At 39.9% G+C, this 72089-nt stretch overlaps 2 protein-coding genes across 2 annotated transcripts; both read right to left on the reverse strand.

Annotated features, from left to right (window-relative positions):
* Window positions 1-13041: 13041 nt before the first annotated feature.
* LOC137295214 (glutamate receptor ionotropic, delta-1-like) lies at window positions 13042-28173 on the reverse strand. Its single transcript, XM_067826534.1, has 13 exons — window positions 28104-28173; window positions 25477-25596; window positions 24378-24629; window positions 23185-23381; window positions 22419-22595; window positions 21841-21921; window positions 21430-21612; window positions 19987-20087; window positions 18949-19045; window positions 17336-17663; window positions 15837-16054; window positions 13890-14155; window positions 13042-13252 (listed from the first exon to the last, which is right to left on the reverse strand). The coding sequence occupies exons 1-13, from the start codon at window positions 28171-28173 to the stop codon at window positions 13042-13044; spliced, it is 2301 nt and encodes a 766-aa protein (XP_067682635.1).
* Window positions 28174-36493: 8320 nt separating this feature from the next.
* Window positions 36494-52684, reverse strand: LOC137295215 (glutamate receptor ionotropic, kainate glr-3-like). Its single transcript, XM_067826535.1, has 13 exons — window positions 52615-52684; window positions 49518-49637; window positions 48084-48335; window positions 46975-47171; window positions 45910-46086; window positions 45206-45286; window positions 44147-44320; window positions 43267-43367; window positions 42565-42661; window positions 41357-41684; window positions 39388-39605; window positions 38409-38674; window positions 36494-36713 (listed from the first exon to the last, which is right to left on the reverse strand). The coding sequence occupies exons 1-13, from the start codon at window positions 52682-52684 to the stop codon at window positions 36494-36496; spliced, it is 2301 nt and encodes a 766-aa protein (XP_067682636.1).
* Window positions 52685-72089: the final 19405 nt, after the last annotated feature.

The raw sequence follows: 72089 nt of genomic DNA on the forward strand, positions 1-72089 counted from the left end.
CTGGATACGGCGTAAAATAACATGCAAACCATAAGGGACAAGTAGATGTACAATCCATATAACGTATTCTACAAGAAACATGGTAATGTCGCCATCTTCTCTTGTGTCATGCTTACAGGGTGACACGACACAGGTACCAATGATCATTGACGGTAGAACGTTTGATACAGAGGAGATGGAGGTGACATCGATTCGCCGCACGATCCCATGATGGCTGTAATGAAGTCACCATATCGTGATCTTAACTACAAATGGTTGCTTAACAGTGTGTTATTACAGCTGCGACGCGATGGAATGAAATGGTCCGTTAAATATTGCCTTGCTTTGCGGTGAAGTAGATAAAGAGTCTGTCCGAGTTGTACTGCGGTATGGCAACTCAGTTGACGAGCCCGATACTCACTGGTGCCTTGTACGAGCAGCCACACACGCACACGCGCACGCACACGCACACGCACACGCACGCGCGCACACATATGTACGCACACACACGCACGAGCCTCACCATGCATACAGAGAGAGAGATTGTTGCTGATGAATTCACTTTAACTCTCAGATACCAAATGCATAGTCATTTACGGGCTGGTGTGGTCTATCATGTAAATATAGTAATGTTAATGTATAAAAATAGTAGTAGCAAAGGTACTGTAAGTCCCTATGGTCCTTAGCATGGTGATCAACCTTCAGTTGCTAGTGATGTACAGCCCGCTCTTAGATTGTACTGTTGTCTTGGGGTAATTTTTGATGATAGCTTACTAGTTTTAAATTAAGAGCTGTGATATTCTAGTAGTTTTACTGTCCTTTGATGACAGGTTTTTATCTAATACATTTATCGGGGTGAATATTGATATAAACTGTTCTCGTCACGATATGACTGCAATACTGCCGATGTGACGTTAAAGTTTAACTCACTCACTCACTATATAAATAGTAGGGACGTCATCCGCAAATCCATAACTCCATACAAACGCAAAGTTTGAGAATACATATAGACAGATACTTACCGTCTATGTAAATAGATGATAATTACATCAACACAACGAATTTTGGGCAGTTCTCAGTTCAGCTACGTTGTAAACAACTAAAGGAGTTTCAGCATAGAAAACCTACTACAGAACGACTTCAGAAACACTAGTTTAAGTACGATATTCCTACGACAGAACGCCTTCAGAAACACTAGTTTAAGTACGAGATTCCTACGACAGAACGCCTTCAGAAACACTAGTTTAAGTACGAGATTCCTACGACAGAACGCCTTCAGAAACACTAGTTTAAGTACGAGATTCCGAAGTCACTAAAACTGGACTATACGTTTCTGAAATTCCAGTTCTGTTTTTGTGCTGGTGCTGGAAACTCACTTAGCAAAGGAAACGTGTTATTTGTTATAGTAATATTTTTAAATAAAAATTTACATAAAAACAAACCAATGTTACATGCATGTTCATATAGTCATTTAGTGCTATACATATATTTGTGTGTATTTTCTGGGAATACGAAATAATCAGGACATCGTTCCAATAAACACGTTTCATCGTTATCGAAACATGCCTACGGAGAGAGGTACAAGTCAAAGCAAAGGAATAGAAGCTATCATGTAAAATTGAGGTTTTGCATCTTGTTGGTGGCTGTGGCATACATACCTCATCTTCTTTGGCTTCCTACTTTCAACTTCCGTGTACCTATATGTAGCAGGGCGTGGAGTCATCCCACAGATAACATCCTTACCTTGTCAGCTTGCTGACGGGGTTAACCTCTTTGGTCACGTGGACAAGGCGTCCGATTCGGATCGGAAGGTCCGTCGTTCGAATCCCAGCACGGACTCGGAAATTTTGTGGCCGCTACATATACACTACGTTAGTTAAACATGACAACCCACTATCAAGAGATAACCTTTTATTGCTCCCTTGTACGCCGCATTAAGCTCGAGATCACTTCGCCATGCAGCAAATCAAAGCCTGGCGTCGAGGTAATCTCCGTTCTATGTGGCGGCATTTGTAATGGTTTAATGTGATACGGTATCCGTGTCACTACAAGAAATGTCAGTCAGTAAAGCAGGGTAAAAGTGCTCTTATACTCATCTAACGGCGAATTGGTCGTGACCTGAACGCCATTTTATGTTTCGTGTGATATGTATAGGGTCTAACAATGGAATACCGGCTACGATACATCTACACGAGTCGATAAAATGAGGATAATGACAAAAATCGATATAATGTCGAGAATGAGGTTATATTTCTTATCCAGTGTCATTCGGAAGCTTTAATTAATTTGGCTAAAATGATTTTCAATTGATGAAAGAATGCTTGAAATACTTTCCAAATTGATAGGGTACACGAGGCAATAAAATACTCATTGTGAGCATTTGGAAATTCAAAAACCTTTGGGTGCTGATCATGTTACGAGAATGTTTCCAAATCAGCTCTAATTTACATCATGTGGTCGGCAGTGTATGACAGCAAATCTAAATAAATTGTCTTTTCCATAATGACAAATAATGCTCTCTCAGACGAATAGGGTTTAAATGAAAATATGATAGTGAAATGGTATTTTGATATATGACAATAATGGTAAGGCAGCACTCAAAGAATAATTATACACTGTATTTTTAGACACTATTATTTGATTCAATTGTTTTTAAGACCATGACATGCTGTTACTGCTGATGGGTGTCTACAAATATTACTTCTGTCAATGATAAATTCGTTTATTGTACAAATTTACAACATACTAAGCCAGATAGAATTGCTACTACTGCTGATGGGTGTCTACAAATATTACTTCTGTCAATGATAAATTCGTTTATTGTACAAATTTACAACATACTAAACCAGATAGAATTGCTACTACTGCTGATGGGTGTCTACAAATATTACTTCTGTCAATGATAAATTCGTTTATTGTACAAATTTACAACATACTAAACCAGATAGAATTGCTACTACTGCTGATGGGTGTCTACAAATATTACTTCTGTCAATGATAAATTCGTTTATTGTACAAATTTACAACATACTAAGCCAGATAGAATTGCTACTACTGCTGATGGGTGTCTACAAATATTACTTCTGTCAATGATAAATTCGTTTATTGTACAAATTTACAACATACTAAACCAGATAGAATTGCTACTACTGCTGATGGGTGTCTACAAATATTACTTCTGTCAATGATAAATTCGTTTATTGTACAAATTTACAACATACTAAGCCAGATAGAATTGCTACTACTGCTGATGGGTGTCTACAAATATTACTTCTGTCAATGATAAATTCGCTTATTGTACAAATTTACAACATACTAAACCAGATAGAATTGCTACTACTGCTGATGGGTGTCTACAAATATTACTTCTGTCAATGATAAATTCGTTTATTGTACAAATTTACAACATACTAAACCAGATAGAATTGCTACTACTGCTGATGGGTGTCTACAAATATTACTTCTGTCAATGATAAATTCGTTTATTGTACAAATTTACAACATACTAAGCCAGATAGAATTGCTACTACTGCTGATGGGTGTCTACAAATATTACTTCTGTCAATGATAAATTCGTTTATTGTACAAATTTACAACATACTAAACCAGATAGAATTGCTACTACTGCTGATGGGTGTCTACAAATATTACTTCTGTCAATGATAAATTCGTTTATTGTACAAATTTACAACATACTAAACCAGATAGAATTGCTACTACTGCTGATGGGTGTCTACAAATATTACTTCTGTCAATGATAAATTCGTTTATTGTACAAATTTACAACATACTAAACCAGATAGAATTGCTACTACTGCTGATGGGTATCTACAAATATTACTTCTGTCAATGATAAATTCGTTTATTGTACAAATTTACAACATACTAAGCCAGATAGAATTGCTACTACTGCTGATGGGTGTCTACAAATATTACTTCTGTCAATGATAAATTCGTTTATTGTACAAATTTACAACATACTAAACCAGATAGAATTGCTACTACTGCTGATGGGTGTCTACAAATATTACTTCTGTCAATGATAAATTCGTTTATTGTACACATTTACAACATACTGAGCCAGATAGAATTGCTACTACTGCTGATGGGTATCTACAAATATTACTTCTGTCAATGATAAATTCGTTTATTGTACAAATTTACAACATACTAAGCCAGATAGAATTGCTACTACTGCTGATGGGTGTCTACAAATATTACTTCTGTCAATGATAAATTCGTTTATTGTACAAATTTACAACATACTAAACCAGATAGAATTGCTACTACTGCTGATGGGTGTCTACAATTATTACTTCTGTCAATGATAAATTCGTTTATTGTACAAATTTACAACATACTAAACCAGATAGAATTGCTACTACTGCTGATGGGTGTCTACAAATATTACTTCTGTCAATGATAAATTCGTTTATTGTACAAATTTACAACATACTAAGCCAGATAGAATTGCTACTACTGCTGATGGGTGTCTACAAATATTACTTCTGTCAATGATAAATTCGTTTATTGTACAAATTTACAACATACGAAACCAGAAAGAATTGCTACTACTGCTGATGGGTGTCTAGAAATATTACTTCTGTCAATGATAAATTCGTTTATTGTACAAATTTACAACATACTAAACCAGATAGAATTGCTACTACTGCTGATGGGTGTCTACAAATATTACTTCTGTCAATGATAAATTCGTTTATTGTACAAATTTACAACATACTAAACCAGATAGAATTGCTACTACTGCTGATGGGTGTCTACAAATATTACTTCTGTCAATGATAAATTCGTTTATTGTACAAATTTACAACATACTAAACCAGATAGAACTGCTGCTACTGCTGATGGGTATCTACAAATATTACTTCTGTCAATGATAAATTCGTTTATTGTACAAATTTACAACATACTAAGCCAGATAGAATTGCTGCTACTGCTGATGGGTGTCTGCAAATATTACTTCTGTCAATGATAAATTCGTTTATTGTACAAATTTACAACATACTAAGCCAGATAGAATTGCTACTGCTGCTGATGGGTGTCTACAAATATTACTTCTGTCAATGATAAATTCGTTTATTGTACAAATTTACAACATACTAAACCAGATAGAATTGCTACTACTGCTGATGGGTGTCTACAAATATTACTTCTGTCAATGATAAATTCGTTTATTGTACAAATTTACAACATACTAAACCAGATAGAATTGCTGCTACTGCTGATGGGTATCTACAAATATTACTTCTGTCAATGATAAATTCGTTTATTGTACAAATTTACAACATACTAAACCAGATAGAATTGCTACTACTGCTGATGGGTGTCTACAAATATTACTTCTGTCAATGATAAATTCGTTTATTGTACAAATTTACAACATACTAAACAAGATAGAATTGCTACTACTGCTGATGGGTATCTACAAATATTACTTCTGTCAATGATAAATTCGTTTATTGTACAAATTTACAACATACTAAACCAGATAGAATTGCTACTACTGCTGATGGGTATCTACAAATATTACTTCTGTCAATGATAAATTCGTTTATTGTACAAATTTACAACATACTAAGCCAGATAGAATTGCTGCTACTGCTGATGGGTGTCTGCAAATATTACTTCTGTCAATGATAAATTCGTTTATTGTACAAATTTACAACATACTAAACCAGATAGAATTGCTACTACTGCTGATGGGTGTCTATAAATATTACTTCTGTCAATGATAAATTCGTTTATTGTACACATTTACAACATACTAAGCCAGATAGAATTGCTGCTACTGCTGATGGGTATCTACAAATATTACTTCTGTCAATGATAAATTCGTTTATTGTACAAATTTACAACATACTAAACCAGATAGAATTGCTGCTACTGCTGATGGGTATCTACAAATATTACTTCTGTCAATGATAAATTCGTTTATTGTACAAATTTACAACATACTAAACCAGATAGAATTGCTGCTACTGCTGATGGGTATCTACAAATATTACTTCTGTCAATGATAAATTCGTTTATTGTACAAATTTACAACATACTAAACCAGATAGAATTGCTACTACTGCTGATGGGTATCTACAAATATTACTTCTGTCAATGATAAATTCGTTTATTGTACAAATTTACAACATACTAAACCAGATAGCATTACCAAGCCACAGACGAATTTTTGATGGAATGAGGGATGATTAGATGCACAAGGAATCATTAGTTGGTGAACATTTCTACACTTCTCAGCTTAGACAGCGAAAGTCTGAACTTGACACCATCTACTTTCGGAGACATTACTTCCATTGCAATTCAGTTCATAACTGAGAGCTGGAAACAGATTTTCATTCCAAGCATGTTGACAATTCCATCAGTATAGCAACAAATGACCATTGTCTACTCAGCCGGCAACATGATTGATTCATACTACTTCAAGGGTATTGGGTATTGGCCCTTTATGAGTCGTTGTTTCACGTTCAGGACCAATAACCGTTTTGCTTTAATTACCAGCTGCGTGAATGTGAACGTGTATTGCAAGACAAGTCTTAAGTGATCTGGTGCGTTTATGGCCCTTAAAGACCCAAGTTAGTACTGATATTCAGAACGTTATTCCTGCCGTAAGAGCTGGAAAGTATAAAATGACCAGGAAAGTTCATAATACTTTGGAACTTAAGCATCCCCTGTTAGTCTTGATCTTCAGAAATCTATGCTTGTCGTAAGAGGCGACTAACTGGATCGGATGGTCAGGCTCACTGACATGGTTGACACATGTCATCGTGTCCCGATTGCGTAGGCCAATGCTCATGCTTGTTAATCAGTAGATTATCAGGTTCAGACTCAATTATTTACAACAGCATGAGTACCAATCCACGCAACATCTCAACATCTCTAACGTTGTACTCATATGTATACCCCAGTATGCTTGAACGACCTGATGCTTTCGACCTAGTTGATCTATTTGAGTAAAATACCTGGAAATGCTGATAAAGAACACTGTCCAACACACTCCTAAGATTATTTGGTGTCACCAGGCAAGAGGTTGCAGGCCTAGAGTTTTTTGACCAGCCATCTTATTATAAGACCCATTGTTGTTATTTAGAACAATTCTCATGCGTAACGTATGTTATACATGGGATTACACTTTCTCAGTAAAATACAGATTCTAGCACTCAATCGTACGGATGGATTATTTCGCTGTCTATTTCTAGTTATCAAAGGTTGCAGGGTGATGTTTACTGTTGTCTGCTCTTCGGTAACAGAATGTCCTCGTCCCAACCAACGCGATTGTCGTTAATCGTTAATCTATACTGGACAAAAATAGTGAAGGATATTTGTAAATTTTGAAATTATTTATAATGATGTATTTATTCATTGACATACAGATAAAATATCAGTCATAGAAATACCAATATCCCTAACATATTTTGTCCAGTATATATCGTACAGCAAAAGAAACGCAAGTTTCGAAAATTGAAATCTCACAAAAGTAAGCGTTTATGTATATATGTGTATGTCTTCTATTTTAGAAAATGCGTTTCTTTTGTTGTTCAGTATATGTTAAAGTATTAGAGTTACGATTACCTTGGTGCTGCAGTTGTTTTATGGAACAAGCCAAGGTTTCATCTCTTCAAAGATCAACCGCAGCTAACAGCGTTGCAGTTGCAACGTTGCTGACGTACCTGCCAGTGTCATTCATTGTTCATCCAGAACGTATTTCCTTGCCCGCCAAAGCAATACGACCAAAATGACTGCCCTCTCATCAGAGAGACCTACTTTCCCTTCCATGTTGGCCTTATCGCTTTGAGTGACTGCAGTTAAAAGGCTCTGAACTAGAACACACACGTGGATGTATTATTTGCCACGTACATGTATGTTGTATTTCACAAAGTGTACCGCCATTGTGATTTTGAACCTACTTCTTTGTGTATCGATATAACCCATTGATTGTGTGTAGTTATCTACTTATGTCCGGGTGTTCCTTGGCGTTTCGGTTCGGAAATCACCCCATGGAGCAATAATCCCAAGAACAGAATTCGAACTAATTTCAAAAGCTTGTTAATCAGGATAACTTGCTCATGTGAACTATTCCTCTACCATGTTTGACCAGTTTCCAGACAGGCCTATATACCGCTTCACGTCACACATAGGCTAATTGTAAAAGGTCATAGTGCTATGGCACCCGGTATCGCAATCACAAGAAAATTTTATAGTTTATTTATCAGAAGGCTTGTTCATCCCAACGGTTCTTCTCCCGTGCTTGGACAGTTAACATGCATGTCCGCAGAGGGCTTCACATCACACATACACTAAAATTTAGTCATGACATGCTAAAACAAAACGCTGTTGTCATGTGGTGTCATAAATACGTAGTATGAAGAGATCAATGGAACTGCCTATTCCTACCATATTTGAAAGCATCACACGTTTAGAGGTCAAACAAGAGCCCTCAATTTAAGGATAACACAGATTCAATTCGTTGTATATACAAAAGCAAAGGTTAGTGTGATTGACCAATATTTTTATGACTTTTAAAATATTGCCAGAAAACAATTCCATACAAGGACTGCAAATGGTACATGGCATACCTTTCTGGTGCACACATTCTAATGAGGTCACAGTAAGAGAACGGCCAGAATGAAATCCACACAGCAATAACGCGTATGTCCACCATGAGCATTCAAATATGCTTGACATCTATACCTCATAGAGCCAATCAGGAAATCCATGTAAGCAAGATATGTGATAACACCAGGTGTTCAGGTTGTCGTGATTTTGAACATTGGATTTTGATATTAAAATGGTATTTATGTGTCATTCTGTCTGTCAGACACACTGGCCCAAACTATACAGTGAGTGAGTTTGATTTAGATCACGTCAGTAATAGTTCAGCCATATCGAGACTTGATAATGTTATACGTCCATTCTATAGGATCATCGATGGACAGAAAAACATCGAATCCCCACATGTGCACAGTGTGTGAAGCCCATTTCTGGTATCCCCCGTCGTGATGGTGCTGGAATATTGCTGAAAGTGGCGCAAACCAAACTCGTCAGTCAGTCAATCAGCGATGTGTTAATATGTTCTTTTGGATCTGTGGACTTCTTTCGTCCAGAACCCCTACTGAGAAACATATCGTCAGAAGAAAGAACTACTTGATAACGATAAGCCTGTGACACGTGCATACATTGGTAACTATACTAACTCGCTTGTCCTAAGAACTGTGTGGGATGTACACTTACAACAAATATTGTATGCAGAGAAATAATTTCCTTCAGTGGTTTTGAGCTAACTGTTAGCTCATTTGTGTTTACCTATTTCGAGTGCGTCTTCAGTATACTGATTTAGAGGTTTTAGTGTTCATGGTCTGGTTAACATTCCGAACCGGAATTCAGTGACTTGGGAGAAACTGCGTGGGGTGAAACATTTAGGATGGCGTTACGTTGTTTCCAACAAATCTGTCTCGACATAATGTTGCCCAAAGTTTTGTAAGTAATAAGTACTCGCACCAAATGTTTAAGGAATGTAAATACAAATGTTGAAGGGATTTTTCTTATTAATTGTAACAATATTTGCTCTTTAATTCGATAAAGAATTATATTTTAAAATCCGGAAACTATAATTGCTTGGCACGTGAACTGTTCAAATACAACTGCTTGCATACCAAGAAGAAAGAGTTCTGTTCTAGTTTTTAGCATTTTTATTTTAGAGATTTTACTGCACTTCGAGTCTGCTCAGCTACTGCAAGGGGCTGCTTATTATCATGTACAGATATGTTAACATTTACCCATATGGGTACGCCGGACTCTCGAGAACCAAGTAGTGATGCTCATGTGACACGGAGACACACTGTAGTTTCTGGTCGGAGTGACGTTACTAAAAACTGTCTAAAATTACACTCCGGTGAATGCGCTGCTGATTGAAATTGCACTGAATTCCCAGTACGGTTAGATTTCACCAAATCCCCTGTTGAGTTGACTTTACTAAGTGCCCTATATGGTTTACGTCTGACCTGTAAGGACAGACTATATTTAGCATCCTGTACAATGTTCAACATCTTTAGAAATAAAAATAAAACATAACATAAAACTCACATGGACAGTGGCACTCAGAAATCAAATGCATCGCAACAATTTAAAAACACATAATAGAAAACTCACATGGACAGTGCCACTCAGAAATCAAATGCATCGCAGCGGTCTGCAAATCGTCAAGTCATGGTCAGACAATCCATAAACAGTGACCTTCAGTTTCTTCTCATAAAATATTTTAATTATAATAAAGCTACAAATGCAGAACAATCAAACAATGGAATTTGTTTCCAGTTGATATTTTTGACAATGTCCATATCCTACTGACAAACTTCAACCGCGAATACTAGTTCGGGAATGCAAATGCATCTTAAAGTGTTTACAAATGTATAGAAATACGGAAAAAATGAAGTTACCAAGGTACGCAGTGGCAATATAGAGCAATCGTTGAAATATACACAACAATAAAACAAATGCAGAAATAAAGACAAACTGAACCAGTCCGACATTTTACGGAGAGAGATGGATTCAACCTGCATTTTCAATGCTAATGGCTTACTTCAATGGAGGACCGAGTTTTATCAAAACTGGAGCCGCTGTGTAATAGTGGCCAATGAAAGTATTATTGATTATATTAATAAATCACAAGGCTTTCCAAAATGCCTGATGCTACCAATAACAGTGTAATTCTAATTTTAAAATTCAGTAAACATCACAACATCAGCTGGTACAAATAACCGCGGGAAGACAGATTATGAGAGAAGTGTTATTCGCCCACTGTAAACTTTTCAACATTTAGTTCAATGGTTACATTCTATGGCGTCCTTTACTAAGACTGGCATACATAACACAAAAATGGTCGAATGTTGATAACGTTTACAAATATGTGCAGAATGTTAAACAAGTTGACGCATATTTAACACCACATGTATTAGACGCGGGAACGATCTAGCTACGGCAGTCTGTAAATAGTTGAGTCTGGACAAGACTATTTAATATCAAAACCATGAGTATCGGCCACATAATCGGATACGATGACATGTGTCAACCAAGTCTGCGAGTCTGACCACCCGATCCCGTTAGTCGTCATTCTGAAAAGAGTTTGAAAGGATCAACAGCTCGATACACTTTGAACAAGACGTTCAGTGTATTTAATGAATCCAGCTGTAATGCCACAGCAGGAGACATATAGTATCGGGTTCGTTCATGTCTGCGTATACGATGCTTATGGTGCTAATACCACCATCATGAAGATCCGGTTTCCAGCAGGTTTCCAGCAGCTCCTGCTTGTTATGAAGCGACTTACGGCACCGGGTGATTGCGTCGCTGACCCATCGTAAACTCATGCTGATGACCCCAATCTCTTAACTGTATGATCCAGGATCTTTTAATATGAAGAAACTTCAGTTGCATACTTTGCATGACCCCCGAATGTAACAGTAAACTACAAGCAAACGTGTACGGCCTGCTGAACTTTTCAGTCTGCATTCAAACATCTCAGGGCAATAGCACTCCGGCATTTCTCCATTTAACCCCACTCCAGATCGATGTTCAATCGTGTTTAGTTTTACGCCGCACACAGCAATATTACAGCTATATGGCGGTGATCTATAAATAATCGAGTCTGGACCAGACAATCCAGTGATCAGCAACATGAGCATCGATCTTCGCAATTGGGAACCGATGACATGTGCCAACCAAGTCAGCAAGCCTGACCACCCGATCCCGTTAGTCGCCTCTTACGACAAGCATAGTCGCCTTTTATGGCAAGCATGGGTTTCTGAAGGCCTATTCTACACCGAGACCTTCACGGGTACATTCAATACCTAACAAATACTGATTATTTGACATGTGAAAATAAAGAACAGCAACAACTGTATAAGCATCCTGTCGTAACAAATGTTGCAATATATAGGGCCCGTAAGTTTCGTGAGGTGCTACTTTCGGTAATAGATTTCCGGTGGCATGCATGTAGTTAAGAGCTAGGTCTGGTTCCCAATTGCGCGACCGCGAAATATAACTTCACTTGAGTGGAACAAGTGCACTACCATGTTTTTCTGCTCGTATATACGTGCTATTCATGCAACATAGTCCAAGTCGCTTTTTTTACACTGTTGTATGTCATCGATGTTTTTAGTCAGACAGCGTATGTCGAGTATAAGCCAGGGCAAGCCCTTTGTAACAGTGCTATTGCGATAGCCGTAAAACGTTTGTCACCTAATGTACTAAAGTCTTTGTCACCTAATGTACTAAAGTCTCGCAAAGTGCCACGATCTACTTCAATGGACATCGAGCACATAACAGGACATTGCCCTCTTTCGTTGCTGAGAAGGATGATATAATCATTAACATGAGACGCAAAGCATCTTCCGATATGTCGAACTCGTATTGACGTGTACATTAATCCCACTTAAGCATTGCCCGCACTTGAATTATCATTACAGCGACTTTAAAATCACAGGTAACAACATATCCATCAAACAGTCATAGGTTCAAATTAAAAATTTGGATTGATTAGATCTTGTGGTATGGATCAGAATGTGATGAAACCGCAGAGACGTTAGCCTGTTAGGAGTTATCCTGATGCCTTGACGACCAGTTCAACGAGACAAAACCTGCCCGAACGTTGATTAGATATTGTGGTACAGGCCAGAATGCGATCAAACCGCAGAGATGGTGTTTTCAACTCAAGACGCCTATTGTCCTTCGTTTTGGAACTCTTCGTCTCACAGGAGTTTCGTTGATGGCATCAGCACCAGCTCAACGAGAAGACACATACCTGACCACTGATTAGATCAGAATGCAATTCCACCGCAAAGTTGAGAGTTTACCATACGAAGACGCAGATTGATACGTTGATACTTCAACCAAGACCACAACGAGAAGACACACGTCCGACCATTGATTGGGCCTCGTAGTATAGGTCAGAATGCAATGAAACCGTAGCGATAAGTCTTTCCCATACTAAGGCGCCGATCGTCCTTCGTTTTGGAAACGATGGTCACAAAGGCGTTACGTTGATGCGTTGACGACCAGCTCAACGAGAAGACACACACCCGAACACAATATCCCAGCCCCGAGGGCAAGCAGCGCTGAAGCCAATTTCTCCAAGCCGACAGGCTTGGCCCCCTTCTCAATGGAAGGACATGTACTATTATCCTGAGAGGGTTTCCACTTCCTCAGCCAGTACTCCATCAGGCCTATTTCCTGCACCCTGGTGATTCTGGTATAAGAAAGAACTGAACTGTATCATATATAATATAAATATGTTCCAGCAACATCAGATAGATGAGGTTAACACTCTGAATCTACTCATGGGCCTGACTGTGACTGCTTTGACCAGTTAATTAACCCCATAGTCTTTGATTATGATTCAATACAGGTATGTACCATATTTTCAGTTCCCACATCCCGATAAATATGCATGGAACATGCACCATTATCTTCCCTCACACATAAATGTCGTTTTCTGATTGGCTTAGGCAAAAAATGTACCCCACTTTCAAGCGAGTAACATTTTTCTATTTAAACGCTGGAACTGCAGAGCTGTATGACATTTGTTTGGTACTTTGGGTTAGTAGTGTATGGACTGTAGCTTAAGTCTGGTTCTTCTTATTGTGATCCACTACCTGTGCTTCAAAGAGTTCAAAATTAACATTAAGGTGTTCAGCAAGGTAAATATGTTGTTCACTTGTCTCTCGGGGCCAGTGGGTACATGTACCCATCGAGCTCGGGGAACCCAAACAAACATAGAGGATGCATCAACCGATGTGAACCCCAGTGAACAACTTATAATATCTCCATATACAGAACTTTTCTGTGTCCAGAGAAGACATTCGATATATGTACACTCTACTTACTCGTTTGTGAACATGTCTGTAAGTGGAGAACCTTGTGGCAGGAGGAGACTGTGGTCCAGGGGTACAATTTTTTCCTTCAGTATATAAACGTCACATGAGATTTTCATGAACATTGCTAGTTCAGTGATGTCGTGCAGGAAGGCATAAGTCTCTGTCATAACCTTTTCCATATGGACCGCGGGATTGTGATGGCGGACGTCTTTGTCTATCTGTTCAGAGGCCTCTATCTTTTCCCGTATCTCCACTATTAGGCTGTCGTTGGAAGTCTGTAGAGACACATACGTTATTTACAGGCTACGACTTGTTACCGTCTAATGAAAGTCCACCTTACTGTTATAAACAGTGTCATCTCCCCTCAGGCAAATAACTGTCGTTTTCTGATTTGAGTGAGAGCTCTTCTGTTTTGGGTTTTTTTTTCTTCTTGTTGTTTGTTTGTTTGTTTTGGGTGGGTTTTTTTGTTTTGTTTTAATGTACTACCTGGTTTTTCGTGTTAGAATCAAACATGGGGTACGGATATAACAGTTTTGCGGATACATATCGATGTAAGGGAGATAACTCTATTTTTTCTTGTCTGTCATTGCCGGTTGTCTAATTGCCTAATTGCGGTACTAAGTGTTATGATCCAATACCAAACAGTTCAAAATTAACTTTGAGGTGTTCGATGAGATAAATACTTAACAAACTTAGACGGTATATCATGTCCGTGACACCAGTGAACAACTTATAATATAGCATATATCATCATCTCAAGGGACAATAAAGGACAGGTCATTTACTCCAGGGAGGTGAGAGATATGAGATCTCAAACCGCTCCCCCACCCACACCCACACATACAAACAAACAACCAGTGGCGCCACACCAAATTCATGCTACCCCCTGCTATTCTAAACAATCATTCAAACCAATTTTTATGATATTTTCTAAAAAGAAAACTGTGCAAAGTTGTTCCTTCCATGTGTCGAATTGTTCTGATATATTTAATAGGTACCTTCTTCTCCCTCAATCTGTGTCGTTCATTACGCCTTTCTCAAATCTATTGACTATATTCTTTAACGGATTCCTTGTATCAAATTTAATATTTCTGAAAATAAAATGTGTTCTTCAAAAACAGACAGAGGATCAATTTGAATTTTAGGAAAATATTTGACACAAGCAAATCCATGCTAAGGCCCAACATGTGTGGGAATGGTTGCCGACGACAAAACGTTTGAAAAAAGAAACGTTGAACATCTTCCTTTATGCGACCGCATCATCCACAACAATCCAATTCCCTGGCCAGCACCGAATCTCTGACCCAACAGTGCCTAAATGGTTATGGGAAGCCAGACAATTTGCCAGAAGACAAGTTCAAGGTCACGTCGTTCCCTTCAACAAAATAAAAGGTTAATCTTTGGCGCATGTCAATGTTTGATCTTACGTTACATATGTTTGACAGGACAGGACTTTGTTGAGGTTTTACTTTGGCCTTCTCGATCACCCGATTTGTCCCCCATTGAGGATATATGCGATATTCTTGATCGACACTTGCGCTAGCGTGATGCGCCACTTCAAACACACATGACAACTGCACACAGCATTTCAGCAAGAGTCAAAACATTCCTCAAGAGAGCATTCTGCATCTCCCTCCTTCTATGGGTCACCGCTTCTAAGATGTTTTCGATGCTCATGGAGGTCACACCAGATACTCACATGTAGCTCTGACCAAGTGGTTCTTATATGGTTTTACCCAACACTTTCTGGATAATCATGTTTTGGAAATTGTTTAACTGATGCTTTTGCTGTAATTGAGCAATGATGAATCAGGGTTTTTTTGTGCAGTCAATATGTAAACTCCAAACAACATGTTACATTTTTTGTTTTGAGGGGTATCATTTTCTTAAATCATGTTGAAAATAATTGTCCTTCAGTTACACTACACTGCATCTTGTACGCTTTTCTCTACCCACCTCGATAGTTTCGTGTAGGACTGTCCCTCCAATTAGACCGATCTTCAAGTTCGAAATTTCGAAAAGGTCATCAAAGCTTGTATATGTAGTTGTTTTTCTGGTGACCGTGAGCGCTGCAATTAGATTGCCACTGTAGGCTGCTGTCATCACTATGATGTACATCCACCAGAAGCTGATCAGGATCCGTCCAGAACTGGATTCAGGAAGATGGACGCCTCCTGGAAGATGGAAATAAATACTGAATCCATTAGAAACACGTCACCTATTATCATTAATCATGGATCAAACGAATATGGCTTCAGATATCGCAAGCTTTCCATCTCTTCCCGACTGGCTTCTTGTTGTACCAGGTATAGCCATTGTCGCAAAGACTATCTGCCGAATACACCCAGAGCATACTCCTAGCGCATAGGCGAAAGTAATTCATGTCTTAGTTGCAACAAACTTTAACTCGACTATTGCAGGTATACGAGCTTCCTTTCATATCAAAGTCTCTACAGCACAGTGAGGCTTTCCAATACCAGTTGAGACTAACCGTAATATCTTCTTTTTGCTATCCACGCAGATTTTGTTTGGACGATGCATATGCTACCTTGCCCAGCCAAAACATTACTCCGCACTTCGAGTTCATCAAGGACGGAAAGTGAAGCAGCTTTTATACACTGTACCTACAGATTCATCATGAGGCAGTGGTGTACTCTATTTAGACAAAATTCTAGAGGTTTCCGCCGTGTTCTGGTAAACAGAATATTATAGAATGATCTGGAAATGTTAGTAAGTACGGCTTTACGCCGCTTTTAGAAATATTCCAGCAATATTACGGCGGGAAATAATTTAGCTTTACATATTGTATCCATGTGGGGACCGAACCCGGGTCTTTGGCGTGACAAGCGAACGCTTTAACCACTAAGCTACTTCACCAACCACTATGAACAGGCTTCAAGGACCGTTTTCATGAGAGTCGTATATAACAGGATCTAACTATTGCCATTGACATACATCACATACAAGAGGGCATACCAGCACTGTGTGTGAAGATTTTATTCCCTGCATGGGAATATAGTGAGAGGTACTGGTACTGAGAGGTGAGGGGTACCATCATTGTCTGATATTGGTATAATCATTGTAATTGTATTAGGCACAGCCAAGGTAATACCTTATACTTATTTGGTATTTTAGAATACAATTGTTAAAACATTTCTTTGTTGTTTGTTGGATTTATAAACAGTCCCTTCACGGACTCATTCCCATTATTTCCCTTGCTCGGGGAGATACGACGATTTTCTTTGATTTGATTACTATAAATCGCTGCCATAATACTGGAATATTGCCAAAGATGAAATAAACCACTGTATGGATTAGAACTTCTTTTTGTTGTCATTCATTAAGTTATGTGTTACATTCATGACTGAATAGATCTAGAATGCTGATCAAACAATTGGGAAATTGCCGTTGCAAGATTAAAAACCAAATTCGCGCGACAAGAACCTCAAACCTACCTTGATGAACCGTGGAGCCAAAAAGATACATCACTGTGTCAAGAGCACCTGGTGGCTTCAACTGTTTCTCTACAGATGTTGTTCCTTGGTAGAATGGATTGTTCCATTCTATTGCGAAGTAAAGCAGAATAACTCCCAGTAGAGTCGCCCCTCCCACAGCATACACCTGCCAGCGGAATGGATCGGCCAGGGCACTTGAAAGCTTAGAACTGCCTCGAGTATCCCTGAAGATTATCCCGTTGTAGGACTCGTGGATAGCTGGTAGGAAGTCCGCAACCTGATCCCGTTCCCAAGTGTAGCCCACTGGAGCCGCAATTATGTCTATTTCCTGGAATAAGACAACCGTTACAGATAATCGATATGTTGTTTATGCAAAGATACATAATAGCTAAAATAGCATCCAATTAAGCATTATAAATCTGATATGTAAGCGGTGACATGAAGAAGGGTTTTTCTAAAGTCTTACGTCGTATTAACCGTGAGTGAGTTCAGTTTTACGCCGCACTCAGCAACATGCCGGCTATATGGCGGAGGTCTGTAAATGATCGACTCTAGACCAGTCATCAACAACATGAGCTCCGATCCACTCGATCCCGTTTGTCGCCTCTTCCGAAAACATGGGTTACTGAAGACCAACTCTAACCCGGATCTTCATGGGTCTCGTATCAACTGTGTATTTGTTTGCTATGTTAGTTCGTTTCCCAACACGGGGACAATATGTGCAGTTCATTTCTGATGTCCATTGTAGTGATTTCGATTAAAACTTCCAGAAGCGACGTAAAATCTTTCTGAATCTGATTCGTTCCTATGTTACACAGTTTCCTAATATTCATGTTTAAATGATAATACGGGTGCACGTTTCGCCCTGTGGTCTAAGTTTGACATATTATATTTTAAGAGTTTCAAAACTTCTTTGGTTCGAATACAGCATTCATTAGATGATGATTGGGTAAAACAGCGTAACAGTACTGCTTGACACGTATCAGATGAGCCACGACCTGACAAATGCCCCCAGTTTGCATATATGGAAATGCCCTCCAGAACATTCCATTTGAAACATGAGGGAAGCAGGTTGTCGTCTAAATATTGAAAATTTCAATTTCCTGATGCGAATCCTGTCGTGATGGTCAGCCTGTGTTGCACGTATTTAATCGCCAATCTACCTGTAGCAACCAAGTGTATTCGTCCAAATTACTTGCCCCGCCTGCTTGTCACAAACGCGTTCACTGGCCCATCTAATACTTGTCAAGCAGTAGGATTGGCAAAAGTGTTAACTTTTTTAGACCTTCGTGACGTCGGGCTACCCCTTCCACATGAGTGAGTGAGTTTAGTTTTACGCCGCTTTTAACAATATCCCAGCACACGCGGCGGAGGACACCAGAAATGGCTTTGACACATTTACTCATGTTGGGATTCTAACCCAAGACTTCGGCTTGACCACGAACGCCTTAACCACTAGAATATTCCTCCGCCCCTTCCACGTGACTGTCATGACGTCATAGTACTAAAGAAATGTTCATCACGGCGTTTAACCACCGTTAAATCTGGACCGTTTATGAATCGCGATTGTAGTATGTACTTGTTACTGTTGCTTAAAGCATTAAATCGCACACCCGTCTCTGCAGCATGCCAATCATCCCTGTGTAATTGCTGAAATCTCCTGAAGTCGGAAGTCCCCATTCTCCGTCAGCTGGTTCAGTGAAAGAATACCTGAAAAGAGAAAACATCCTACAGGTGAAATTGTGGGGCAATGGTGTTTTACATTCAGGTCAGAGTTGTATATCATGGCTACATGTGCACAATTAGACGACGGCAAGAGCCCCAAATGCCGATTAAACCTGATTGACACACTATTAGTCATACCACACATTAAGGTCACCCAAACCTCATCTCCCAAGCAGAAATGGACCTCTACCAATAGTCTTCATCAACCTACGCTTGTCGTAAGAGGCTACGAAAGGGATCAAACTCGCTGACTTGGTTGACACGTATCACGGTATCCAACTTGCGTAGATCGATGCTCATGCTGTGGATTGCCTTGCCCATCCTCGATTATTTAGAAACCGCCGGGACATAACTGGAACATTGCTGACCGCGGCATTATACAACAAACCAACTAATTCGCCCTGGAGACCCGGGTTCGATTCTTCACGCCGGTACGGTTAGAGAGGCTAATTCCTAGTGTCCTCGGCCACGATTTTGCTCGAATATCGCCAAGGGCAGCGCAAAACCAAACTCACTCACTCACTCACACACTGACATGTGACGAATGTTGACCAACGATCGAGTGAAATGATATGTAGTGTCACAACGGCAATATTGCAGCCATATCGTGACGAGAACAATTGTATGTATATATATATATATATGTGTGTGTGTGTGTGTGTGTGTGTGTGTGTGTGTGTGTGTAATTTATATATTAATAATTAATTTATATACATATACTAAGTACCCTTGTCGAGATGGATATGTAATATTTTGTATTCTGATGGATGAAGTTTCTTCGATAACAAATGTAATATATGCTCTTCAAAGGTCATCACAGAAGATATAAATAGGTTTAATTCAGTCCTATCACAACAGCCGTCAACATGACACTGGACGAGATTTTCTCTACGGTTAGACATCAAGAGATATAAAACGAAACGTACGTAAAATTTAAAACACTTTTCAAGTAGTCGACTAGGTCGATGACTGCGTGTGTGAACGTTAGCTTCCCGTTTATTTCATGCCTCTTTACAAACGGCAGAAACTGAAACAAGCAATAATATTCAGTAATGACAAAACGTTAATTGAGTATAATCTTATTGTACTTCAAAATAACGCAACTACATCCAATAATGAACATGACATGAACCTCAAAGTTCGCAAAAAATAGTCACGTGTTAACGTGACGTATTTTCTGAAGCTGTGGGTACTGTTGCACAAAACAACCTCAGCCCTTACACTACCTTAAAGTCATGTTTAGGCAAGGGAATCACGGTTGACTGAACGTTTAAAACTAGTTAGTTCGTGGCCCTACGAACTTCTTAAGCCCATTCTTAACACACTGGCGACGATCAAAGTTCAGAGTTCTTGTCGCTTTGTACGTTTCGAGAATATGGGCCCTGGGCCTAGATTTTCGAAGCTCTCTTAGAGTGGTAAGTTAATGTTAATGTATGGCACCTACGACTATCTTAACGCTAAGAGAGCTTCGAAAATCTAAGCCCTGCTTTGTACAGCAGGACTGAGGCGGGTAATGGGAATACTTCACGAGATGAGCAAGGTGTCTTTTATTGAACGTAGAATATAACTATGCACGATTTGACGTCGACGTCATTGATTCTTCAACGTCTCACTGACAACCGGCATGGTGCCGTTGTACAACGCGATCTTAAGGCTAAAATGATCGTAACACCCATACCTTAACGTAGACCTTCGGCCGCCATAGTGCTAAAGCGGTTTCGTACAACGCCACACTATTTTGTTTTCTGATCGCATTGAGCAACACAGCAAATCACGGTCTGGTTGAGCATAAATAGCTAAAGTGTGTTCTGACCAACGGGCGCCAAATTATTTTGTTTACATGGCAGTATTTCTCATGCAGTACGTGCATGTCTCGAGGTACCTCTGACGTCTCCATTTGTAAAAGGACAACCTCAAACTGAATAAACACAGGTATGGAACAACATTCCTGCTCCTGGTGCATTAGTCTTTCAGAGTAACGGATAGCAAAAGCAAGATTCCTTCACCTTAAGAATGAAGATGCAGGTTTTTAAGTGCCTGAAGTTCACGTGTAAGAAACCGCCAAACGACAGTCAGGTACCTACCTACGTTACATCGGATCGGTGAAATTGCCTCCATATTGCGATGTGAATACGCAATTTATTATTAAAGACATGTCATCAAAAAGAATAAACCCGCTTTACTGTGGATCATGGGGGCTTAAGGTGCTTCTGTCCTCATGCATGAATCCCAACAGTTTACGTAAAAATATACACCCAGCATCGAATAAACAAAGATATAGTGTATAGTAGACCACATTGCCTGAATAGCTGTTTGCATTGCAAAATCGTGATCCCGTTCATGAAAAGTAGAGTATATATGACACATACCTCAAGAGCTGCAGCTCGAAGTTCTCTTTGGTTTAATCCAAATTTCAGATTTGGGAACACATCATTGAGGGAAACATCAAACCACCAGCGTTGGACTGTAGACAACTTCCGGCCTTGAGGCTTCCAAAGCAGGGTGTGTATCAATGTGTTGAGTGTTCTCGCGTTGTTCTCTCTTCTAACAATCTGAAGACAATAATTAATATCAGTCTTTGTTCTATGTTCCTGTCAGCAGCGATTTATTCTCTTTACACAAGAGAAGATACGGGAGAGAATTGACCGTCAGCTCATGCTTGTCGTAAGAGGCGATTCATGGGATCTGGTGGTTAGGTTCGCTGACTTAGCTGACCGTGGGGAGTCTCGCCGGACCTTCTACGTTAACTACAAAGCAACCTTGACAACTGCATCCCTTACCTGCAGAAAGGTGTCCCTGGCATCTGATCTACTGGATATGTGCTTCAGCAATAGGACTTCCTCCACTGCGTCCACTACCCTCTGAGATAAAGACAAGCATTTTTCATTACATGGTAGCTGGGTACACTTTCATAGACATCAACACCAGTCACAATGGGCATGTGAAAACATAGACTGGACATTCCGAAGTTTAGTAGCGCGTATTATGTCTTCAGTGTGTATGTTGAAGTTTGCAATTAAGTTAAAGGTGTTAAAGGTTCAAACCGATGCAGGTTACATACAGTTGAGATAAATTGTGTTTACGATGTGATCAGTTGGTATTTAAAAAACGTCATTTACGGTAAGTAGTAATTTGTCATTCTCGTAAAACAACTACTAGGGTAAGGCCATTACACGGCTACAAAATTAGGTTTGTGTTCTCAGACTGAAGTATTGCCTTATTTGTTGCAAAAAGTGCACTCAAATTCTTAGACATAAAATATACCAAGTGGGTAGTATCGGTCTGCATAACTGAAACGTCCTTGCTTGAAGATACTCATTCAATATTCGACCTTTTACATCAACGAGAACTTGCTAACCTGCGACAACTCCCTGGAGTCGAAATCCGGGTATGACCTAGTCATGACGGCGAGGTGATCCAGCGTCAGGTCCATGTCCTCTATGACCCCCAAGGACGACCCAGACAGGAGCAACAGCCACTGAGAGAAGTGGCGGAGCAAGGAGCCCTGCCCAAAGGCCTTGTCCCATTGTTCAGCCTACCGATTACATCATGTTCAATATAGTCCTCGTTACTTATAAAGTTGAAACAGCCACAATCAGAGAATATCAAATATCTTCTGAAACAGGAATACTTAACTTTCATCGTAGCCAGTTGTATATCCAATGTTTGTGAAAGTGGATGTAGTAATGAAGATAAATAGACCTAATTACAGATGCTCCTTGACGCTGTACTGCCGAGTACTGGTCGGAATGCACAATTGCAAATTCCTTTCTCAGAAAAGTCATCCGATGTATTAAGAACTTGTCAGTTTAGTGTGACATGCGTCAAAAAACGTGAGTCTCAAGCCATAGGCAACTACGTGTATATATGAATTCAAATCAGTTCAATGATCACGCAATTTCACTACAGAACTCAGTGGATGAATTACAATAGATGTTCCAGTCAATTTGATAGGAGAGAAGTGCTATCAACAGTTCAACCATGGAGTAAAATAAATACTGTGTATTGTGCGCCAGCAACGGCTTTGTTAGAGGTGTCGGTGAAATAGATAGGACAAGATGATTAAGATGGAGAGACACTGTGGTCTAAGGGAAGAACACAAATGTGGTTTTTGGTTTACTTACCTCTCTGAGTATTTTCTTGACATGTGGTAGGGAACACATCAGAACGAACCTAAGCCTGTGTTTGATCCTATCCATTCCAATGGTGTTGAGGATTTGTTCGAGGAACATCAGGTTACTTCCGTCTTTCTTCACGAAGATAAGTTCTGAGTCGACACCAAGTCGCGATAATTCATTTGCGACTCTGTGCGAATTAAACCCTGAATAATGGAAATCATGAATATGCATCCAGTTGCAACACAATTATATATACATTATATATGTGTTGCATTTGATTATACTGACATTCAAACCTTTGGAAACTCAGGAATATTCATGTATATGGCGACGATCTGTAAATAATGGAGTCTGGGATACGATGACATGTGTTAACAGATTCAAGAAAACATGCATGTTTTGCTGGAGATCAAGACTTGATCTTGTTTCGGATTCAGTCCTTGATTTTGATCAATGATGCCAAAGGTCAGGAGCATAGTTTATTGTCTTTTAAAATTTCCTTTGAGCTTTCAGTTAACATTCAGCTTTCAGTCCTTGAAAACTGATGTACTTATACACGACATTCGTTTCATGGGAAATATTGATTCCAATGATGTTGAAGATTTGTTGTCTTCACAAAGACAACTTTGGTGTTGACACCAAGACTACACAGTTCACTTGCCAGTCTACGCTTGATTGTGGAAATCCTGAATGAACCTGCAAGTTTTAAATCTTCAAATATTTACTTACTGGCATTGTAGCATCACGCTTTAAAAGCCCGATTGATTTTCATCGAGATCGTTTTGAGATGTGGGTTAATCAAAATAATCAAGTCTTTGCTACATAAACATACATATCCCTAACACTATAAGGACGGGAAGTACATGTAAGCGCCTTTCTTTGTCCTTCAGTCTGTGGACAACGAGGAGGCTTATTATTACTTTATATTGTTTGTCTTAGATTCTTCTCCCAAACACTGAATAAATACTGATCATAAACCAAAACCCACAGAGAGAGAGAGAGAGAGAGAGAGTCAGTATGGTATCTGTGTTCGTCATTTCTATAACAGTGCATTTTTATTCTTTCCTTAAAGATTAATCTCTCACATTCTGGAAACCTCAAAATACTCATTTTGTGTCGAAATACTTGCGCCAGAAGTCAGCAGCTGGTTCGTTATTTGTTATTCGTCAATCGTGACTGTTATTAAGTTAGATACTCACAGTTCTCTCCGTCACTGAATATTTTCGCTGATGTCCACATGAGCTTGTGGATAACCTGACTGGTCTGTCCGAGCTGGTCCGGAAGGTGGGGTTCTAGGAGATACGCCCCACACGATGACAGGTCATATCTATGGAAGTCAAGGCACAACTCCTCATTAACTGCCCCTGGACAGATGACTTCCATCGACTTTCCTTTCGCTGGGTCTGGTGCCACGATGATGATGTCTAAGTTGTCTTTCTGCATGCTTGAAACTTTCAAAATGAAAATTCCAGAAATAAAATGACAATTTATTGGCCAAATCCATATACAGACAGACAGACAGACAGACAGACAGACAGATAGATAGATAGATAGATAGATAGATAGATAGATAGATAGATAGATAGATACAAACACTTATTTAAAGCAACAGCTCCATGTCCTTCACGATTGGTCAAAGTGTTTACTACAACTGTGTCCACAATATTAACGTATTGAAACCTTGGACACATTGCTGATTTTCTTGATGCATCCATTTTGTAAATATGTGTGCAGTGCTAGCTACGAGTTAAGCAATAGTTAAAAATGAACAAACAAAATCTGTCATAATATACTGTAATATATGGTAGTTGGATTTTCCTTTGAAATGTTGAAATCCCATAAATGCAGACCGTGAAGATCTGCAAACATCACCTCCAATATTATTACTGTTTGGAGCGTCAAACAGTATACAAAGGATCACTACCCCATATTTGCGCCGTAAGCATGCTGTAAGCGCACTATAAGTGTACACTATTATAATTAATGACTCGTACACCCGTTGCAATGTTAATTATGACACTCTCACAGATAATTCTCATGTATTCAGATGATTACGCCAGTATTGTCACTCGTGAAGATTCGGGTTAGACTTGATCTTCAGTAACCCACAGCTGGAATATTGCTGTGTGCGACATAAAATAAACTCCCTCACAGTTAATACGAGACTGAAACAACTAGTTTCAGATATTTAAGGCGTCGCATTTAGTTGAAGCTTTCATCTTTCATCTCTTATACTACGCCCAAAATTACCAGAAATTACTGCCACATGAAACGCCTGTCTGAGGATTTTCTACTTACGTTGTGCTGCTTTCTGGAAAATAGACCCATGTCTTTCCCGGAACCAGTGTACGCATCCTTCTTGACGTGTCACGTTATTTTTGATGACTTGTATGGCGTCATCATTTTCTGACACGACTCCTGCAGTCAAAGGACACAACACTCTTATCACCATGTCTTCCAGTGATCGGACCAATCATCATATTATTCTTCGGAACGACATGATGTAGTCTTTCTTAAACGTGTGATGGACTGGACATCTATTTGATGTTAAGCAAAAATACATGTCTGTCACAAAATCAAGGTGATCGAAACATGTCTTTCCTAAGTAGCGTACCATTAGTGAAAAAAAAGAAAGCATGAAGCTTTTGTTACTAGAAACGAAATTATCAGATTTCAGTTCAGATTCGGGACTTGACCCGGTTTGTATAGACGTGTGATACCATACATCCTGTAATAAGCAACGCCCTTATGCGTATGTGATATAAAGCCGGTTACAGACATTGTACAGACGTAGTTGAGAAAATGTGGTAAGAAGATAGTGTACTTTGACTTAAAACGACACTGGGAACTCACTCGTAATGAGTCAGCTTAGAAATCTGCTTGTTACATTTGAACAACATGTGGAGGATGTTGACGGAACTGGCTATCTGCATGATCAGGTTAAGGTGAGAATTTTACACAGCTATCCATATTTTAAGACTGAAGCAACAAGCTGTGAATTTGTCTTCATCAAGAGTTTAATGAAGATACGTCTGTTTAGTCCAGTATAGGTGGAACTTTGACAAAAAAATGAGATTGATAATGACGAGAAGACCCATCATCATCAGAACCCTCCTGACAAGAAGAATTCGCACAGTTGTATCATTCCAACAATTCCAGAAGTCTAAATTTATCTGTTCTATTCCTGAGCGTAGAATATGGTTCCTGCTATCGTTAATTCTGACAACCAGACACGTAAAGTTGTTACCTGAGTATGCGTTAAAAATCAGGTCAAAGTAAACATGTGGTCAGCCAGGGATCTAATTCAGAATGTGCAGTCTGTTCAGGTGAATTATTTGCTGTGACAAAAGGTATACGAAATCCCCTCAGAACCAGCAAAATCTAACACTGACAAGTCCAAAATATTCAATCATTGTATATTGAGCAAACAAAGGCAAGATTCACAATGGAAGTTTCATGTACAATGCAACTGAGTCAAATCCAAAGTAATACGTCACAAATATAAGATCCTCTCCCCAAAGTCTTGGTTTGAGAGTGAGAAACAGTATTATTGAATGTTACACAGCCAGCGGTCAGGCAGTGATATGTAGGTCAAACTTTGACGAAGGCAGGCAGTTTGATGTTTGGCCGAATGATGTACTCCAGTTAATCCGTTTGTGTTTGTGTGTGTCCATGTCGTCAACACAACCAGCCTCTGTATACACAGTCACTGATTCTTGAATATTCAAGCACATGTGCTACCATCGCCATCAACGTAGACTTGTTTTTCGTTGTCTCCCGGAAGTCAACACTTAATCAAAACACAAAGGGAGGTAACTCTAAAGGCTTAAAGCCTGCTGCCAAAGTACTGATAACACAGAACATTTAAGATACGAAATGTGAACCATAATAACTATCACTCAAAACTCTAAACATTGTGACCCAATAATAATTATCACTTAATCAATAATACAATTTACACAAAATACACTCTCGTAACAAGTCTGCACTAATATTTCCAACCAGGGAGCTTAGCTGCTCTGTCGCAAACGCATTTGGTCGCCTATACCACTTACAAGCAGTGTTCGATCCGTGAAGGTCCAGTGTAGACTAGACCTTCAGCAACCCATGTTTGCCGTAAAAGGCAACTAGTCTTGTCCTAAGAGGCGACTAACGGGATCGGGTGGTTAGGCTCGCTGACTTGTTTGACACGTCATCGGTTCCCAACTGCGCAGATCGATGCTCACTGAATTGTCTGGTCCAGACTCGATTATTTACAGCCCGCCGCATTTCAGGACGACACCACCTGTTATCACCATGCACGTCTCAACATCAGTCAGTACCATGACCAGCAATGAACTTCTGAGACCTAACATAACTAATCCGTACATACAGGAACTTGCTGAGGCACCTTTGTAAGAAACGAACAGACTCCCAAATTCCCACTGTTAGACTCAGCCGCAGTATGAATGTCGAACAAACTTTGGCCGAGGAACCACTATCATCCAAAGACGTCATCACATATTTAAAATCTCTCATATCACCCAAATTGGCCGTCAGAATATCTAATGTCACACATAAATGCTCATACTTTAGTAAATTATTATCACACAGCTATTGCTATAAAATGATATCAGGAAAATATTTGGAAATTCATATCATTTCAGAGTATCTGAAACGTTTCCGTATCAATGACATGAGTATATTTTTTGATTTTTGATGTACGAAATAAAACGTGACACCAGAGAACGGTTAATTTTAAAAAGCAACGTTGTCACTCTTGGGTGCCCACTAATCTGGATAACTCTCCGAACCGTACTCAAACGTTCTCCCTCAAAGCATGTACAGTTTAAAAGGGTTTACCTGTACCTGGATACAGAATTGAAAAGAAATCCAATGTGACATTACTGTAACGTCACGCATTTATGACGTCTACGTTCACGTACCTATTTCAATCAGTGTCCCTTGTGCATACTGCAGGAGGACAGTAACAGCAACGACGCCGGCAACGTCCATAACGCCACAATGGTCGACACTATCTCAATTACCCAATGCATTTAGTGGCACACTTATAGGATTGACGTTTCAGCGGCAAAGTAAACACACAGCCAGCAAAAGGGATAATTAAGGTGTAACGGAAAAAATCAATAGAACCGCCATGTTAGAAACGTGCATATGTGAACTCTTACGCATAGAAGTAGCAAACCAACACCATCGGCGAAGCTTGTGTCAACACAGAGGGGAAGTTACCGATATGTGTTATTGATTCCTGTAACGTAATAATGTGAATAAGGATCATGACAGTCACAGTATATCTGACAATATTCTTCACATCCCGCGGATCTACGCTAACACGATGTGGAAAGAATCTAGTATCATTTTATTGAAAGAAAAGGTTTAATTTACATGGAACTCCGTGTGGGTGAAAGTTGTATTTGTAAGTGGTACTCGATATTCCTGTTCCTATCGGAACGGTTTGTTATGACATGACGCTGCATTTCTGTCGTGGCAATCGATTTCATAAACAAAAGAGGTTAACCCAGCCCCCTACGTTAAGTTTACATGCTTTGTGTTATCGAGCTGGTTGTCATATCAACTCAGCATGTTTTACATTTTAAAAGTCATATGTCTTAAAGGTAGGATATGGTCAATTGTCAATTTCATATCTCACCCAGCGTAAGCTTGTATATGATGTCGACGACGTACACAGTTTATCGACTAGCACTTACTTCTACACTAAAACAGAAAGTTAAAGATGCAAAGCAAACAACACAAGCTTATTTCTTATTCTTGTTAAAAAAAAGATAGTTATTATTATCATGCAACAAGTGTGCGACTCCGTCTGTAATATGTGTTTTTGAGTCACTGTCGGGCAGAAATGATCATAATAGGTGTAAAGCAAACACATGCAAAGGCAAACCAAATGACCACCTGACAATCTTGGAACACAAGGAACAGGTCAGCCAAGGACACGGTGTTCCATTCACCTGGTGTATGAGCAAGTATAAGCCAAGAAAAGTCGTGTGTAAATAGTACGGAACTTGGGCATTCATATCAAATCTCTTGTATCACAATTATTTTCGACCCGTGAAGGTCCCGGGGTAGAATAGGCCTTCAGCAACCCATGCTTGCCATGAAAGGCAACTATGCTTGTCGTAAGAGTCAACTAACGGGATCGGGTGGTCAGGCTCGCTGACTTGTTTGACACGTCATCGGTTCCCAACTGCGAAGATCGATGCTTATGTTGTTGATCACTGGATTGTTTGGTGAATTATTTACAGACCGCCGCCATATAGCTGTAATATTGCTGAGTGTGGCGTAAAACTAAACTCACTCACTCACTCTATTATTTTCACTCAAATTTGGAACTGTATGAAATGTAGGGTAGCTTCCTTAAGGAATTAGATTTGTTTGGTTGGCTTGTTTACCGACGCACTCAGCAATGTTACAGGAATGGCTGTGGTGTTAAATAATCGATTCAGTACCAGAAAATCTGTCATTTGATTCCTCATTTTCCCTATTACATGTCTTCTGGAAGATGTTGTCTGCCATTCTGAACTTGGCACTGTGCGAACACAAGCACTGGATACTGTTTGTAGTGACTGAGATTAGTTTTACGACGCGCTCAATATTTCAGCTATATGGCAGCATTCTCTAAGTAATCGAGTCTGGACCAGACAAAACAGTGATCAACAGCATGAGCATTGTTCTACGCAAACGGGATACGATGGTATGAACCAGTCAAGTACCTTTGACCACCGGATCCCGTTTGTCGCCTGTTACGACAGGAACAGGTTACTGAACATCACTTCTGGCTCGGATCCTCAGGGTTCTGGGGAATTACAAATGCATATATTCCATGATAGGTAAATTGAACGTGTACTCCATACAGTTATCTTGTCTGCCTACGAGACATTTTAGGCATTCAAGAAGTATGAACCTCTCGTAAAACAGCTGACCTGTGAAGAATTCTGGAAATGCGTTTGCTCTCTGATTTTATAAAGTCTGTTACGTCCTGTTGATGTCTGTGTTTGTAAACCTGTCGCTGAGTGTTTCAACATGTTTACTATCAGCCTTGTCTTGCTGATAACTGATTCCATAGTCCAGCTGTAATTGGTGATTTATTTGAGGGATAACCTTTGAGTTTCAAAACTGAACCTTCAATCGCATTCATATTTGTAAGTAAATCTGAGAGTTGCCTGCTTTGTCATGGGTCAGATGCAACACATGAGAAAGGTTCAAGCGCATACAAACCTAATCATACTACAAGGCTCAGCCGAGTCAAACATATCAGAAATATTTTATAGGTACAGGTCATGTAACACTGTTGTCTGAGATAAAAGAAGCCCCCGTGTCCACTGATATATTCAAAAAGCCTTCATAAGTTCGTTGCAAGAAATGGTCAGAGGCAAATTTGATACTCCTCTCCTGGAAAGATTCTCACAGTTCCGACTGCGTTGTTCATGGCGTATCTGACATGTGTCCAAATGACGTTGAATTAAAAGCTGACCATTGCATGGTCGACTTCAGTAGTGATTAGCATCTTTCATCCTATTGTCCGACTGCTCGCTGATCTAATTTCAGTCTCATCATCCTACTGTCTGACTGCCAGCTGGTCTTTTACAGTCACATTATTCATGAAAACGCATTTGGTTTCACGAATGCTTACATGTGACATCGGCGTGCACCGATCTATTCGATCACTTGATTTCCGTGGACTATCACCTGCACTGCTTATTGACTCACCATGTTCCTCAAGGCTGTAAATTGTGCAATGATAGCCAGGTAAATGGCATCTAGCTGTATGCTCGATCCATGCTTCAATCGGACCGAATGCACTGCCGTTTTCTCGTGCTAGATGACTCATCGCGTGTTTGTTCCAATATGAACAAAACCAATAGCTAATGTTTTAGATCCGATTAGAAAAAGAAGAGCACGTTTATTTATTACTAAGGTCCGCATGATCCAAAGATCGTTCACATGAGTAATATGTCCTAAAGTGCACATCTATTAGAGATTGATCTCATTTCATTAGTATTTACATTGGTAAATTTCCTTTTATGATATTTTAATGATAGGTTCATTGATTTACAACTGATCTAGATGTTGCACCTAATGAAAATTTGGGATTCACTCTTCTCTACCGTTTTTGTGAATGGACAAAGTAATTAAGAAAGTCTAACATTCCCCACAACCTTTGGAAAGCCATAAGCGGCATTAAGAAGGGGTACACATAAAACTTAAAAAAATGTTGATGTCAAATTCTTTGTAAGGCGGAACATGACGTGTCGGTGTACATTCACCCGTTCAAAGAGTAAGAATACACTCCGAATTGTCGTGTTGCGTACAAGAAGTTTGACAACAATAACTTTTCAGCTTTCCACTTGCTCAGCATCCAAGTTCATCTGGTGTATAATGGTGTATCATGGCAATAAACGACAGGTTTTAAAATACAATTATTAAGTTATCCAGGTGCCATTTTCAAGAGAAGTTAGAAGCAAACTTATGGCATAATTCGCGTTTTGAATTGTTATCATGTGAAAGAAATGCTATTTTGACGAATAACACTCCAGTAATATCATATAACTGGTCACATATTTTCACGTTTGGAATACTATTAGTCTAATGTAGATACCCAGTTAAATATACCGTGATTTCCTCGTCTGTTATGCCTTCACATAGCAAATCTTCAGTAGGAAAATATTGACAATGTCATAATCATGGTTCACAAAACTGTTTTGACATTCCTCTAAAACACGGTTTGCTGTTTTATGTGTTAGATGTTGAATAGAGGGTTAAGGCTAAATAGAAAAAAAGTGAAATGTTTTCGGGCATCGGCGCGTCACTTTCGTCGGTGCGCGTAAACATTTTTTATTGCCATTCAAAACAATAGTTTTGACTTGGCCTCGTCCCCATCATCCATTTGTCCACTGTAAGAAAGTGTCTGTAAGAACGAATGCGACTGAAATATGTTCTTCCCGCGTCACTTTTTTTAAAAATCCTACCGCCCTCGTCACTTTGTGCCCGAGAAACATTCAATTTTTTATGCAGCCTAATCTGAGAATACCACTATCAGAGTAAAACCTTTAAGTTTCTCTGGAACCTTTTTATAGTAGCTTGACAGAACGGCCAGGTCAATTTCATGTAAATACATCGTGTGTACTTTTCATTTGAAACCGAAGAGTTTTGTGGTGTATAATAAGTTCTTAAAATCATCAGGTGATCTATAATTTCCTAAGATATGTAGCATGTATATGTTTTTCTCTTGGCAAGTGAACATTCCGAATCCAACCAAAAGGATTATCTTAATATATTTTATGATCTTTTCCTCGTTTAGTTTCAGATTCATATATATTGGTTTGCACAATATCACGAGGTGTCCAACTGGTGAGCACTATCCGATGTGAGTATACCTTTGATGTCATCTACAGGTCTAATCGGTGCGTGTCGTGTTGCCTTCGGCCTCCCATACGTCTTCAGTTTATCGGCAGCTCTAAACAAACACAATAGTTGACTTTGTAAGAAAGGTATTTGCATGTAATCATATTCTAGACCGGTGAGGGCATTCATTTAAGGATTGACTGTGTATTTCTTTCGTTGCATTGAAGTATGAAACTAAAAACCAATGTGCAAACTTTTGTAAGAATCCGCGTAGTAGCGGATTCTTACAAAAGTTTGCACATTGGTTTTTAGTTTCATACTTCAATGCAACGAAAGAAATACACAGTCAATCCTTATAATTAAATTCAGCAACAAATACTATACCCTTTCAACAATATTTTCTTAAACATAATCACATTCATCGAAACAGATGTCTTTGTTACCACCGATTAACATTTTCGGTGTAAGAATTCGGTAATGGCGTGACATGACTCAGGTGACTCATTTACATAAAATGACACGCCTACCAAACCATTAGCCAATCAGCATACAGCACCGCCAAACAGCCGTCAGTCAACCAAGCTAACATCGGTCGGCGAATCAGGGTGGAACAACTCAACGTGACGCGTCCCGGTATCCGCAAAGTTTTAAGTGCAATCGTTTGAATTACTACCTGCGAACTGAAAGAGACAGTTTGAAAAGTGAGAATTGGAAATGAAGCCCGATGATATGAAGTTCGTGGAACTGAGATTGTAGTATTTGCTCAAGTAGAAAGAGGGTGTGATGTGACTGGGATTGCGATGCCATGAACTGATGTTCCAACGTGCGCATGCTCTTGTCGAGGCGTTGCAACGTTATTAACGTTCACGGATAATTTTGAGTTGTTTGTTTATGTTAATCACAATGTATCACTTCAATGTTTACCCAAAGTTCATTAAGGTACCCGAGTGCAAGGGAATTCCCTCGCTGTGTAAAGGTATTCCCCGACATTCCTCAGGTCCGAAAGTAGTCCGGTTCGGTGGGCGTGGCTTATTTTTTTCAGATTCATTGGGAAATGAACTCAAAAGAAATGTTCCCAGTTAACCAATCAGATTGCCACAATTTTAATGAACACAATAACAATTTAATTATTCGGAACTGAACCCAACCAGCATCAGGTTTTTGAAAATCGTCGTATTTGGCATGGGAAGCTGACATCTATAAATTTACACCTTGGTCCAGATGGCTTTTCAAAAGAAGGTCATAAAGTGATTGCGTTGCAATTCTTGTTTTGGCTTGGTATTGTTACGAGAGTGTATGTAAATTGTATTATTAATTATGTAAAAATGATTACTGGGTCACAACGTTTAGTGCTTTGAATACTAATTATTATGGGTCACATTCCGTATGATAAATGTTCAGTGGTGTTAGTATTTTATGAGCAGGCATTTAAAGTAGTTCTCTATGGTTACCTCACCTTGATTATGTTATGAGATAAAAACGAGGCTGGTCTAGAGTGATGGCGATGGTCGTATGTGCTCGAACTTTCAGGAATTGGTCACTGAACATATATAAGGCCGGTTGACGAATTGCCGACACGGAAAAACACATATAACTGGAGTACATAACTCCGTCAACGCTTGATCTACATAACCTGGCCGCTCGCTGTGTTACACTCTGCATAAGTGTTTTTCACTCTCCCATCAAGACTTCAGAGTGTTGACATTATATTTGTGACCCATTACTGTAGATTAACACATTGCACAGTACATGAAACCTCTCTTGTGATATTTGTATCTTAGTTTTTGGCTTGGTGAATACAACCATATTGAAAAATCTTAGACATGTTAGTGTTATATTTTGCTTACACCTTTTGTCACGGCAATTATTTAACCGTAACAGTATCATGTGAAAGAAATGGAATTTTGAACACTACAAATACAATTCCTTTTATAATTATAACATCACGTCAGTAAAATGAAGGTCACAGACCTTCGCTTTCTGTGTTAACGTTTGAACTTCGTTTGGAATACATATCGCGGACAATTATGAGACTTATGAGAGATGCGTCCTTGCAAGGCAACCTCGTTACAATCTGGAAATAAGAACTTTGTAGTCACCTTTCTTTTTGACATTCCATGGTGCAAAGGGTCCTACGCTGCACATGTATCAACAGTGTTGTATGTTATCTAAATGCAGACTATGGGTGGGACAACAACTTCAAATCTCAAGACCTTATTCGCAAACTAAAGATGTTTTAGCAATTCAAGAAGTGAGTACGTATCACTCAAGGTAGCTGGGGTGAGAAATTCTCGAGTCAATTTTGCCTCTTGTGAAAGAAAACCAAATAACTGGAGTCTCAACATCACTTGTTGATTGTTCATTGAATCTCATGTGAATGTACGTTCTGATTTCTGGGTTAGTCTTTGCGCTTCCAATCGAATGCGAATTGTCTGAAATGGTCATATTTGTAAATATATTGCCAGCGACAGAGAACATTAAGTTTTGATAAACAAGTCCTAGACACTGTGAAAGGCAAAAGTATACGTGAAACTTATATGTAAATTATACCTGAAAATATATGACGCAAGATGTTCGCGAAAAAGGAAAGTATACCATGCCCTTCCTGAACCATCCGCAACACACACAAAAATTTAATGGTTTTATTACTTGACACTACAAAGCAGTATCCCGACGTTGGGACAGCGACATATTAGGAAACTAGACATCAGATCATAGACCAGATCTTGAAACGAGATTTTCCCTGTGCCTCCCAACTGTATCAGGACACATGATTCTGTACAGACAAATACATGTATGCACCATGTATGTGATAAGTCTTTTAGCAGTAAAGTCGAAATTAGTACTGAATGTTGTATTGGTTTGTGACGCTATGTTCCCTGTATATAGTACTGTGAAAGCTGTAAAACCGACATCTGTCCAGTCCGGCAAGTTGTCTACACCGGCATAAGATTTCAGGCCCGTCAATGACTTGTACATTCATCATCAGCTCTACAATCCGGCACGTTGTCGAAACTGAATTATTTCTTTAGTCACAATAAGTGCTGGCTTAGAGAGCTTCCACTGTAATCAGTTCTCTTCAGATTGCACGTGTTTCTGTTTACTTCAATCTTTATATTTGGTAAAAGGGAATGTTGGTTTATGCATGATGTTTGTTTTGCGTATCTGAAGTAAACTGTGGCCTGATATCTCAGTGGGTTAAAGTATCAAACCGGAATTAGTGCAAACACAGGCAAACATATGTGCACACACGTCGCCATGAACAATATTGAACAATATTGATGATGTCCCCAAGTACCTCTCGTGCCTTTGCATACACATTATTGGGTGATTTCATGTTGTTTGAAACTTATTGATTGAAGGACCCGTGAAGATCCGGAGTAGAATAGACCCATGCGTGCAATAAAAGGCGACTATGCTTGTCGTAAGAGGCGACTAATGGATTCAGATGGTCAGGCTTGCTGACTTGGTTGACACATGTCATCGGTTCCCTACTCCTCAGACCGATGCTCATGCAATTGATCACTGGATTGTCTGGTCCAGACTCGAGTATTTACAAACCGTCGTCATACAGCTGGAATATTGCTGAGTGAAGCGTAAAACTATTGATTGACTGATTGATTGATATAATTCGACGAAAGAAACGACAGAATTGTGTATTCTAAATGTAAATCGAAGTACATTTCTCAACGCAATGTCGTCTTTCGTTGCCCAAACACATGGTCAAATTTTAAACATAACATTTCATTATCAACCCTTTCTAGGATGTATCACCTCCCTTGATATCGGATTCGTACTGACGTCGACTCACACACTACTTGTCCTTACGTCGTCATTAATAGCACTAAGCATCACAACTAAATGCAGATCCATATCACAGGCAATGTAAATGATGTCAACCATACGTGTTGATGGCAGGCATTGAGACAGGTCCTTTGCTTTGAAAACCTTTGTCTCACAAGAGTTGCGTTGATGCCTTGAGGATCACCTCAAAGAGAAGACACACACCCGAACACAGTGCACCAGTCCCGAGGGCAAGCAGCGCCGCCGCCAGTTTCTCCAGGCCTACAGGTTTGGCTCCTTTCTCAATGGAAGGACATGCACTGTCTTTCTGTGTAGGTTTGGATTTCTTCAGCCAGTACTTCATCAAACCCATTTCCTGCACCCTGGTGACTCTGATATAAGAAAGAATTGCTAGTTTTAAATCCATATCTGAGATAGTATAGTTGTTTCACTGCACTGTGTCGACATATGGTGAATCGCAAGAGAAACGCCACTTTTCAAAACCAAATGCAAAATTTTGTTCATGAAAGATGGTGTTTTACTTATGATTGTACCATTCTATTAACGTGTTTTTCAACACTTATTACCAACCTCTGTGTGTTTTCTGATGAAAATGAACATCGACCAAATGCACCTTGAAAGGCAGACGTGGGAAATGGTTCGGTATAACAGTCGTGAAAATGAGGATGCACAACCATACCAACGAAAGCGAGTTCACAATTGCCATTCCACGACATAGGAGAGATCAGAGGAACCAAGCCTTGAGAGGATTACAAGTTGGCCAAATGGCGCGTGGGTAGGCTGTCCGTTTAATGTTCATGTTAGGACAATCTAGCGACTGCAGTGGGTGACCTTCAGTGACATCGCAACGTCAAGACCGATAGATTCTGGGACACCATCTGCAAGATCTCTTCACTACAGCGACGGAAACAACACAACAGATCCATTAGTGTCTCTACTGTGAGCCGTTTCCGTGATTTAAACCTCAGCTACCACAGACCATTTTGTGGTCTTATCCTCGCCCCTCGTCACCGCCAAAACAGACTGCAGTGAGCAACTCAGCATGGACATGGGCGAACTGTGCATTTTCTCATGAAAGAGGATATTGTGTTTCGACAGCTGAGAGAATGGAGAAAGTCTTAGTAACGTGTATTGTTAAAAGAGACTCGTGGGGTGGTCCAAGCATAGTGGTGTGAAATCGGTCTGAATTATAGAGTTGGTCCCGTGGTGTTCCAGAATCTCGGTCCAGGACGAGGAAATGGCATGTTATGTGCTCGTTATACTGGCCAAGTCATAAGTACCACTTCCAGACAGACACCGCTCCTTGTCACACTGCCAGAGCAACACTGGACCTTTAAGACAACAGGTCATCTTAACCCTACAACAGTCTGCATTCGACCCGGATTCAAATCCAATAGAACACATTTGAGACGAGAAGAAAACTGCATGACCTCCAGTCAAGACCAGCAACTGCCCAAGTGCCTTTGGCCTTCATCAACCGGCTAATTCATTTCATGAAAAGCTTTGAGGTATCCTAATTTTACTATTTTTTCATTTGGTTTAATGTGTGAACTCTAAATGTAATTCCTAAAAATGTGATAACCATAACTGTCAAGTTTGAACTCAAACCTCTCTTTTGATTGTTAATTAGAGCGGTGTAAGATTTCTTAAGAGGTTTAGTATATTTTGTAATCACTCTATGACCTGTTTTAGCATGCCTGAAAATATTATGAAGTGCACGAAAATCTTTTCTTTTGTTCCTTCTTTTTGAGGAAGAGATCTAACGTAATGTGTTTTGAAGGGGATTACACTTTGTTTCAGTAAAGCACAAATTCTAGTACTTTTTGCGTTGAATCCAAATCATATTTCAAATTTGACTTTGGGGTCGTGACCCGGGTAATGAATTTTGTGCTTTACGAGGAACATGTAATGCAAAGCTTAACTCAAATACTCTAGCTGAGAGTGATGTCGCAATTGTTACAGCTGTAAGATCGGAACCATAATAAATGCTGCAAAATATTACCACAGCCCGACATGAATACAGCTATATCCATAGAAGACATTCCACACTTAAACACATTACTTACTCTTTTGAGAACATATCTGTAAGTGGAGAATCTTGTGGCAGTAGGAGACTGTAGTGCATGGGCAGGAACTTCTCCTTCAGTATATAAACGTTGCATGAAGTTGTCACAAACATTTCTAATTCAGTGACGTCGTTGAGAAAGGCATAATTCTCTGTCATAACCTTTTTCATTTGTGCTGAGAAGCTTGGATTATAGATGCCACTGTCGATCTCACTGGAAGCTTCGATCTTTTCCCGTAATTTCAATAGCTGGCTGTCGTTAGAAGTCTGGTGAGACACGGGAATACGTTATTGCCAGTCGATATCTTGAGAAATGAAATGTATTTAATTTACCAGTTTGAGAACAATGTCCTATGAACGTTAAGTTGTGTCACGACAGTCTCAAGTGATACCGAGGGACTCGTTACTTATTTTATAGAAGGGGAACGAGCAACTGTATCACTCTTTTGAGAAGGCTCCTCCTTATGTTTACATCTCTTGGCCACTTGCCACAGTTATAATACTTTAACACCTCCATTCTCTCTGGCAAACAATCAGTCCTCAAAACCTGTTCAAACTAATATATAACTTTGCTGTTTGAAAAACCAGTATCATGAAATATTTGCAGCCCTTCCCGCAAAATTGAACGAGTCGCCTCTATCACTCTCACTGTTTCCTCTCCCTACTAAACCTGCCCGAGCAGAAACATAATCTTCGTGACAAAGAACAAAACACAATCTTCGTGACAAAGAACAAACACAAAGAACAAAACACAAAGTCTTCGTGACAAAGAACAAAACACAAAATCTTCGTGACAAGAACAAAACACAATCTTCGTGACAAAGAACAAAACACAATCTTCGTGACAAAGAACAATGACTTACACTGACTTCGTTATGCAAATATTTTCTCTTCCTTTTCTTGAAGGCGACACCACGAGTTAATTTTACATCTACAATTCGGTACGCAATATTCGAGATTTCGAGATATTCACGATTTACCTCAAGAGCTCCACGCAGGACTCCTCCTCCCAGTAAACCGATCTTTAAGTTGGCCTCTTCGAAAACCTCATCGAAAGTTGTAAATGGAGGTGTATTTCTCGTGACCGTGAGCGATGCGATTAGATTACCACTGTAGGCCGATGTTATCACTATGATGAACATCCACCAGAAGCTGATCAAGATCCGTCCAGAACAGGATTCAGGTAGATGGACCCCTCCTGGAGGATTGAAATAATTTGGTTCACATAAATTTGTCATATTACACTCACGTTTGGGTTAGAATTGGCCATGTTGGAGTAAGAGACATTTTTTTTTTTTTTTGGCTTTTTTTCAGAAATATGCTTTAAAGATTATTTTGAACGAAATGTTTTTAAAGGTGGTTCATCAGCCTCCAATTACAAACTATGGAACTATATTTATCGCCTTTAATCGTTAAATATTTTATGTGTCTTAAAGTTTAAATGTTGCCCTGGAATAATCCATAATCCCCAAGATCTAAGCCTCTTTGCCTCTTTCACAACATTTTTTCTTCTAAGATTGTAACATTTTGTTCATGCTCCCCTCGCACACTTCCAGGTACGGAATTCCTTTGATGAAAGAGGGCGGCATAGAGAACAGTTGACTCACACATGAAGTTTATTGACAAGATATCTTCACATGCTCCAGAACATCGCTACCCGTGAAGGTCCCGTGGGTAGAATAGGCCTTCAGCAACCCATGCTTGCCATAGAAGGCGACTATGCTTGTCGTTTGAGGCAACTAACGGGATCGGGTGGTCAGGCTCGTTGACTTGTTTGACACACGCCATTTGTTCCCTATTTCCTCGATGCTCATGTTGTTGGTCACTGGATTGTGTGGTCCAGACTGAATTATTTACAGACCGTCGCCATACAGCTGTAATATTGCTGAGTGCGGCGTAAAACTAAACTCACTCACTCACTCCAGAACATCGCTGGCGTATGTCATGGACTCATAATCAGACATGTGATAAACGTGGTAAACACCTCAGAGGATGACGAAATATAGTTCCCATTTGGAGTGCCCTGTCTACGGCGATGCTTGAAGACAAAATGGTACATTGTTATTCTTTATAGCAGAGAACGTATGACATCAGTGAATCCAATTAAGTGTAATTTAGACACGATTGCAGTTCACTCACGTCTGAAATATCACGCGCGACGCTGTTATTCAATGTCCTCTGAGGAGAAACCCCAACAGCTAATGTTTCGGTTGAGAGTAGAATCTGAGATTGGTTCTGCTTCCTACTGTCGTTCAGTAAACACCCAGATTGCAGCTATTTAACTTCATTCACTACTTCGGCGTCATATACGATGGATACAAGCCAAGGAAAGGAAACCATTTATCAGGGCTGATGAGAATTGCAGGAACTTTATCCTCCGCATCCTCCATTGAAGCATTGGCGCAAAGCCATGGCAAACCTTTTGTCTTGTTAGGTCGCTTGTTATGCCCTGCAACAGGGTGGAATGGTCATGATTGACCCATTGTCAACATAGGGGCATTTAGACGTTTACCGCCATCGCCATTTAATATCCAGCACTGCTATTCTTCTTTCCTTTCTTCTTTGTCAAATAGATGGTGATCCCTTATCTATCAAGCCAAACAGTGATGGAGCGACAACTGTAGGGGCAAATCAAGAATTTCGTTTACGTTTATCACATTTAGCCGATTACATGCATGAATGATGTGTAGAACTGCTATGATTGAATGAGTGTGTTTAGATTTAACGCAGGTGTAACTATCTCGGATTTGTCGGGGCGTGTGAACCTGCAGGAACTCCCGAAATGTCTCAGCAAATGAAGGGTTACCACTTTAGTGGAACCCAGATGAAGCCGTATGGTGCTGACAAAGAGGTTAGACTCAAAGCTGGCAAACGGCGGTCAGAATTTTACCACCACTTCACACACATTATAACCATTCATACAACAATGTTAACTGGCCCCAAACATACCCTGATGAATTGCGGACCCTAAAAGATACATTATTGCATCAATGGCACTTGCTGGCTTCAACTGTTTCTCTACAGATGTTGCTTCTTGGTAGAAGGGATTGTTCCATTCTATTGCGAAGTAAAGCAGAATGACACCCAGTAGAGTCGCCCCTCCCACCGCATACACCTGCCAACGGAATGGATCAGTCAGGGCACTTGACAGCTTAGAACTGGCTCGAGTATCCCTGAATATCATCCCGTTATAGGACTCATGGACAGATGGCAGAAAGTCGGCGATGTGATCCCGTTCACGCGAGTAGCCCATTGGCGCCGCAATTAAGTCTGCCTCCTGTAAAAAGACAGAATAAAGGTACGCCCGATATGTTTACCTACAAACTAATCACTAACTAGCATTTACTTAGGTTTACTCTCAGCGAGAAATTAACACTGTTGTTGAGAGAATTATGGATTTTTCATCTATGTCATTTGGTATGAACTGTATCTGGGGTTGTGTAAAATATTAATCCTTTCTCTACAAGTTCCAGGAATTTCTTGAATATCCTCTTAGCGGCGAAACGTCTTACTCAGTTCAGTGTATCAATATTAGTTGTTCAGCGTCATAGCTATGCCTACATCAAATGGGTTATGTGCTAAAATAAGTATGATCTCGGGTGTGCTTAGTATTTTTTTAGTTTCAACATTCGCTCTGATTGCATTCGTTTCTTCAGTACGTCATCAACATAAAGTTTTCATGAAAGTTGTAACCAACCATGTAATACCTTTGCACAAGAGGCTGACATGACTGCAATAATTAAAGTCGTGTAACACCAAATCCACTCGGCTCATGTATTTTGTTCCAGCGTTAAATCAACAAAGTGAAAATGTATAGCCTGTTTACACCGAATGAGGAAATCAACAGGCATCATCAGGTATTCAGCCAATGTGATCTCAGATACGACGTGACGATAGGCAGCTAGCTTCCAAGAGCTTAATCTGATGCTGAAGGGTTAACTCTGTCATGAATGCTATTCGATCAGTTTCATACCTCAACAACCAGTCTTGTCACCGACTTATGGTGATCCGCATGCAGAATTGAATTTGATATTGCAAGATGGTTATTAACGATATGGCCCCCACCTTAAACAACTGACCATGGCTATCAACTGCTGTATAGAGCATTACAAAGAATGGAGGAGACATCCATTGCTTTACAACATGTAAGTGTATACCCCTCTCTGAAGCATGCCCATGACGCCTGTGAAATTGCTGAGGTCCCCACAAACCGGGAGTCCCCATTCTCCGTCTTCCGGCTCAGTGAAGGAGCACCTGTGAAGTGAATAGATTCCAGTGATATAGTTTTATGTTTCAGCTAATCTTGTTTTCCCTTCTGTAAATGTTGGGGCTGGGCGCTGGGGCTGGGGCTGGGGCTGGGGCTGGGGCATGGTTGTCGGCACATAAATGTGTTTGGGCAAGACATAATTCTCGACGGCTGTATGTCGATAGAGCGACGAATTACTCGCATCATGTCATCAGCGAAGTCAAATATATTGTGGCAAACCAAGCCATGATTTTGAACATGCAGTATCGCTGATATGGAATAGGATTCATGCTTCTGTTATGTCCTTAGCCTTGGCAGAACTCAATAACAATAACTACAGAACAAATGGCGTCTTGTAAACCCATGAGGTATTTCTACAATGCCTAACTCCACTAGAGTGATAGAAGGGGACGTAACTCGCATCTCAGTCCAACACAGCAGTAGAGCACCCAACCAGTAGTCCATTTACACAATTTTCACTGTTTTTCTTTTCCTTTACATCAACGGAGTGTGTTCTGAGAAAATATAAATTGGTTACTCTTTTTCAAACATCCCTGGACCTAAATGGATACTTTCTCTTTGGTCAGAAAGGAGGAGAAAAGATGAAACATACGTAAAATTTAGAACACTCTTCAGGTGGTCCACAAGGTCGATGCTCGCGTGTGTGAAGATAAGGTTTCCGTTTATTTCATTTCTCTTCACAAACGGAAGAAACTGAAACAAACAATACTACTTAGTGATGGTAAAACGATAACTGAAAATAACGTTGGGTTATGCCTTATACAGTATTGTGAGCCACTGAAGAGAACTAAAATCTCCTTCAATAATAACTTCCTTGACTTTTTGTCGAAGCATTGAGAAAGATGAGGAAGTGAAAGGAAACAAAACAACGATTTATGATTTGATACATTCATCCCTTCGTGCGCCAGTTCTGTTTAGTTATGTTCAAACCAAAGGACGTTTCAAATATGGGTACTGCCCAGCTTGCATAATTGCGTGACTGTATGTTTTTATGCAGAATCCAGATTATTTATCTTACACAACATTATTTCGTAAGCAAAATGTATCACCACCCGTTGTAGCTGTTGGGCCTACGTAAAACAACAACCAGCCAGGTAAAGTTCACGACATTGTCTGATTAGTAGTGAGTGAGAGAGTTTAGTTTTACGCCGCAGTCAGCAATAATCCAGCCATATGGTGGCGGTCTGTAAATAATCCGGTCTGGACCAGACAATCCAGTGACCAACAACAAGAGCATCGATCTGAGCAATTGGGAACCGATGACAACCAAGTCAGCGAGCCTGACCACCCGATCCCGTTAGTCGCCTCTTACGACAAGCATAGTCGCCTTTTATGGCAAGCATAGTCGTCTTTTGTGGCACGCATGGGTTGTTGAAGACGTATTCTACCCCGGATCTTCTGAATAGTAGATCGCATTGTAAATACATGATTCCTTTTCATAAAAAGTACAGTATATATCACCAACGGCATACCTCAAGAGTTGCTGCTCGCAGCTCTCTCTCGTTTAATCCTAGTTTCAGATTAGGGAACACATCATTGAGGGATGCGTCGTACCACGAGCGCTTCACTCTAGACAACTTCCGGCCATTATGCTTCCAAAGCAACGTGTATAGCAATGTGTTCATGGTGTGTTCACTCCCGAAAATCTGGTGACAAGAGAGATGTTTTGTCACTCTGTGTTATATCTTAATGGCTCACTTTTCAAGTAGGCCATGAACGATTCCGGGACGGGAACATTGGTTTGAGTTCCGTCCGTCAGTCGTTACAGATTTGCCCCAAAGCCGTTATAAATAGGGAAGACAAATTTGGTATGTGTTTTTAGGACATAAATGCCTTGATGTAGTTCAAAAACAGAAAACGTCTTCCAATTTGCTACAAAGTTCCGGCCCTTGTGCATAGTGCATTTCCTGAAGTGCACGGTATGCCCAGTCCTTACAGATATTCTAAAAGAGCAAACATATTGTAGATAGGGAAACTGGTGTTATTATTTTCAGGACACAAATGACTTGAATCCAGTTCAGAAACCTTACTAATGTCTATAGAGTTATAGTCCGTGTCATTTTCCCTGTAACCGTTGCACATAGGGAAACCAAATGTGGCTTGTGTTTTATGACATGCGTGCGTTTAGTCTTGCGCTGCATTCAGCAATATTGTAAATAATCTAGTTTGAAATAGACAATCCAGTGATCAATATCATGAACATCAATCTACGCAACTGAAAACCATGGCATGTGTCAACCAAGTCAGCGGGCCTGAGCACCCGATCCCGTAAGTCGCTTCTTACCACAAGCATGGGTTACTGAAGATCGATTCTAACTCGGATCTCCTTGAGACAGGACAAGCAAATGGAGTAAGAAAACAGGAACAGGACAGGGACAGAATACTGTGGTGGGGATGCTGATGACCATATATTCTAGTTTTGGAGTGCTGTCGTATGAAATTAGTCATCGATAATGGTTCAAGGATCGAACTGGATCGTCACCGCTAAGCACAATAAAACCTTTATCTTGCTCGACGACTGTATACATTACTTGTAGAAAGGCGTCCCTTGTATGTGAGTTGTTGTATGTGTGCTCCAGCGACAGAACTTCCGCCATTGCGTCCAGTACCATCTGAAATATTCAAAAACTCATATACATTGATCTTGTAAAGTATGTCCATTCTATACTTAATCTATAAGCACAGAATATTCTGTGGAATAGATACGTTAGCAATTTCCTGGTTCGCTGTGCTGTAAAAGGTAGCATTGACACTAGCACTGGACGAAAAGTTGGATTGTACACCATTGAAATATACGTAAACATAGTTGGAAACATACGCTACGGCCGGATTTACACACCTGTGAAATACATGTAAATGCAGAGTTGAATGTTCCTTATTTTAACAGCCCTTTAAGCATGCGTAAATCTGAGAGCCAGATGATATGATTTCACACGTTGTTCATATGGCCGCTGTTTATTTACTAACATTGAACAATTCGGGAAATACAGTAATTTCGTGAGCTGTAGGCATATTCGGAAAGGGGTTGTTTATCAAGTATTCCAAACAATACACTATTTAGGCTAAGTTACACCTCAGCACCACAGCTGATGATTTATCGTGTGTTCTCAAATTCAGAAGAATTGCTTCGACTGCTGTAGTAAACTACACCCAAATGGTGTCACGTAATAATTATAATGCAAGCTGGTAATGCTCTTCGGCGTATTTGAAACGTCCTGAACGAGAACTTGCTAACCTGCGACAACTCCCTTGAGTCGTAATACGGGTATGGCCTACTCATGACGGCGAGGTGATCCAGCGTCAAGTCCATGTCCTCTATGACTTCCAGGGACGATCGGGACAGGAGCAACAGCCACTGAGAAAAGTGGCGGAGCAAGGAGCCCTGCCCAAAGGTCTTGTCCCATTGTTCAGCCTACCGAAGACATCATGTTACTTGCAAAATTGAAACAACCGCCGTCAGAGAACATCAAATATCTTCTAAAACAAGAATTCTTAACTTTGATAGTGGCCAGATGAATATCAAATGGGTGTTGAAAGTGGGTGTAGTAATGAAGCCTTGGAAAATATCATGGTGTATAGAAGTCTGGAGTTATGCGCACTGGTGGCGTGACGAGCTGATAACGAGCAGAGAGATCTTTTAATTTTGAGAGATCCCAACTGTCAAAAGGCAATTAATTAAGGTGCGACGCGTTATTGTCTCGTTTGGTACACATACTCATCACGTTTCCAGGCAATTTTGTGGACATGTTTCCCCATTTAAAGGCCAACAAAATATTGTTCATGATCACGAAAATCAACAAACATGTTTATGCTTTATGTCTCATGATCAAATTATCTGTTTCATACAATCATAGAAACAGATTTTATGACTCGGTGCAACCAAGCGAAGATACCATTTATTCATAATCATCAGCTGAAATAAAATAGATACATACGATATCGTACATGTGTGGCTAACATTTCTTTGCTATCCATTATTTCTTTATAGGTGCAGATACTAGATCAAATTTGTACTGAATATCCCCGAATTGTTTCCACAGCGTACGACGTCATACAAAACCGTAAAATGAAAACATATCATTTATTTGGACATTTCCTAGAGTACACACGCCGTGTCAAAAATAATCAACAAAAGATTTAGAACTGCATGCTTGTGACACCTTCGCGTACCGAGAAAGAATATGTATGATATAAATAAGCTACAACATTGTCCATACAGCTATGAACGTTCATGTGCATTGATCGAATTTGAGCTCACATTTTATATGCTAACTTTAGATAAAATGAAAACTCTACATACCTCTCGGAGTATTTGCTTGACATGTGGTAGGGAACACATTAGAACGAACCTAAGTCTGTGTTTGGCCCTATCCATTCCAATGGTGTTGAGGATTTGTTCCAGGAACACCAGGTTACTCCCGTCTTTCTTCACGAAGACAAGTTCTGACTCAACACCAAGTCCAAATAATTCATTTGAGAGCCTCTGCGAATCAGACCCTGAACAGTGGAAAACGTAAATTAGAAACTAGTTTCAACCAAAAATACTGTCACGAAAATGTAAATGTTGATTCAATTAAGGAACTGTCGTTTGGATTTCATTGAGGGGTTTGGTAGAGGAAAACATTGTATCACATTGTTTCGTTTCCATTACCTGTTTAAATGTTTTGGTTTTTTTTATAATTTCAGACATTCCTCTACTAAAGACTATTACCGTAAATGGCCAAACCTCATAAAAACCTTTTGTCCACCTGTAAGTGCTTTATCAAACCTCTTTATCAAACTATACGGATTGTAAATGAAACCGTGAAAATGTAATACACTGTGTTTATTTACCAAACAAATGACATTTTATATATTAAATATTAATACTGTAAATGTTCCTGTACCACCCATAGTGGTTTGTTAGAATAAAGAAATTGAATTGACAATAACCTGCCTTGTCTTTAAGTTAACAGTTCCATGAATGCTGTGTAGTATTTGAATACGCAGATATTTGTATATTGCTTACATTAAATTGACGCTCAAACCTTGGAAAACAGAAATGCTTGCTCCCTCACAAAGGAATTTTGTATGTAGTAGAACGCCGCACTCAGCAATATTCCAGCTATGTGGCGGCGGTTTGTAAATACCTGGGTCAGGGCGAGACATTCAAATACAGACATTCCAGTGATGAACAGCATGAGCATCGAACTAGGCATTTTGAATAAGATGGCATGTGTAAGCCAAGTCTGACCACCCAATGCTGTTAGTTATATCTTAGACAAGCATGGGTTGATCAGCATCAAATCACAGCTCCTTGTGTTTTAAACACTTACTTTGAGCGTTCCTTTAACATTAAGCTTCCCTTCCTTGGAAATGGACGTACTTCATAAAGGCTCATTCTATGTGAAGCATTAAATTGACACTTACGGTGCTTCTTGTCGCTGAATATCGTTGTTGAACTCCACTGCAGCGTGCTGATGATGTGGATGGTGGAGTGCAGCTGGTCCGGAAGGTGGGGTTCTAGGAGATGCGCCCTACAGGATGAGAGATCATATCTATGGAAGTCAAGGCACAACTCCTCATTAACTGCCCCTGGACAGATGACTTCCATCGACTTTCCTTTCTCTTGGTCTGGTGCCATGATTATGATGTCTAAGTTGTCTTTCCGAATAGTTGAAACTTTCAAAATGAAAATTCAGAAATTAAAATGACAACTTATTACCTAAATTCCGAAAGGTGGGTTCTTACACTTTATGAAATATGCATTACAAGCCATTATCGCGTCGTATATTTTGATTAGACGACAAATTTACATTACATGTTTCCAAAGGACTATGGAAATGTGCCATTATCGATCTGTATTTTGTAATGGTTACGTAAATATGTGCAGCATAGTATGTTTGGCAATATTAGAAATGATCTATTAGGCCACTCTAGTGAATAAATACCCTTTGGGGATTAAATAGTTACACTTGCCATCCACTTATTCCTCCCTTAATATCTGCAAACATAACCAGTAGGACGATTTCTGTTTGGGGCGTCAGAATGTACACAGAGGAACACTAATCTCTAACCATGAACCATGGAATTGCAAATGTCAGTCATACTTGAAAATGCCTCAATGTGGTTTTAGGATTATCCCAATACTGTCATTTGACTTACTCTTTTTGGTTTGAGATATGAAAGTTGTCGGAATGTTTGAACGTTGACGTTTACGTGAGTGATGTACGTTTGGCTGGTGGGTTTCCAAGAGTAAGATGGCTGTCCTACCACTTATAAATTATGAAGCAGAATTCAGTCTTCAGTATCAGGAATAATCCTACAGCTGGGTCCAAAACACTGATTTTATTTTTCGGAAATGTCAGCAAAGAGTTTATGCACAAACTGAGATCTTTCAGTCTAAGCAAAATGGTGATGCTGTTGTTTAATCGTTCTTTTGTTGAAAGTATATAAACATTTTCAGTACAATCCTGTTGTGGCTCTCTTGATATCAAAACCAAATCTCATCTTAATCAAATCATTTTAATTAAAATCTCTGGGGTGTTTCGGATTTATTTCTCGTTTAATTTAAATTCCTGTTTTATCTGATTCCAGCCACGTGATATTTTCTGGATACCAAAGTCCCCTTTTTTAAAAGTTTAAAGTTATTTCAATCCAGCAAGCATTCGTATTTTGAATTACTGTTGATTTGGTATGTATGTTTCGTTGTGTTTTCTTAACCTTTTTGTCATGTTTCATATTTGTCATCTCTTTCAAACGCAAAAATCTGAGTCTTTCATCGTTTATATTACTCCTAAAATTACTCCTGTCTACACCAGAAATTACTGTCACATAAAATCCGCCTGAGGATTTTCTACTTACGTTGCGCTGTCTTTTGAAAAACAGTCCCATGTTTTTCTTGGAACCAGTGTATGTATCCTTCCTGGCCTGTCACGTTATTGCTGATGACTTGTACGGCGTCAGCTTTTTCCGACACGATTCCTGCAATCAGAGATTGTTACGGTCTTCAAAGTTTCCATATTTGTTCCAAGAATTCACCTAACAGGTAATTTCCAACCATGTATAATTTCCTTCAGAATGAAATTTAAAGTTTGAACTTCTGTGAGTGTGGTATATGTTTGTTAATATTAATTTCATATTTCAGATAAGACATGATGTATCATCTAATACCAGGGATCCAACGAAGAATTTTACCCGTAAAGACTCGGGTTAGAATGGATCTTCTGTAAACCATGCTTGTCGTAGGAGGCGACTAACGGGATCGAGTGGTCTGACTCAACAACTTGGTTGACACGTCATTGTAGATCGATGTTCATGCTGTTGATCATTGGATTGTCTGGTCCAGACACGATTACTTACAACCCGCCGAATATTGCTTAGTGCGGTGTAAAACTAAATTTACTCACTCATTACGTATAATATACGTAACATGGACACTGTGAGCTGCCTCCAAACAACACAGGGTTCCGATCCACAAAGCATTCGTAACTTTAACAGCCTGCCGTAACTCTATTGTTCATCATAGACTTACGAAAGTCGTGGCGAAACGAACGCTTTGTGGATCGGGGTGGTGTTGCTCGTTTTGTCCTCCCATTACTGGCCGTTAGAATAGGAACCAATCGGTACCATCGCAGAAGAGACAAATTCGAACTCTCCGTGTATTGACTACTCAGTATCTTCAGTTCTGGACACATAAATCCTTATCCCCTTAAACAGAGTATGTTCTCCTAAATGATAGGCGATCGTGCAATGTTATTATCATACTCTTAACAAAACATTAACAAAACATATCACTGAAAGGAACCTTTGCGTTTATAAAATATATGTAAAACTCAAACATACTTTTGAAATGGTGTTTTCTTTGCTCTGGGAAGATTTATGTAGCGTTTAAATTGTTTTCAGTAATACGTACCTTTCAAAAAAACGTTGGGGATATTCCATTTTATGATTACACCACTAGCCAGTGTCAATGCATAATGGAAAAAGTAATAGGATAACCATACAGATGAAACATTTCCAAAGGAATGGAATGAATTGTTACATTTTCCCTTTCTTAGAATGTCTCATTTTCTCTTCGTCATCCGTTTCCTCCTTGGCTTCATTACTTTCATTTTATTAATCTTGTAATTCCAATATCCCGGTCTTTTTAATGGTATACTTTTGGGGCTTTCATGATAAAGCTGAAACACTTCCACTGTTACCTACTCACTGAAAGTGTTAATCACTTGTAGAACTGCCTCAACCAGATTACAAGGCGCTGAGGTAGCCAAGTGGTTACAGCGTCCATTCCTCATGCTCAAGACCACGGTCCGATTCTCCTCATGGGTACAATATGTGAAGTCCATTTCTGTGTCGGCGTCAGTGATATTGCTGGAATATTGCTAAGAGTGGCTGAAAACTTCATCAAAGAAAACGAGCTAAAACGTTACCACATTTGCCACACCTACTGTTAAGCTGCTGACCTATTCAGAAACATCCGGCCAAATGGTGCATTCGAAGCCACGAAGTGTTTCAATCTCCTAAAATATACTCTTCAAAAGATGTTAAGGGTCAGAAGTATTTTGGAATATAAGCATAAGATCTAGGAATAAAATCGTGACAACCAATGGCAAAAAGAAATCCTCAAGCTCTTATAAACGTAAACACAAAGCCAGAAATCTTTCGTAACTCGTGTAGCTACCGTTAGCATGGATGCATTCCTGACAACGTTGACACATGCTGTTATGGCTGTTGAGGGATTGTTGCTCATTCTGTGACTGGTCGTTGGCCCAGTTCCTGAAGGTTGATGGCAGGGACTTGATACCCTCTTCGTCCTAGCTCATCTCAGGCGTGCTTAGTCTGATGACTAAGTAGGCCACACCATCTGCTGCAGAAAGTCTGTCACCACCCTTGTCCGATAGGGTCTAGCTTTATTATCCTGGAGCCATACCCCCCGGGACAGGTTGGTGAAGAGGTGGCTTGCCAGAGGGTTGGATAATCTCGCTGAGATATCGAAGACCATTCAAATTCCCATTGACGACGTAGAGAGCAGTTCTGTAGCGCACTGAGATGCCTGCCCAGACCATCACACTTCCGCCTCCGCAAGGGAGCCTTTGGGCAACGTTGACGTCAGCATACCTCTCTCGTTGACGACGATAACACGTGCAAGATCGTCATTAAACTGGTGTGTGACGCGAAATTTGTCAGAAAAGATTGCCTCTGCCCACTGTGGTTGGCCTGCATTACGTTGAGAACACAAACCTCGGACACATGGACAATTTCGAACTGTCTGACGGGATACGTATGCAACAGCCAGCTCTCAGCTGATCCCGAAGATGCCTTGCGGTCGCAAATCGCTGTCGTAAAGCCATGTTGATCGAGGCCATCCGGAATAGGTCCGATTCTGAACAACACAATAATTATGTTGTCCTACACTTCTGTCAAGTCTAGCAACACTTCTCGGGGTTAGACCATCTTAAAACCAACCTATTGCCTCTCCTCTGTCTTGGGTACTGACCTGATGTCTAACCATCTTCATATTTCAAATAAGGCCGATTTGAAAATTCTTGGTCTTGTTATTGCGAAAATTTGCATGCATAAATGGCATCCATGGAAAATGGTAAGATGTGGCATAATGGTTGTTTCGAGAATGATGGTAAGTTTAGTGAGGACGAGTTCCTGGTCCATATCAAGAATTTGACAGTTACCTAATGATAACATGTATCATAATGTTTTGATAACTTCAGTCCACATAACAATTACACAGAGAGTTTCCTATCCCTATGAGTATCAATATTGCCTATTTTAATTTTGATATGCACGTTTCGTTTGACCCTTAACTGCACTGTAAATCAGGTTAATCTCCAAATTAGCCCAACGTATAATGGTTCACCTGTACCCAAACATAGTTTAGAAACGAAACCTGACTCTGTTGTCACGTCACATATGTAAGACGTGTATGACGTCTAAATTCACGTACCTAGTTTAATCAGTGACCCCGCGGCAAACGGCAGGAGGACTGCAACAGCAACGACGTGGTCAACATCCATAACGCCTCAATGGTCGACACTATCTGGATTATTGAGAGCATCCACCAGTATTGAAGTATAACAAGAACAGGATGGTAAACATATAGCCGGGGAACTGGGTAGAGAGCACACAGTCAATACAAACGCAAGATAGGATCGTTTCGCAAGCGTTGTCAGTCGCATTGCACTGACAATGCATTAATGTTGCATGCAGTTAATGTACACTAAAAATATGTTTGTTTTTTCTATAATTTCTTTGAAGACCAAAGCATAATAACGAGGGATTTGTGCATTTGCAATCGAATCTATAAATTGAAGAAATTAAAAAAGCCCTAAATGTTATCGCATTGTGTTTGTTGTTATCAAGATAGTTGTCAAGGAAACTAAATGTGTTTATGTTTCATATATCAGAAATCGAAATTGTAGGGGCTGTACAGTTAGAATCTCAATGCCCTCGGTCGATATTCATTGATGAGAGAGTGTGAAGTTAATGAACACCCAGCAATGTAGTGGTCACAACAGACAGTCCCAATTGCGTAGATGGATATTCATGTTGTTGACCACTGGGTTGTCAGGTGCCGACTCGATTATTTACAGACCACCGTCATATAGATAGAGTATTGAGTGCGGCATAAAACTAAACTCACTATCTTTTGCCCTAGTCATCACATATTATATCTCATTTTACATCTCACGTCAAGATCACATTAACCCCGGATCCTAAACCCAGGCTTATTTTGGAAGCTTGATCTCCGTTGCAGTATCACATCATCGATGTCTATACTGGTATAATCAATGTAGTAGTAGAAGTAGCAGCAACAGTAGTAGCAGTAGCAGCTGCAGTAGTAGTAGTACTGAAATAATTCGATCAAAACTTTAACACAGCAAGTTAGAAAAGCTTCACTTCCCATTCTTACATCATTGAAGGATTTTCTACATATTTCTCGCATCAAAGGATCTTGACTAGTTAGAATCTCTTAGCTGAAAAATTTAAAGATTTGGTGTTGTTGTTTTTCTTTATGCGTATCTACTTTAGTGGCTGCATAAAATATGGGTACAGACTGATTCATATGGTTAGATGTTGACATCCAAATGATGGTATAACATGATGAAATCACAGAATGAAAAGGGGCGGTGAGAGAGCTAAGTAGTTACAGCGTTCGCTCGTCACGCAGAAGACCCTGTTCGATTCCCCCATCAGTGTGTGAAACATATTCCCAGTGTTCTACTCCGTGATGTTGTTGGAATGTTGATAAAACTAAACTCATTCACAGAATGAACATGTACGTCACACATGAGTAGTATATGTTCGCACCGTTTGTGACAGTATATTAAATTACCCGTGAGCAAAGATGTAAGATTCAGATTTGGTACGCTAAAATGATTAATTCAGTATTTCCAAAACAGTATTCTTCCAATAATGTCAGTACTAGAGCCAAAGAAATACAACGTCATGCCCAGATGAAGACTTCACCCAGCGTTATGTCTGAGTCATAAACTGAGAAATCAGCAGTTTCGTAACAATGTCAACAACGGTGTGTCTAAGTGCGATAAATGTAATAATAAAAAAAATTAAGACACATATCATTTCGTATCAGATTGTACATTCGGTAAGGAAAGTATAAAACATTCCCAGCCACTATCAAATGTATCCATCGCGATCAAATGTTATAAAGTGTGACGGGTTTTTTTAGAAGCGTTACAATACCTTTGAATTATAAGCAATAAAATCCTTTCCACATCCGTACGAGATATCTGCTGAACACGAGCTACCTGAGCATAACAGATACTGCATTAAGATAGCACTAATTTTTTATCACCTGTCCTTGGGAAATCGACGCCTAAAAAGCGATTGCTAAACAAATTGTTATGATCAGAATCGTGAAAGGGTCTCCTTTTATAAAGGATAGGCTTTTGTTGCTTTTATTTAACTGGAGTACGATGAGGTTTACATGCAACCATTAACACAACGTATTCCACTAGCATATCACATTTTGTGTATTTTCACTTATGTCAGGTAAATCTTTGGTTACCTTCTGGATAATGGTCATGTGTTGGTATCACACTGGCGATTGTCAGCAATTTTGCCATAATGATATTTGATTTAGAAATTAAATACTTTAAATGATTTCCGATATATTTGATCAGCAAGTAATCATGTAGACCTGAACACACTAATTGCCTCGATATATAAAAAACCTCGTACGTACGACTCATGAGCGTAGTCTAATATGAGAGAATGTGGAGAGTTGTGTGCTTGAGATATAAGTAAACATCTGTTTATATGTCTTTGTTGAAATGATCATGATATTTGTATAGCGCCAATATCCATCACATCTCAGCTCAGCTCAGTTCAGCTCAGCTAAGCTACTCAAACGCGCATCGTTTCTTTTCCCTAGATCGTAGTATGTCATTCTCCACGGCACATCGTAGTTTTCATTTTCAAACTTCGGGTTAGCACACAACTCTTGCACCTTAATGTCCCTTTCCCATCCTTACGAGCCGCAGTGCATGGGCCAAGCTTAGTGTACGTTGCTGTACAAGCAACTAGATGTTACACTATTCATGTCGTCATCATCTGGTCATTTGCCAACGGATTCGTGGGTTCTTTTAAGTGCACGGGGCAGTGTACCGTACACAAGGGGTATTGACAACACTGAAAGAGTGTGCACACATGGTTGACTCCAAGGTGTTTACAGAAGGTCACATGTGGGCTCGATGCCAGCACCTTAGGCTCGCATATCACAAGCTTGACGCTTTAGATCGCTTGTCCACCGCTCCTCAAAGCTGTCACAGGCACTGTCTACATTAACACCACTAGATATAATTACACTATCATTACATTAAGACCTCCGTGATCTAGTGGATAGAGACAGCTGGTGATTCCATTCCCGCTCATCCTTGGTATAGTGGATAGAACGATTGCCCGGAGTGTCAACGGTCGGAGTTCGATTACTGGCCCTTTCAAACACACAGACTTAAAAAATTATATTTGTTGTTATCATGCCTGGCACAAGGCAACCGGGGAATAACACTCGCATGTATCCGGGGAAATAATATCACACACACACACACACACACACACACACACACACACACACACACACACACACACACACGTGCAATGATCATTGACCCGTGAAGATCCGGGTTAGAATTGGATCCGTGAAGATCCGGGTTAGAATTGGATCCGTGAAGATCCGAGTCAGAATTGGATCCGTGAAGATCCGGGTTAGAATTGAATCCGTGAAGATCCAGGTTAGAATTGGATCCGTGAAGATCCAGGTTAGAACTCGTGTTTAGTAACCTATGCTTGTCATAGGAGGCCACTAACGGGATCATAGCATCCATATTGCTTAGATCGATGCTCATGATGTTGATCACCGGATTGCCTCGCCTAGACTCGATTTGTTACAGATCACGGCCGTATAGCAATAATACTGCTGAATGTGGCTTTGAACAACCAGCCAATCAACCAAACAATCAAAGTCTTGAAAGCAACGCTGGTCCTCCAATTCACCTAACGTTACCACATAACAAATATTCACCTGTCCTTGTAGCTTCATGTACTGAACACTTGACATGATACCCTGCAACCAAAATGTCCACCTCTCCCCTGATTCTCTGGGAATAGAACTATTCACGACACGAGTCTGTCTGTGGTTCCACAGACAGGTATTTTCAGTTGCTGGGCAGAATATGTTGCTCTGAACGCTACCAGACTATAGTCCGTTTGCCCCAAAAGCGGACCGATGAATTGCAATGTAACTCAAAGACTAATGGCCGTAAGATACTCAATGAAACGATGATCATAATCAAAACATCATACCAACTGTGTGAGCTTTTTGTCCTAATAGGGAAAAGGTTGTTTAACAAACTATCATTAAATAGAGTTCACTATTTATTACGAGGGAGGGGTGCAGAAAAAGACACAACCAGGTGTTCGAGAAGCACGGGCACAAGTGACGAGAAAGTTACATATTCATTAACCTGTGTTGTCTCCATGCTTCCTCGCACGCCTGGCTGTCCCGTTCTCTGCACTCCTCCCTCGTAACAAATAGTTAACTGTGTCAAATTTTTTAAAGATACTTTGTTAAAGAACTTTTCTTCATTTGAAGGAAATATATTCTGCAAAATCCTCACAGAGTTGATATGATGTTTTGATTATGACCAGCGTTTCTTTGAGTATGTTATGTTTATTAGTTGGCTCTAGGTCAAGTATACATATATACATTCCCAACCATATTCCCATATTTTCAGGTGCTGGACAGAAAATGTTGCTCTGAACTCTATCAGACTATAGTCCGTTTGCCCCAAAAGCGGACCGATGAATTGCAATGTAACTCAAAGACTAATGACCGTAAGATACTCAATGAAACGCTGGTCATAATGTACCACGACGCCGGTAATACCAACAGGTCCCTATATCCCCTGTATTTCTAGTGTTGAGTTCTCCAGGGTATATCCGAAAGAAAAAGCATTCTTATTAAATATCTTCCAGTCTAACGAGTAGACAGACAAGAGATGACAACGAAAGAACATCGATTCGTGCTGTTACCAATGGCAACAGCAGTCACAAAAATCATCAAATGTATCATTCAGTTATGACCATATTTAAAATTAGTTACAGTTTGAGAAAAGCCTAAGCAAACAAGGAAAGTCCAAAACAGAACAGTTCGAGGTCACATTCATCACTGATCACTAACCAATTGACATGCAACATCAAATTCTTCTTTCAACGGTATTTGTTCAATGTCTTCCGTCGTACCTTGTTAAACCTGGAAATGAATGCCAGCGGGAGTGAGTATTAAACAGAAACCAGCCTGCCAATTGCCTCTTCAAATGAACGAAAACACCGAGCAATGTCTGTCATGTTTGGCAGATTAGCTATCGATTTATGACTGCAAACATTGCAAGTGGTTCAGCTGATTCCGAAGTACAATGGTGCAGATAATATACACGTGACATACACATGGCAAGAGCATAATGTGGTGCACTGGATGCTCATCACATGGAAAGGAAAGCGCAAACAGGAAAGAAAAAGAAACACCAATAACTGCCTAAGGGTTTACACATCTATTTTCAACTAGATGGTTAAACAGACCTTGAATAAAAGCCTATCCCTCACTTGTACTTTTGGACATATCAGATCACGAAAAGAAGCGTCAAATGATGTCATGTAACTTTTTTTGAAGTGCGAGTACATTAAACAAGTACAATCTGGTCTAGGGCCACGGTGAAAAAGATTTTGGAACCTTACTATCTCCTACGTAGGACTTAGTAGCTTCTACGTAGGACGTAGTATCTCTTACGTAGGACCAGGTATCTGCTACGTAGGAGTTATTATCTCCTACGCAAGACTTAGTATCTCCGTAGGACATACTATCTCGTACGTAGGACTTACTATGTCCTTCGTAGAACTTACTATCTCCTATAATATCTCCTATGTAGGAATTACTATCTCCTATAATATCTCCTATGTAGGAATTACTATCTCCTATAATATCTCCTATGTAGGAATTACTATCTCCTATAATATCTCCTATGTAGGAATTACTATCTCCTATAATATCTCCTATGTAGGAATTACTATCTCCTATAATATCTCCTATGTAGGAATTACTATCTCCTATAATATCTCCTATGTAGGAATTACTATCTCCTATAATATCTCCTATGTAGGAATTACTATCTCCTATAATATCTCCTATGTAGGAATTACTATCTCCTACGTAGTACATCATATATCTTCTACGTGGGATGATATATGTTAATAACATATGTTAATGTACATTAACCTGAAATCGTGTACTTAAATCCCCAGACACACAAATAATCTCCTGTTTCATTGTTTAAGTACTGTTAAAATGTACACTCATGTGTTTCATTCACTTTTAGAGTCTCGAGTTATGTCTTACATTTACCATTAGAGTGTACTATCATGAGTTTCATTTACTATAAGAGTCTACTGTTTCCTTCACCATTAGACTCATGTGATCAACTAATTGTTGCATATCACGTGTTGGGCCGACGTGTATATTACAGCCTCGCTTTCAGTTTGCTCTACTGTTGGGTTGCAGTTAGTTCACTGTTATATGTTCCACTTTGTTACACTTACTATTATTTGTTGGATATTGTAGAGGTTGTTGCACATGAGTCATAATCAGCTTGCACAGACGTGTCTTTGACAATCGGTGGCAGTCTATGCGTACTTTTTCTTTTATACATATACAAACACCTATAATGGCATTGTTTTACCGTTTTCAATTTCGTATTGTTTGACGCACTTTTCCTCCCCAGTCAAGAGAGTTAAGAGTATCACGAAGAAACAAGCCACAAACGAGCATTGTATCCGAACCAACGTAGCCCCTTCTAAAGTCAAGCATAAACCTTGCGGAGGACGTGTTAAAATCAGAATTTCATATCGGAACCTTAGCCCAAACCCACCTATCCCTCACCCACCGTAGGAGATGGGTCCCTCCTACTTAAGAGATATTAGGCCCTATCTGATCCTAGGCGATGATGAGATTAAAAACTATTTCATCTTGGCCCTACAACGCTTCCATGGGTCCTTACGTGTGGTAAATATTGTGTGCGGGTCTTTTATCGTTTTATCCCTAGGGAACCTATAGGCTTCAACTTGCACAACTAAGATGATAGTATTCTTAATACAGTAACACGATCTATCATATTATCATATGGGAGTCAGCATGTGCTGTACAGACTCATAAGATTGTCTAATCGAATCATACCGTGCGATTGCGGATGTGGTTAATCGATGTACTTAAATTCCTGCATTGCTGCCTGCCCAAATGAAGCTAACACTGTCCTTAACGAATATGGGTAACTGCAAGGATAGTTACTTTTCTGGCCACTATTATATGACAGTAATAGGGTATACTCATCTCCGCGCAACCCGCGGGTTGACCTCTTAACGTGTCTTTCTACTTTCATAAGGCATCGTTCTAAGTGAAGTTTAAGGAAGGTGATTTATATGCACACAGGTATGATCTTGATATGCAGTATTTTCATTGAAGCGACTGACGGGATCGGGTGGTCAGATCTGTTGACTTGAGTGATAAGGTATCATATTCCGTGTACGTAGATCGGGTCCCCTCATGGGTACAATGTGTGACGCCCATTTCTGGATATTGCTGGAACATTGCTGGGAGCGGTGTAAAACCAAACTCACTCAAGATTAGCAAATCCCATGGAATTATTTTACGTTTCTGTCCCGAGACATAGCTCAGCCGATCTAACCCGTCCCGAAAGGCTAAGAGAATGCATGCAAATAGATGGGACAAAACCTTCTCCATATGTATAACCAAAAAAGGCCACGACAGTCTATTGTGCAAAGACGATGCACATCAACAAGGAGATCACTTATATGATCAGTCGATGCAAACAGAGACGAAGCAGTTCTCGCGTGACTCAAATAGACAGAAATAAATTTTAAATCGATGGTAAATGCGCTGGAAACGTTAAGGGCAATTAGATATGGACGTAAGCAGCTTACTGCATGTATTGGCGGGTCAACACCACTTCTCCACCTGATATTTATTATGCCACATGTCTGTGTTGACGCAATAATTCCGCCACTTGTTTTGGGGACTTCGCGACCCTGTCAGAGTCCTCGTTGTGCCAAATCTCTCAGCTACTCACTTTATCTCGTCTTACGTCGCCATATGGGCTACATCCTGTTCTAAAATCAGTACCATCCTGCTCGTGCTCAGTCTTCAAACTCCGATGCATGCGTTTTAGTGTTCGCCGTATAATGATTGCATAGTATTACGTAAAACAGATGCGTTATCAGGTTGAAAGAGCTCTCATCAAAATACTAAATCCACACCCGTGAAGCTCCAGGTCATTGGTCTTCAGCAACCATGCTTATCATAAGAGGCAACTACGGGACCGGGTGGACGGGAGTGTGCTCATGATTTTGATGACTTCTTGTTCTTGGTCCAGACTCTGCTATTTGCGGACCACACTCACCATTATTCCACCTATGTGGAATATACAACAAAATAAGTAAACCCACAGTGGCCTTTTTCGGCATAGTCAAGTTCAGAATATCATGGAACGGCTATTTATTTAGATTTATTTAGAAGACCAACCACGCCGTGATGAGTGCGAGGTAATACTAACAGCCGTCCCCCGAGTAGGACAATAGCACCCCACTGCTCGTCGAAAGAGGCGAGCAGATTGGACAGTCTGTCTGCCTTGGGTTGTGCCCTCGTGTCCGCGAAGGAAGGGATTCCGGAGCTTCCAAAGGATCCTGCCCAACACGGTGGGCCTGGTTCTATCATTAGGCCCTTCACGCCAAGCCCTGTGCAAGGAGAGCATTTTTTGCATGTTAAACCTTTATACTTGATCTTTGGTATTTCCAGTGTGTAAATTACCGGCTGTGTCCCTTTTGCCCAACACACCATTGTCACAAAGCAAATAAGTCCAACCCTGCACACAAATGTGGTGTTTAATCATATATATTATGAGGATCTGTGTTTAAAATGCCTTCACTTTCTCCTTCCCTTGGAATACGTACAGACCTGATTATTTCTGCTGCTGGCACTGAGCTGGAAAATATATCTTCCACCGTCTTCTTTCTCCTCCTCCCTGACAGTTAGTGAGGCCAGTGAGGATCCTCCTTTTTGCATCCCCTGTGATGAAAAAAATCACGGTCAAGCATGTTCAGCGTGCCTGTATTTATTTTTCCATCACAAGGGATAAATATTGTTGTGTACTGACGTTTAAGGTTTTTTTTAAAATAATATTGATTTTCATTTAACCCGTTTATGTATATCGTTCCATTTTGGGGACGAGCACTTAAAATAAGCCAAAAACATTTCTCTCCCATTTTTGAAGGTAGAAACTTTCAACACAGACGTGAACGAAGCTGAGCAAATAGTTTTGTGATTGAACCACTGACATGGCCAATTACAGTGGCAAAGTAGGTCCCCTGACATTTCGCCGAAGTGTGACGATCGATCTTTTTTTATTAGTATCTATTTTAACTATGTGTTATTAGTATCTATTTTAACTATGTGACCCGTGAAGGTCCCGGGGTAGAATAGGCCTTCAGCAACCCATGCTTGCCATAAAAGGTGACTATGCTTGTCGTAAGAGGCGACTAACGGGATCGGGTGGTCAGACTAGCTGACTTGGTTGACACATGTCATCGGTTCCCCATTGCGCAGATCGATGCTCATGTTGTTGATCACTGGATTGTCTGGTCCAGACTCGATTATTTTCAGACCGTCGCCATATAGCTGTAATATTGCTAAGTGCCACGTAAAACTAAACTCACTCACTCACTCACTCACTATTTTAACTATGTAAGTTCATTAGAATGGACAACGAAACAGCAGAAAAATAATTGGCTCTTTTAATTTAAAAGCTTTCATGAAATACAACCAAACTGGCTTTCATATGCAACTAGGTGTATTAACAAATTGACACCTGAACATTTCATGGGCATTCTTGATCCCTTAAAGTGTTTTCTGATGAACTAAGCATCAAAGTATCCATAAGTCTTCTGCTGTTCCTCAGCCTTATCCAACGGAGATTTGCCAACAGGGTTGTTATAATCACCGCTTTAGGGTTGTATTTCATCATTCCCTGCAACACGTCCGTCCGTCCCTGCAAATTCGTCTTTTCCGGATAAGAACATAACAACTGTCATATATTTCTTCACCAAATTTATTACATAGATAGGTCTGGCGTTGAACTTGTACATTGTGTTAGCTTTGGATTAATGAATAAAAATGTGTTTTGCATTTCCATGGGAAGTTGTTTTACATTGATTGAAATTGGTGGTCGTGCTCCTCCACTCAGTTGGACGAAATCAAGCAAGGGAGTTCAGATCAGAGGTTATTTAACGTTTCCGTATCGAAGCTATGGAGCCTCTGCCAGCAGCAGGAATCAACACGCGACCTTCCCAGGTCCAGCAGGCCACGTGTTACAAATCCACCTATGTCAAAGGACGACCACTGCTGCCTCCACTGCATTCTCAGTACTGCGCAGGATCTCGGACCAGATTTTCCGGAACCGTCTACGAAAGGTAGAGTTGCGACTACGATGTCCGTTTGAGGCCTATAGTTCAGCAATGAATCCCGATTCACACCTTGTCTTTGCCGAAGTGGCGAACGCTTCGCAGCAAATTTCGTACAGAAAGTGAACAGATTTGGTGGAGGTGAAGTGTCGTTATGTGGGCAGCAATCTCTCACAACGCCAAGACAGACTTGATGTACATAATGGGGAACGTGACAGCAAATTGCTACAGTGCGTACCAAACGTCAACGCTGTTTCTGAGCTTGTCAATGCCCGTCCTCATGAAGCACGCATCACTACAGCCTTCCCAGCAAACATCATCAACGTTCTATGCCTTCCCAATCACCGGATTTAAACCAATTTAAGCATCTTTGGGATGAACTGGATATATGTGTGCGACGGCGACAACCACAACCTCAGACTACAACAGATGGTGGATGAGTGTGCCACATGTCCCAGTTCCTCATTAGGTCTATGGGCAGGAGGTGCCAGGAAGTAATTGACGCTTAATGGGGTGACGCACGTGACTAACTGTACGTGACGTCAAATGTGACTTTGAGACATTCGGGGACAGTTCCTGGTTGATGTTGTTTATATGTAAACATTTCCTTCATTTTATGCTCATGTAGTAAATATCTTTGAATTATCCAATGAAAATTATGTTTGGCTTTCTGTTGTGAAGATTATTTTATGCTCGTAAATTTGCGTGAAGAGTGATAAAGATAATACTTTTGAACATGAACGATTTCATCACAACCTCGACGAGCTGTAAGACTGGACATGGATAAATCGGTTCTTCCAATGTATGAGATGCCTACCCAAAACACTAATCTGTCCACTGTCAGCGAACCGTTCAAGATAGTCCAGCGATGAACAGTCTGAGCATCGATCCGTGCAAGGAGGATGCGAAGACATGCATCAACCAAGTCAGAGAGCCTGACTATCCAGCCCCGTTAGATGCTTCTTCCGGCAATCGCTGAATACCAGTTACGCTTAAGGTATAACCGATGAGAGTTCAATAATACTGAAATAGCCATTTCCCTTCCACTGATTTGCTTACGCGAACTAAGAATAACAGACATCACTAAAACTTTGTGTTTGATATAATTCTATGACCCCCAGTCGCTATATTCCTTTTGTCCCCGATGACTTAAAGGAACATCATTAAGTACCCACAGGAACATCATTTTGCCACTGACAACAGAATGACAAACAAGAGGTTTTGTACAGTAGAATCAGTAGATGAGCTACAGAACTAACTACAAGCAGGTGATGCTTCATTAGTGTATGTTAAATATTGCTATATGTGCTATACTCGTGGCAACATCAACAACTTGATAAGGATATACCCCATGAGTAAAATTCCGATTGAAAGATAATTATAATCGTAAATATTCATCTTTGGCCTTTGGCTGATGATAGTATGACCAATACGAGCCTGAGATGTATGTTAAATACTGCTATGGAGGTTCTATTCTTGACAGGAATGATATCCTCAATAATATCTCAAAGGCAAGATGTGCGATATGATAGTACTAATGGTATTGGCTTATCTTTTGACATATGATTATCTAAAATAGGGTTGAGGTAAATTCACAAACTATCGAGATATAACTGAATGTGGCGTTTACGACATTCACTCACTCACTCGACTTTTGACAGGGTGCCTCATGGTGGGGGAAAGGTAACTGCATGTAAAATGAGGGAGATTTTGCAAGTGGTCTTTCCTGAAATGTGCAAGAGACACCATAATTTTAAGGTTAATCGATTGGGGTGTTACATTTATGGAAAAATGTACAGAAGAAATATTCTAGACGTTTTACAGTACTGTTCAAATGAAAGAGGCCAGTGCCAAAAACAAAAAACTCTGCTGGCATTGCAAGACTATAAATTATTAACATGCATCGGTGCTAACTTTAACATTACCCACATGGCTGTAGAGCCTGTAAGTTGGTCTCGTCACTTGGAGGGACCTTAATTTTAGTACTTCCGGTGACAAAAAATGTTTTATACCTTCTTCGAATGGTCTCGTGGTTGTCAGCTGACAGTAAGGAAGCCATATTCATTGCAGGAATAAGATATTTCCGATCTAATCATCCCAGCTATTACGACTGTCAACATCTGTGACAGACAAGATTCCACTTGGTCCAGTCTCGTAAAGTCATATTTGACGGACGCGCAATTTTGACCCAGAACTGGTTCTTGAATAAAGGCTTGTCACCGGAAATCTTTTAAAGGAAGTAAGCTGGGCCCCGTCTCGCATATCAAAATTTCGTGCGCGCAAATAGAACTGGGAACCAGTTCAGTACCGGAAGTAGCGCCTAGCAAGACCTACAGGCATCATTGTTTGACTTGTGGTGGTCAAACAGGTGGTCCAAGACCTGCAAGACCACTGATAACGGCGTTATAATTAGTCTCCTCAGTATGGATTACTGAAGGCCAATATTCTAACTCGGACCTTCATGGGTAAAACTTCATGAACATATACCCATGATATACATCTAGTACGAATCGTAAAGTCGACTCGGTAATTTGGTTGTTGTTGTTGTTGTTGTGTGAATAATACTGAATAAAGGTTCTAATTTTATTCAGTAGATAATATGGCAGGCTGCCATTAAAGTGAGTTGGAGAAGATGTACACTACAGTGTTGTGTTATCATTGTATACGTCCATCTATTTCGGCCCATTTCAGATAAACCGTATTACTAATGTATTAGTATTACTAATGTATTATTAATGGAACCGAAATGCACGTAGATATTGTCCCGTTATCTTGTGTTAAATAATGCGACAGATGCTATGTTCGTAACAATGATAACATCTTGATAACGCTGAAGCAGAACAACAACATTAATGTTCTGATTTACAGATGTGATAGTAGCAGTAGTATTTATCATCCCAAATCGTGTTCCACGGGAGGTAATGCTTGTGTGATATCAAACGATGTCTCCTGTGACAGTAGATTTTTGTACAATGGCCTGACAATGCTATGACATCAATCGGATGACGTCACAATAGTGTGGTGACGTCACAATGATGAACTGCAAGTCTAAAAAGGCTTTCACACAACAAACTAAAGTTTGAAACACATGTTGTTGAATTTTAAAAGTTGTCAAAAACGCGTTGTCAACCATTTGTTGTCAAATTGTTGTGTCTTTTGAGCGCCATGTCTGCATCGGTGCTGTCACGTGACGACTTCTTTCACTTCGATTGGTTGTTACTGAACAACACGAGTTTGTCAACACCGAAGGTTTGATAGAAAAGATGGTGGGATTAGAGACCGATCCTCTTCCTCGACAACAGTTTGACAAAACTAAAATGTGTGTTTGTAGCAGGTTGCTGCAATGATCACACCATCAAACACGAGTTTGACAACATGTGTTGTCAACATGTGTTGTCAAACTTTAGTTTGACGTATGAGGGCCGCTTAACAGCAGTACCGTGTTCAGACATATAAATTTTCCATTGAAAACTAATGTAGAGTGATTTGGGATGACACATAGAATCTCACCTTCGTGCTGATGAAAGTTCACATATCCTCTACTATCCTCGGATATTTGCAACTTTCTTATTTCATGTTGACAACAGGAGGCACGTAGGTGAGATTTTCCATACCTTTGGCCTTTGACCGATGACACTTGCACAATCTTGGCCCCACTCTTAAATCAAGCCTCCGACTTTGAGGATCAATGATTTTTAGGGCGCCTGATGACGCCATACGGTACCGACTACGAAGTAAACAATCATTCAAATGAAAAATAATCACAGTTGTAATAAGACTGTGATACAGAATAGGACCGTAGGACACATCCGTGTGAGTGCGTGAGAGTTTAGTCTTACGCCGCACTCCGCGATTCTAAATGATTGGGTCTGGACGTGTCAATCCAATGATCAACATCATGAGCATCGACTTACTCAGCTGGGATATGATGACGTGTAAATCAAGTCTGACCACCCGATTACGTTAGTTAATCGACAAGCATGGGATACTGAAGACCAGTCCTTAGGTGTTCAAGAAAGGGTCAGGATATCCACTCTGGCCTACAGTTAGGCATCGGTCACGAACAAGTCAGCTGTCCCCCTTTAACATAGGTCCGGCATAGAAGAGGCCTTCAGCAACCGATGCTTGCCATAAAGGCAACTATGATTGTGGTAAGAGGTGACTAACGGGATCGGTTGGTGAGGCTCGCTGACTTGGTTGACACATGTCATCGGTTCTCAATTGCTGGGTGCGGCGTAAACCTAAACTCACTCACCTAAATATACGATCCTCGTACACGGGATCATGAGTGAGGGTGAAGAATCGCTGTATGATCCAGAAATGTCATATGATAACAGATGACAGTTACGATCGCCATGTGAGGATGCATAGCGATAAAAGTTGTAGGTTCATGTGGGTTTGATATTCCATGCTTCGGTAAATTGATGAAAATGAAAAGAATGGGTAGAAATGTGAATGTGTCCTATTGTTCGAACGGCCGGAGCAGTAAATATTGTTCGTCGGATCCATCCTATTCTGTATTGACCGCACATAAAATTTCATACTCACTCACTCACTCACTCACTTCTGTTACAGTGATATATATGTATCTATGTAAATATGGGAATGAATCAAAATACAAAAATATTCATTGTGAAGGAGGCGTGTATGATTTCTAGCTTCGGGGTAGTGTTGATGATTTTTTTTTATGGAGAAGCGTGTACAAGGTGATTGTCAGACCTCCCACCCCAGCAAAAGTGTTTGTACATGCCATGTACAAGATTAATGAAACTCTCTCTGTCTCCTCCAACGTATCTGAACGCATTGTCAGAATGATAAGCAAAATATAAAACCAGTACTAAGATCCTCATATATCACTTCATCCACCCACGGGAACCAGTTAGGGCAATCCAGTGAAGACTTCGGGGCAGGTCTTTTTTTGAACGGGCCTCAAAAGGGCAGTAACTCTTGGCGGCTTGGCGACGCATCAAAACGCTGCATGTTACAAAACTAGACTAAACGTCAAGAGTAGTGTTCGCGTTCACGCAAAAACACACGCAAACAATATTTTGAGCACGTGTTTTGCACGCATAGATTCTAATCTTCTTAATACTAAAAATATCCCATGACAGCAAGATGGAAAGAAAGAAAGAAAAAATAAATTTTGAAACAATTCGGGATTGTAATGAACATTTCACGCACGAAAGATTTGGACTACATATTTATAATTTATTTTTGTTCTACAAAACCTACCGCGAACACGTGTCAAAAGAAACGTTACTCTCCTTCCTGGGTGAATTTATTAAAATCTATTCAAATGAGGTGTATTTAGACCCACGACTTGGCGTTCTTCACATGTAGAAATTCTTTAAAACCTATTAAACCTGAAACATAATCACGAAACTACAGTCCGATTCTCTATCTATTTATGCCAAAGGGCATTCATATATCTTTTAGGATGTACAGGGCCTCGCAACTCTTATATCAATCCAAAATACTCGGCAATAAAGTGAAAACAAATTAAGAATGATTTACATTATTATTTATAAAATGCTTTGAGCATGCACCTTGTGGATGCACACGGCGCTTTGTAAATACTCCTCATTATTACCGCACGTTTTATTGTTAAACTTGTCAAACCGAATAGCTCTAATAGTTCTAGAATGTTTCTAGAAACAAACCCTATGCGAGTTCTTTGATCAAATTGCAATTTAATATATTGAAATGTAGCACATGCTTGCTCGATACACATAACCGTCTTAAACGGACTCAATTACACCCAAGACCTTTTCGCTTCAACACTATTTATGAAGAGAAACTGAGCCCTCGACGGATTTAGAAAAAATGAATATGTACATGATCTTTTCAAATGTTTCCTGCGCATTAAATGTGTAAATATGTATGTAACACCATTCTCAAAATTAAATTTGAATTCCTGGATATGTTATCAATAATCGTAATGTTTCTTGCCAGTAATTACATTTTGATGTATGGATGAAAAGAAACTCCCCTCGTCGACAACTTTACTTCTACAACCGAAGAGACGTAAAGTCAATGAAGCATACATAAAATATACTATACGATCGCTCCATTACCCAAATAAGCGTTGTGTTGTGTTGTGCTGCTTAAATATGTTTGGAACATATTCATATTTTAGTAAACAAGTCGGTCTACATGGACGACCGTGAACATTCATATTCAGTCAGGAATAAGAATGTTACACACTCAGCATATAAAGCTATGAGCAGGGATATATATCGTGTTGACAGTTCTAGAAATATTACTGAGACTACCCCGTATGTGACGTCATCGGTCACAGCTTTTAAGCACACTCGAACATAGCAACTACTGCACAAGGAAATGACCCTTGAAGGTCCGAGTTAGAATATTGGCCTTCAATAACCCATGTTTGTCGTAAGATGCGACTAATGGGATTGGGTGGGTCGGGCTAGCTGACTAGCTTGACACATGATATCGGTTCCCAGTTGCACAGATCTATGCTCATGCTGTTGATCGCTGGATTGTCTGATCGAGACTCGATTATTTACAAACCGCCGCCATATAGCTGGCGCAGTGAAACTGGCTATCTGAAACAACATGGGTGCATGCGTCGATTGTTAGATTAAAAATTAGCGTATACGTCAGACTTGCACACGTTTCTATGATAATCATAATGATAATCATAATGATAATCTGTAAAAGAATATGAATTAAAAAACACATTGTACCTCAAACAGACTAAAATACACATTGTACCTCAAGCAGATTGGCGTCCTTAGCACTGTACCAAGCCTAGGCATGCCTCTTAGGATAGATTAGACTAACAGCTAGTCTCTGAAATGAACATATTTTACTGAAAAAAAGTTCATAGTGAAAACAAAGTAAGATAATGAAATGGAACCCTGAGACTTTCTTCATTTTCTGAGCCTGAAGCTATGGAAATCTAGACTTGCCACATTTTCTAGACTTGCGTGGGCTTTCTTGGATATATATACTTCAGGGTCTGTACGACAGACTAAGGATAGATTTACTACTATGCATTCATGGGTTTAGCTTTCAGTAGAGCCTTGGTGCAAGGCTATGCGTTTGAGTGACGATTACCTTCATAGGATATCTCATGTTGATAGAAACAGCAACTCCATTAAGTCTAAAACCAGAGCCTGTAAGATCGGAACTGTAGACCAATCTGGAGCTGCTTGCGTTTAGAGCAAACCATTAGTTGTATAGTAGGTATTTAGTACATGAACTGAGATAGGGTAAATATGCCACTGTGCTTTTCGGAGTTCATAATTTGCTTCCTTGTGAATATTCGAGAGTTGCGGCAGCGTCCAGGCCAGGGTCATGGGAGCATTTGTTTCTGTCTACTTATTGACAGCAAGTCACAACATATATAGATTAACATGGATGGACTCCAGTGTCTGTAGAGCCACCGGGCGACTATCCTGCTGCACAGTGTGTGTGTGTGTGTGTGTGTGTGTGTGTGTGTGAGAGAGAGAGAGAGAGAGAGAGAGAGAGAGAGTATGCGTGCATGTGTGTGCGCGTACGTGAGAGAGACAAAGGGAGGAGAGATTTCGTGTGTGTGTTTGCGTGAAGGAGGCGGGTCTGCTGTGTGCGTCTGTGTGTCTGTGTGTTTATAATTACATTTCAATCCATATATAAATTACTGACCAGTGTGTTAGGGTCGGTAGGATAGCCTGTTCGTTAACACGACCACTCGTCATATTGAAGACCTGGGTTCGATTCCCCACATGGGTACAATGTGGAAACCGTATATCTATGTCCCCAGTCGTGATATGACGTAACGAAGCGGCGTAAAACCATTCTCTCTCACTCACTCCAGTGTGTCCGCTCAGGAGTAGCCTGCTTTCTAAAGATAGTTACATAGATGATGGTCACTACTCTATGAGCAGGCTCTAAAGTAACAACCAAAATCGTTTATAGAGAACTGCCCAGTTACAGTACGCTAAAATTCCAATAAAACGAGAGAAAACGCTTAGGGGTCGGTCGGAAACCGGAAATGTATATATTTTTAGGCTGAACAACGTCCCCAGACAATGAAACACGAGTTTAAAATGTTTCAGTAACTACATTCTATACTGCACCCCTATCAGGTTATGGATAGATCACGGGTTGTGTCGCCGACCTGTGCATCCGGTTTCTGAGCACCTCTCCTCATTATAACGTCACTGAGTTATCTTGCAACTCGGGGTCGTCTCATCGCATCGGCGGTTGACCGGTGCCCCACGAACAGAGATGTCTCTTGATATTTTACGCATATTGTGACTTGCATCCAATAAGCAACTTCATGATTTAGTTGGAAGTTGCAATAAATATCTGCTTAATTGTGTCGACCATTTACATTTCTATTAAGTGTGTGGTTTTGCGGGGCCCCAATGTACTTCCTTGTCCGGACTGCAAAAGTATTGTCAAGGTCGCGCTGCATTTCGCATGCATTTTCTATCACCGTGAAACTATCACCCATAAACTAGAACTACAGATGGTGTTATAGTATTTATATATACATTCTGACTATTACGAAGGTCGATATCCATCGATTTCTCCCAATACTACAAAGTGCACGTGATTACCGATCGATCGGGCAAGGGTGACAAGTATGTTTAATATGACTACCTCCATGAACATAAATAAATGTCCAGTCACCGCTTCACAATATCGTCCATGTTGTTTACATGTAAGAATCGAGGTTAATCGACATATTGGTTTTGTCCTTCTTGACGAAAGACTCCTGTTCACGTATTTTCAAAATAAACTCATTTATTCACTCATATACTCACACTTATCCTATCACATACTGGACAAAATATAGTTAGGTATATATGTATGTTTTCAAAATTATTAATAATGATCTATTTATTCATTGATATGATCATGAAATATCAATAATAAAAATACCAATATCCCTAAACTTTTCTATCCAGTATCTATTCACCAATTCCAGTTCGGGTTTATTTCGTTTACAGCAAAATATTAAGCGGGGAAATATCATGCCTTGTTTATGCACGGTCAAAGCTATAGCAGTAAGAGAACAGATATTTCATTATCTGCATTTGATATTTTATATACTTTTGTATTTAATATGTGGGTAGAATATACATCATTTCTATGAATAGACACATTCGATTATTATCATAAATCTTTGGACATCAGTTTTAAAGTATGTAGGTGCGTATGTATCTGTATGTGCGCTTGGGGTGGGGGTGTAGATGAGGCGTCATGTGAGATGGGTGTGACAGTGTACGTTTCTGTATAGTGTGTATGTACATGTTTGGGTTTAATATTTATGTGTATTCTTTGTTAACTTTGCAGTTATATGTTCCTGGGCTTTGTGTATTTATTCGTGGGTGTGTTTGTACATACAGAATGTTTATTGCCGCATGT

The sequence above is a fragment of the Haliotis asinina genome, chromosome 8, assembly GCF_037392515.1.
Source record: "Haliotis asinina isolate JCU_RB_2024 chromosome 8, JCU_Hal_asi_v2, whole genome shotgun sequence".
NCBI classification, from domain to species: Eukaryota; Metazoa; Mollusca; class Gastropoda; order Lepetellida; family Haliotidae; genus Haliotis; species Haliotis asinina.

Coding starts and splice junctions, on each gene's coding strand:
- LOC137295214 (XM_067826534.1), bottom strand. CDS start 28,173: ATGGACGTTGCCGGCGTCGTTGCTGTTACTGTCCTCCTGCAGTATGCA. Junction 22,596..23,184: donor TCAAGAAAATACTCAGAGAG/GTAAGTAAACCA, acceptor TGTAATCGGTAG/GCTGAACAATGGGACAAGGC. Junction 19,046..19,986: donor AAAAGTGTTTTAAATTTTAC/GTACGTTTCGTT, acceptor TTCTCTTTTCAG/GTATTCTTTCACTGAACCAG.
- LOC137295215 (XM_067826535.1), bottom strand. CDS start 52,684: ATGGATGTTGACCACGTCGTTGCTGTTGCAGTCCTCCTGCCGTTTGCC. Junction 41,685..42,564: donor TGGGCATGCTTCAGAGAGGG/GTATACACTTAC, acceptor GTCTTTTTACAG/GAGGCAGACTTAATTGCGGC. Junction 39,606..41,356: donor AGGGTCCGCAATTCATCAGG/GTATGTTTGGGG, acceptor TCAATCCTCCAG/GAGGGGTCCATCTACCTGAA.